The sequence below is a fragment of the Aegilops tauschii genome, chromosome 3 (genome assembly GCF_002575655.3).
Source record: "Aegilops tauschii subsp. strangulata cultivar AL8/78 chromosome 3, Aet v6.0, whole genome shotgun sequence".
Classification (NCBI taxonomy): domain Eukaryota; kingdom Viridiplantae; phylum Streptophyta; class Magnoliopsida; order Poales; family Poaceae; genus Aegilops; species Aegilops tauschii.
In genome coordinates, this window is record NC_053037.3 from 248,959,520 (window position 1) to 249,031,608 (window position 72,089).

Below are 72,089 nucleotides of genomic sequence, written 5' to 3' on the forward strand. Positions count from 1 at the left end.
CATATTGCACTTGTATCACCATCTCTTCGCCGAACAAGTGCACCTATACAATTTACCATTGTATTGGGTGTGTTGGGGACACAAGAGACTCTTTGTTATTTGGTTGCAGGGTTGTTTGAGAGAGACCATCTTCAACCTACGCCTCCCACGGATTGATAAACCTTAGGTCATTCACTTGAGGGAAATTTGCTACTGTCCTACAAACCTCTGCACTTGGAGGCCCAACAACGTCTGCAAGAAGAAGGCTGTGTAGTAGACATCAAGCTCTTTTCTGGCGCCGTTGCCGGGGAGGTGAGTGCTTGAAGGTATATATCTTTAGATCTTGCAATCGAATCTTTTAGTTTCTTGTTTTATCACTAGTTTAGTTTATAAAGGAAAACTATTAAAAAAATGGAATTGAGTTTGCCTTATACGCTTCATCTTTTTAATATCTTTCGTGAGTATGATGGAAAGGAAAATTGTGCCAAAGTGTTAGACGAAGAATGAATTAAAATGTTTGGCACTAAATCTTTGAATGATGAGCATGATTGCAATGTTGTTAGTATGAATTCTTTGAATACCCATGATGCTAATGATATGCAAAGCCACAAGCTTGGGGAAGCTATGTTTGATGAAGATGATATTTTTTGTCCCCCAAGCTTTGATGAGCAAATTTTCTATGATGAAAGCATGCCTCCTATCTATGATGATTATTGTGATGACACGTATGCTTTAAAGAATAATGATAACCATGAAACTTGTCATCTTGATCTTAATTTTCAATCACATGATAGTTATTTTGTTGAGTTTGCTCCCACTATTATTCATGAGAAGAGATTTGCTTATGTGGAGAGTAATAAAAATTCTATGCTTGTAGATCATGAAAAGAATACTTTAGGTGCTGTTTATATTGTTGAATTTATTCATGGTGCTACTGAAAATTATTATGAGGGAGGAACATATGCTTGTAGAAATTGCAATAATATCAAGTTTCCTCTCTATGTGCTTAAAGTTTTGAAGTTATGCTTGTTTTGCCTTCCTATGCTAGTTGATTATTGTTCCCATAAGTTGTTTGCTCACAAAATCCCTATGCGTAGGAAGTGGGTTAGACTTAAATGTGCTAGTCATATTCTTCATGATGCTCTCTTTATGTTTCAATTCTTATCTTTTATGTGAGCATCATTGAAATCATCATGCCTAGCTAGGGGCGTTAAACGTTAGCGCTTGTTGGGAGGCAACCCAATTTTATTTTAGTTTCTTGCTTTTTGGTTCTGCTTAGGAATAAATAATCCATCTAGATTTTGTTTAGATGTGGTTTTGTGTTTTAATTAGTGTTTTTGCGAAGTAGAACCTTTGGGAAGACTTGGGTGAAGTCTTTATGATCATGCTGTAAAAACAGAAACTTTAGCGCTCACGAGATTAGCTAAAACGTTTTACTGGAGAGTGATATTTAGTTGATTATTTTTGCAGATGATTACTAGACAAATTCCTCAGGTCCACCAATTTATTTTAGAATTTTTGGAGTTCCAGAAGTATACGTTTGATACAGATTACTACAGACTGTTCTGTTTTTGACAGATTCTGTTTTCTATGTGTTGTTTGCTTATTTTGATGAATCTATGGCTAGTAAAATAGTTTATAAACCATAGAGAAGTTGGAATACAGTAGGTTTAACATCAATATAAATAAAGAATGAGTTCATTACAGTACCTTGAAGTGGTGTTTTGTTTTCTTTCGCTAACGGAGCTTACGAGTTTTCTGTTGAGTTTTGTGTTGTGAAGTTTTCAAGTTTTGGGTGAAGATTCGATGGACTATGGAATAAGGAGTGGCAAGAGCCTAAGCTTGGGGATTCCCAAGGCACCCCAAGGTAATATTCAAGGACAACCAAAAGCCTAAGCTTGGGGATGCCCCGGATGGCATCCCCTCTTTCGTCTTCATTCATCGATAACTTTACTTGGAGCTATATTTTTATTCACCACATGATATGTGTTTTGCTTGGAGCGTCATTTTATTTTATTTAGTTTTGCTTGATTTTTGAATAAAATACTAAGATCTGAAATTCTTAAATGAGAGAGAGTCTTCACATAGCTACGTAATTATTTAACTACTCATTGATCTTCACTTATATCTTTTTGGAGTAGTTTGTCATTTACTCGTGTGCTTCACCTATATCCTATGAGTAAATGGTTGAATGATTTGAATGTCATAAATCTGAAATTATATATGTTTCATATGCCTTTCCCATGGGGAGTAATGCCTTCACATATAAGAAGTAGAGGTGGTAAATTTATTGAAGGTTAGCAAACATTGTATTGGTCACTTGAACAATTCATGAAAGAATATTGAGAAGAGAGATTTCACATATAAATATACTATATTGGACATCTTCTATGATTGTGAGCCCCATTAATTATTTTCAAACCTGAGCAAATTAGTTGAAGTTGGACAAGGAAGACAACATAATGAGTTATGTTTGGGTATATTTGTATAGAAGTTATATTGTTATGGATCCTCTAACATGTGGTGCTTGCTATTTAGAATCCTTTGCTAGCCAAAATATCTGTACTAAGCGGGAATACTGCATGTGCATCCAAATTCCTTGAACCAAGTTTCTTCCATGAGTGTCCACCATATCTACCTATATGCGGTATTTACCTGCCGTTCCAAGTAAATTTGCATGTGCCAAACTCTGGACCTTCAAATAATAATATGTTTTGTATGCCCGAATCGCTCATGTAGCGACTAGGGGCTGTCAGTATCTTCCATGCTAGGTGGGTTATTCTCACGATGAGTGGACTCCGCTCATCATTCACGAGAAAATGGCTGGTAACTGGGATGCCCAGTCCTATGATCAAAAGATCAAAAACAAATTCGCAAATAATTTAAACAAAACTCCCCCAGGAATGTTGATAGTTGGACGGCACCCGTTGTTTCGGACAAGCCGTGGAGTGTGAATGTTGGTGGAGGGGGAGTAAAAACTTTACCATTCTGCGTGGGAACCGCCTATAATGTATGTAGTATGGAAGATATTGGGAACTCTTGGTTGTTATGTTGACAATGAAAGCATACCTCTCAAAATTATTTTCATCTATGTTTTTGCTTCGAGCTCTGGCACCTCTGCAAATCCCTGCTTCCCTCTGCGAAGGGCCTATCTTTTACTTTTATGCAAGAGTTAGTAGTATCCCTTCTCATTCCAACCTACTCTTTAGTTGGCAAGCATCATGTGATGGAAAGATCTAAGCATATATGGCCATTCAAATATATTTGAGCATGAATTATTATTGTTGACATTACCCTTGAGGTAAAAGGTTGGGAGGCGAAACATTAAGCCCCTATCTTTCTCTGTGTTCGATGAATACTATTTGTTCTAAAAATATGCTTTGAGTGGTAGCAATCATGGAAGACTAAATGATAGTTGAGTATGTGAAGTTTGCTGAATCAAAGCTCTCACATAGACTCTTCCTGAAAATAAGATGAATTGTAATTGTTTGATGACTAATAACACGGTTGTTAGTTTTCAAGAAAGCTTGTGATATATACTTTAACATGTGAATAGTTTGTTACTTGATCATGAAAAGTTCTATGAGTTGAGCTACTGTTATGACAAATGATGATGCTAGAAAAGGTGATTGAAATTATCATTGATCAAACTTGTGCACCTGCTAGCATTCACACTTCATAAATTCTTTCTTTTATCATTTACCTACTCGAGGACGAGCAGGAATTAAGCTTGGGGATGCTGATACGTCTCCAACGTATCTATAATTTATGAAGTATTCATGCTATTATATTATCCATCTTGGATGTTTAATGGGCTTTACTATGCACTTTTATATTATTTTTGGGACTAACCTATTAACCCAGAGCCCAGTGCCAGTTTCTGTTTTTTTCCCTTGTTTCAGTGTTTCGCAGAAAAGGAATATCAAACAGAGTCCAAACGGAATGAAACCTTCGGGAGAGTTATTTTTGGAACGGAAGCAATCCAGAAGACTTGGAGTGTACGTAAGGGAAGCAACGAGGAAGGCACGAGGCAGAGGGCGCGCCCACCCCCTGGGCGCGCCCTCTACCCTCGTGGGCCCCTCGTGGCCCCCCTGATGTACTTCTTTCGCCTATATATATCCATATACCCTAAAACCTACGGGGAACACAATAGATTGGGAGTTCCGCCGCCGCAAGCCTCTGTAGCCACCAAAAACCAATCGAGACCCTTGTTCCGGCACCCTGCCGGAGGGGGATCCCTCACCGGTGGCCATCTTCATCATCTCGGCGCTCTCCATGACAAGGAGGGAGTAGTTCACCCTCGGGGCTGAGGGTATGTACCAGTAGCTATGTGTTTGATCTCTCTCTCGTGTTCTTGAGGTGATACGATCTTGATGTATCGCGAGCTTTGCTATTATAGTTGGATCTTATGATGTTTCTCCCCCTCTACTCTCTTGTAATGGATTGAGTTTTCCCTTTGAAGTTATCTTATCGGATTGAGTCTTTAAGGATTTGAGAACACTTGATGTATGTCTCGCCGTGCTTATCTGTGGTGACAATGGGATATCACGTGATTCACTTGATGTATGTTTTGGTGATCAACTTGCGGGTTCCGCCCATGAACCTATGCATAGGGGTTGGCACACGTTTTCGTCTTGACTCTCCGATAGAAACTTTGGGGCACTCTTTGAAGTTCTTTGTGTTGGTTGAATAGATGAATATGAGATTGTGTGATGCATATCGTATAATCATACCCACGGATACTTGAGGTGACATTGGAGTATCTAGGTGACATTAGGGTTTTGGTTGATTTGTGTCTTAAGTGTTATTCTAGTACGAACTCTATGATAAATCGAACGGAAAGAATAGCTTCATGTTATTTTACTACGGACTCTTGAATAGATCGATCAGAAAGGATAACTTTGAGGTGGTTACGTACCCTACAATAATCTCTTCGTTTGTTCTCCGCTATTAGTGACTTTGGAGTGACTCTTTGTTGCATGTTGAGGGATAGTTATATGATCCAATTATGCTATTATTGTTGAAAGAACTTGCACTAGTGAAAGTATGAACCCTAGGCCTTGTTTCCTAGCATTGCAATACCATTTACGCTCACTTTTATCGCTTGCTACCTTGCTGTTTTTATACTTTCAGATTACAAAAACCTATATCTATCATCCATATTGCACTTGTATCACCATCTCTTCGCCGAACTAGTGCACCTATACAATTTACCATTGTATTGGGTGTGTTGGGGACACAAGAGACTCTTTGTTATTTGGTTGCAGGGTTGTTTGAGAGAGACCATCTTCAACCTACGCCTCCCACGGATTGATAAACCTTAGGTCATCCACTTGAGGGAAATTTGCTAGTGTCCTACAAACCTCTGCACTTGGAGGCCCAACAACGTCTACAAGAAGAAGGTTGTGTAGTAGACATCATAGAGGAACGCGGGTGGCGGCGCAACGCTGAAAAAGGGGCCGAGGCCAGGTCAGGGGGCGGTGCAGCAGCGACTGCTGCAACAAAATGGTGGAGTAGCTCTGGGCAAGCCAACGGCTCGAGGCGAGGGGAACAGATGGCCGAGGTGGCGGCTGCCATCGAGGGGCGGAGGTCGGGTGCTAGCGGCACAGCAGCCCCAGCGAGAGGAGAAGGGAGCCGTTGGAGTCGAGGCAAGGTGATGGAGGCCAAGGGGATCTGGCGCGTGTGGCTTTCCTAGCATGTTTGTATGACGACGCGATGGGGATCGGGAGGTATTTATAGGGCATGGGGATTTGGTAGGAGGCGACATTGTCTGAGGGACTGGAGGAATTGAGGGAGGGAGAGAGCCGAGGGAGAGGCGGATCGATCGGGCTATGGTTAATAGGGGCGCGACTGGGCTTTTGCGGTCGGTTGAGAGGAAAATGGCCCTGATCGGCTGGTTAAACAAAAGAAAAGAAGGCTTCCAACATTGGAAAAATTGTCTAAATTCAAATGGAGTTGAATGTAAACCAAAAGAGTTAGAGTAGAACTAGATGTAGGAGTTAGAAGTGTCCAAAATCAAGAGATTTTTGGTGGAGCTTGCGAAAGTGATAAAGAAATTTGTGGCAAAGTTTGGAGGCCAAACTTGAAGTAGAATAGGCATGAAATTTATTTTGCAAGTGTGTTGGTTGATTCCAAAATAAATGGACTATCATTTTAGCTCCCTAAAATATTGGGAGGATATTATAAATGTTCTAAAGAGAACACACCATGTGCATTTCCCTCGGTTTAAATGGATTGAAGATCCATACAATTTTTTTTATTTGAGTTACAAAATTTAATGACATGATAGCATGATGAAATGATGCAATGCAAAAATAATATAAAGCAAGCAATAAATAATAATTATGGAAATGAATCGGTCTCGGACTGTCACATTACCATCTCAATCATAAGCCATCTGTAGAAATAAAATATTCTTTCGATAGTAGGTAAAAAATGGCTTTATGCAAACGAAACTTAGAACCTTTCACTGGCCAAATTGCATGTAGAGATAGGATTTTTATACTCTCTTATGGTGTGATTTGCCAGTACATTTCATGTGCCGACCTACACAGCTGCAACTTATTATGTTGTAGAAATTATATGACGGGTAAGTGATGCGTTAGGGTTACAATGTCTATACTCAACTTTGTCGTTGATGTTGATAGGACTCCATTGTTATTTTTGTTGTGTGAGCTATAAGTTAATAGTATCTACATTACTCTATAACAGGTGTTTTTTTGCTATTTCATCGAGGAGTGTGTGTGCTAGCTACTGATCGTATGTGGGTGTGGGCGGCGGTCTGGGCATCGGAACTGGGCGGCGGCAGCGAGGGAGGGGTGGTCGGGCGTGTGGCTGTCGATGGGAGAGAAGGTGGAATGGCCAATATGCCACCGAGTTGCGGACCATGGGGAGGACAAGAGCGGGCGTTGCGCGAGTCCGCTTCGTGCTCGCACCGTCCCAAACCCGCCCAAATCTGGGGCTCAAATGGGTCGCGCGCGGACAAAAGGCGAACACTGATCCATTTGTGTCGGCGCTTCGGGCCGTCATTTGTGTCCATTTCGATCCAAACGGACACCCGCGGAGAATTTACGTTGGCGTGTTGGAGTTGCCCTTAAGGGCACGTGTATGAAGACTTTTCGGTTGTTATCGACAAGGTAAAGTCGGCTCCGGTAGTGGAACGGCGATAGCGCGCTTCGGCAGTAGTGGTTTTTCTGTAGTCTCGAAATGTCGATGTAATTTTTATTATGTTTATAAGATAGTTAATGAAAAAAATTGTGGCACTGAAAAGCGCGCGCAACCTTTATTAAGCATGCCCGCTATAACCTAGTCACTAAGCAAGCTGTTAAATCCTGATTTCTGTGCTTTTGGCACTCCCACTCGGTACGGCGCCGACGGCGACATGTACAAAAGCATGGAATCGGAGAAGAGAATTATATAATATGTTTTTTGTTTAAGATAAGTAGAGAATATAATAATAATATAATAACATATAATTTTTTGTGGAAATGGAGGCATACCCCCGATAATAATAACATATAATAAGAGAGAAAGAGCTCAAAAGTTTAAAAAGCAGGGGAGCGAACGACCAGACGAAAAAGCCAGGATCAGACCCCACCCGTTGTCTTCTACCTTTGCAGTTCCAATTCCTTTGCTTCCCTCGTCGGCCATCCCCAATTCCCCAACATCTCCACCAGCCCCGCCCCGCCCCCGGCCGAAAGAAAAAGGCCCGCCCCAAAGCCACAAAGCGAAAAAGCCGACTCCCTCAGCATCGCACTTCCCCTCGACTCTCTTAACAATAACGATGCATCCCCTTCTGCTCCCTTCTCTTCCCTTCTCCCTCATCGCCACCGCGAGCGCCACCACCACACACCACTCTCGCACACCACTCTCGCTCTATTCGATCATCGCAACCGCAGCGTCGGGGAGGGAGCTATGTCCATGTCCAGCGGCGGCCCGTCGGCGCCGCAGCGCCAGCCCTCCATGGGTAGGCGGAACATCTCCCGGGCAATCACCATGAGGACGGATGGATACTCCGGCGAGGAGGAAGGACCCATCATAGAGAGCGAGCTCGTGCCATCCTCCCTCGCGCCCATCGTGCCCATTCTCCGTGCGGCCAACGAGATCGAGGACGAAAACCCGCGCGTCGCATACCTCTGTCAGTACTACCACTCGCACTTTCTTCACACCTGACTTAGTTCACCTATTCTTACTCCGACCTGCCTGCCTGCCTGCTCCACAAGGCCGTTTTACTGCATTCGAGAAGGCGCACACCATGGATCCAAACTCAAGTGGCCGTGGAGTCCGGCAGTTCAAAACCTATCTCTTGCATAGGCTGGAAAAGGTATGAATGAACCTATCATTCATATTCACCCTAATTGTCGATTGCTTTGAAACTAGTACAATGCATTACATCTTTCATGTTTGTTATTTCACAGGATGAAAAAGATACACAACGCAGGCTTGCATCAACTGATGCAAAAGAGATTCAGAGGTTCTATGAACACTATTGTAAAAAATATCTTGAGGAGGGTCTTCAAACGAGAAAGCCGTAAGCCGCAGCATTTTTTTTTTAAATATAAGAGGTCACCCTTAAGCTCTGTTCACCCTTTCTCTATGCATAACATACAGGGATGAGATGGCTAGATACTATCAGATTGCATCTGTCCTATATGATGTGTTAAAAACTGTGACACCTGACAAGCCTAACTCCGAGGTTCGACATCTAGCAACTGCAAATAATTGCAACATAATTGTTTTATCTTCATCACATTTTTCCACATCATGAAACATTATAACTTGGAATTAATACATGTCTTGCAGTATGACCAGTATGCTAAAGGTGTTGAAAAGGAGAAAGCTTCCTTCTCACATTACAACATTTTGCCCCTTAATATTTCTGGTCCCACACAACCTGTAATGGAAATACCTGAGGTTAGGTTATATACCATAAAACTTTGTTTCGACTGCTTTATTTAGTACAACATTTACTATGAATGATTGATTTTCTTGTGTGTGAAAATTGCAGATAAAAGCAGCAGTGGCCCTTCTTCGCAAGATAAACAATCTTCCAACGCCAAGGCCAGATACGACTAACGGGCCTCAAGGGATAGATGATGGACCTATTGTTCGTGACTTGCTTGATTGGCTCTGGCAAACATTTGGATTTCAGGTGGATACTAACCAATACTTAAATTTATATTCTAGACTGTATGATCAAAATCTTGCATCCTTTAGAATTTTGTTTTTCTAAATCACTTCAAGTGACCAGCTGGCAAAATTTACTAGTTTGACCAATTGGTTTCGCATGGAACTCACATAGTTAATGCTTATGTTATGCTAATGGAAAATACACTGTGGGTTTATTGTACGCACATGAATCTTTTAGGCACATCAATCACATATAAAATTTGTTCACAGACATTCATGAATCATGCAAGCTGTTTTCTAGTCACTGGAGTTGCGGATTTATACACTACTCTCTAGTCAAAAAGTAATATGGTGGTTTTGTGTTGGGTGGTCAGGCACCAAGGTGTCTGTTATCTGTTTAGGATTTCATACTATGTTTTGCTTTATTGTTGTAGAAAGGTAACGTGGAAAACCAAAAGGAGCATTTGATTTTGCTGCTTGCTAACATAGATATGAGAGGAAGTGGCAATGTCCACCAGGGTGAAAGACAAAATCACATGGTAAATATTTCTGTGAACTAGTTTTTGTCAGTAATGCTGGATCAACTCAACTTGGCAGAGCCCTTTTGCAAGTGGTGTTCCGCTCCTACTAGTGTCCATGTTAAACTGATTCACGAGCTTCTAATATGACTTGCAGATACAGCGTGATACAGTGGATCACTTGATGAAAAAAGTCTTTCAAAACTACATTTCATGGTGTCGGTATCTGCATTTGGAGTCAAACATCAAGTAATAATATAGCATTTTGTTGCACACCTGGTGCTCAAAGTTGTCCTTGATTCCTCGTTAACTGTAAATGATTTTCGTGCAGAATTCCACATGATGCCTCGACACAACAACCAGAGCTTCTTTACATCGGGTTGTATTTGCTGATATGGGGTGAAGCTTCTAATGTTCGCTTTATGCCTGAATGCCTTTGTTATATCTTCCACCATGTAAGTGACAATCTTGTTCTTACGTCCGAGATATCTGCTTTTGATATATATATGTATGTATGTATGTATATTCGTAGACCTATTCATATAGCAGTGATTATATAATCGTGTAACAAAGAAATTTCTTCTGATTGAAATGCAAAGGGGTGACATGGTGCTGTAGAATCTTTTTTCTCCGAAAAGGAAGGTTATACCTCCTGGTCTCTGCACCCTAGGATGCACACAATCATCATATTATTATATAAGGGGAAAGCTACTAGGCCAAAACACCTTATAACAGAGTTGAAATGACCAACAAAGGTTGACTAAGTCGCCATCTGACTTCTGAGGTATGCATAATGTATTCTGGTTGGTTATCACCCATGAAAAGAGAGACTACATGTAGAACACGAGTATTGGGAAATGCACATGATGAGGGTTTACTAGGGAGACACTTGTCATGGGCTAATAATTCCAGTCAATACCTATACCACACTAAGCACAGTTCTGCTATGTTTGTTTCTGTAAGTTGAGGACTTGTCAGGCCCAAGTCTGAAGATCCCCTGTTCCCGCGTGCCAGTTACGATTACAGCCGTCCATCTTGTATCCTAGGGACACCAGGCAAAGTTAACGGTTCACTTAATTGGGTCGCTCTCCTCCGTCGATTGACCATCCAACGGCTGTGAAGACGCAGGAGTGGCTGTTCATCGCCCGACAAGCCATGTGCTCTGCTTTTTCTGCTATTCTACTTTCTAGTTGCTGTAGTGGCTATAAAAGCCAGCTCTCCCTTTCATTTGAGGCATGTAAAAGAATTATTGGGTGTAAACCCTAGCCGCCGGTGGCGCGCTAACTACTTTCCCCTTCCTTCTGCAATGAAAACCCTAGCTCGATTCGCCCAATTCCTGTCCTAGTTTCGCTAGTTCTTGTTAAAATTCAGTAGTTTGGGACTCTGGTCCTGACAATTGGTATTAGAGGCCAGTCCTTCCTCGGCGGCGGTGTTGATTGGAGCGCTGTAGAGGTTGGCTCCGGCTGTAAAATCCCTCTTCGAGCTCTGATCTGGCGGCGGAGGCAGTTGGTGGCGGCCGGAGTGGCAGTGTTCGGATGCAGTCAAGGAAACAGTCTGGTTGCCCGAGAGTAATTCTCTGGCGGTAAAATTCCAGCTCCTGTGATCTGACCGTGCACCATCGGAGGCGGGCGCAGGCGGTGGCGTCGGCGGCGGTGACAAGCCATCCCACCCTCCCAACCCCCTATGGTGGTGATCGCAGACGGCGAAATCATGACGGGCCATGTGGATTCAGGTTCTACGGCGGAACTGCAGCTCGAATCCCTCGAGTTGGACATCAAGACACTGCAGCGGGACCGAGAGGAAGATCGCAAGGAGTTCCAGCAATTTCAAGCGACAGTTAACAGAAATTTTACTACGACGCAGAAGAACTTCGACAAGATCCAAGACAACTTCCGACGCCTACTGTTAGATCCTGAACCAGCCCAAGAAGATGGTGTGGAAGGGCAAGGCAGTGTGCAAATGAAGGACAACCAGATCAACTCACCGCGAGTGGCTCCTGGTCGGCCAAAACAACTACAAGCACCTACTCCTCCTTCTGTCGCAATGCCTGAAAAAGGAGCTCCCTTGCCAATTGGTACAGCTGTTCTGCGTGATCAGACAGGTAAGGAACTGAACATGGATGGGACTCCTAAAGTTCCTTACAGACACCCACACTATGAGCAAAACAAGGAAAAAGAACACTTTCAGACAGCACAGAGAGATGTGGTTCAGTTGGAGGAAATACAAGAGGAAGATGGGGCTGAGAATTATTATAGAAGAAGAAATGTTCTTACTGTCAAGCCTGCTAAGTTGAACATCTCTGAGTTTGAAGGACAAGACCCTGAATCATGGATTCAGAACTTGGAGCAATATTTTGCTGCTGCAAGAACTCCAATTGAGCATAGGACAGAACTGGCCATTTCTTATCTTAAAGGACCTGCTATTCAGTGGTGGAGGGGTACTGGTTATGCACCCTCTAATGTGCCATGGCATAAGTTTTGTTCTTACCTATCTGATAGGTTTTCTGTGGAGTCAGCTTGTGATGTGGTCAGTAACTTTCATGCTGCACATCAAGCAACAACAGTGGCTGCTTATGTGGAACAATTCGAGCAACTAGTGAATGGGATGAGAAGAGAAAATCCTGCTATACCTGATGATTATTATGTCTCCAGTTTTGTTTCAGGCCTCAACCCTTATATCAGAAGCTTAGTAGAGTGTTTTAAACCAAGGGATCTGCAAACAGCTGTGTGGTATGCCAGAAGAATGGAGAAATCTCAGCCTCCTTCTCAATCAGTGCAAAATAAACAGTATGTGCCTCAACCAAGAAGACAAGTCATGTTTGAACAGCCCAAACAACTGTTTCCTAATGCAGCACCAAACAGGAATGTGGTTATTCAACAAGCCAAACAGAACCAGGTGTGTTATAAATGTAGAGAGCCTTGGGTGCCTGGTCACAGACAGGTGTGTAAAATGAACCAGAAGGCACAAATTCAAGCTCTACAAGCTCAGGAGGATGGAACCCCTGAAACTATTTTTGTGGCAGAGTTTGATGATCAGGAACTGGACAATACAGAGCAGCTAACTGATGAAACTGTATTGAAAGTGTCAATGCATGCTGCTATGGGCATTGGAGCAACTAAAAATACTTTCATTTTGACTGTTAAGCTGGGTAATACTATGGCAACTGCACTGGTGGATAGTGGTAGTACTACTACTTTTATCTCTCCACAAATGGCTAGCAAGTTGGATGTTGTTCCTAGTCCTACACCAAAAACTAAAGTAGTAGTTGCTAGTGGAGGCATCCTTTGGAGTGAATTTCAAGCAAAGAACTGTCACTATGAAATACAGGGCCATGCATTTATTGATAATTTCAGAGTGCTGAAGTTAAAGGGCTATGACATTATCTTGGGAGTGGATTGGTTGAGGAAATATAGCCTATCCAAATGGATTTTATTAAAATGGAAATGAAGATATCTGCTCCTGAAGGACAGTTTATCACTTTTGTGGATGAAACTGTACCTCTCTCTAATGTTACTGAAGTAACTGACAACACTGAAAAATTAGTGGAACAAGCTGTGTGTGGATTTTTCTTGTTCACTACTTCTGGTCCTCAAATGATAGCAGCTGCTCAAGAAGTACCTGCTGATTTAAAACCACTGCTAGATCAATATGAGAAGCTCTTTCAGGAACCTACTGAACTTCCACCAAGTAGGCCTTGTGACCACAGAATTCCTTTGGTAGAGGGAGCAAAAGTAGTCAACCAAAGGCCCTATAGAATTCCTCAGCACCAAAAAGAAATTCTTGAGAAAATCATCTTAGAACTTCTCAAGAATGGAATTATCAGGCCCAGCACTAGTCCTTTCTCCTCTCCTGTGCTGTTAGTTAAGAAAAAGGATGGAACATGGAGGCTCTGTACTGATTATAGGAAATTAAATGCAATTACCATCAAGAACAAATATCCTATTCCTGTTATAGAAGATCTGTTGGACCAGTTAAAAGGGGCCAAAATATTTTCAAAAATTGATTTGAGAAATGGTTATCACCAGATCAGAATGGCTGAGGAAGACATTCCAAAAACTGCATTTGCTACTCACATAGGACTGTTTGAGTACTTAGTAATGTCTTTTGGACTTACTAATGGATCTCCTTCATTTCAGGCCTTAATGAACCTCCTTTTTGGACTTCTCAAATTTGTAGTGGTATTTTTTGATGATATTCTGGTGTCCAGCTTTTCCATGGAGGAGCACTTAGATCATCTCAAGCAGGTGTTTGATATATTGCAAGCAAATAAGCTGTATGCCAAGCTAGAGAAATGTTCTTTTGGCCAGAAGGAAATTGAGTATTTGGGCCATGTCATTAACTCTGAGGGAGTTTCTACTGACCCTACAAAAATTGAGGCTATTAAATCATGGCCTGCTCCAACAACTGTAACTGAATTGAGGAGTTTCTTGGGATTAAGTGGATATTACAGGAGGTTCATCCAGGGATATGGGATAATCTGCAGGCCCCTCTTTGATTGCTTGAAGAAAGATGCTTTTGCTTGGGCACAAGAGCAACAGCAAGCATTTGAAACACTGAAGCAGAAACTCACTCATACACCTGTGCTGGCCCTGCCAGATTTCAAAAAAACCATTTATTCTGGAAGCAGATGCTTGTGGTTATGGGCTAGGTGCTGTACTGATGCAGGAGGGCAGACCACTTGCTTATTTCAGCAAGAGCATTGGCCCAAAAGCTGCTGCATTAAGCACTTATGACAAGGAAGCTATGGCTATTATTGAAGCTGTAAAGAAATGGAAACATTACTTTTCTGCTACTTCCTTGATCATCAGAACAGACCAAGAGAGTTTGAAGTACATCCAAGAGCAGAAAATTACTGAGGGCATCCAACACAAGCTGTTGTTAAAGTTGCTTGGATATAACTTCACCATAGAGTATAAGAAGGGCAAGGAAAACAAGGCTGCTGATGCATTGTCTAGAGTAAAACATGCAGTTTCTGCATTATTTACTACTGCTACATCACCTGCTTGGGTTAAAGAAGTAGTGAGCAGCTACCAGCAGGATGATAAAATCAAGGAGTTAATTGCTGAGTGTTTTGTGGATAAAAGCACTGACAATGCTTACTCCTTTAAGAATGGTATATTGAGATTCCACAACAAAGTTGTAGTGGGGAAAAGCACTAACCTGAGGCAGGAGATACTAGCAACATTTCACAATTCTGAGCTAGGAGGACACTCTGGTGAGAGAGCTACTTATCACAGAGTAAAACTAGTTTTTCATTGGCAGGGTATGAAACAAGATGTGATCACCTTTCTGAAAAATTGTCCTGTCTGCCAGTTGAACAAGTCTGAGCATACCCCTTACCCTGGATTGTTAGAACCACTGCCTGTTCCTGATTTTGCATGGGCTCATATTAGCATGGACTTTATAGAGGGTTTACCTACATCAGAGAACAAGAACTTGATCCTAGTGGTGGTTGACAGATTCACTAAATACTCCCACTTCATTGCTATGAAGCATCCCATCACAGTCCAGTCTGTTGCAAGAGCATTCTCTGAAAATGTGTTTAAACTTCATGGAATGCCACTAGTGATTGTCACTGACAGAGATAGAATTTTTACAAGCAATCTCTGGCAGAAGTTGTTCAAATCACTGAACATCAAGTTGCATATGAGCACTAGTTATCATCCACAGACAGATGGCAGACAGAAAGAGTGAACCAGTGTTTGGAGAATTATTTGAGATGTATGTGCTTCCAGCAACCAAGGAAATGGCATGGATGGCTGGCCCTAGCAGAGTGGTGGTATAATACCTCTTTCCATACTTCTCTGAAGATGACACCTTTTCAAGCTCTTTATGGTTTTCCACCTCCTATGGTTGCTGAATCAGCTCTACCAGACACTATCTGTGAGGACAATGAAGATTTACTGCAGAACAGAGAGCTAGCAGTAGAAGTGATCAAGCAAAACCTCTTGAAAGCACAAGCTAGAATGAAATTCTTTGCTGATAGAAACAGGAAAGAGAGAGAGAATTGGTAGTGGGAGAAATGGTTTATCTTAAGCTGCAGCCTCACAGACATAATTCTCTCAGTTTGCACAGACACATAAAACTGCACTCCAAGTTTTATGGACCATTCAAAATTCTGAGTAAAATTGGAAATCATGCATACAAGTTGCTTCTGCCTGAGGACTGTCAATTGCATGATACATTCCATGTCAGTCAACTTAAAAGGCACATTGGTCCCAAAGTGGTGCCCTCCTCCAATCTTCCCCTGGTTGGTCCAGATCGGACAATCAGAATTGAACCTGAGGCTATTCTGGAGAGGAAGCTCATTCCAAGAAAACAAGGCAATATAAGCATTCCAGTGGTTAGGTGGTTGGTGAAATGGGCAAATCTACCACCAGAAGAGGCAACTTGGGAAGATTCAGCTTTTATCTAGAAGGTTTTTCCTGCATTCGGAGCTTGAGGACAAGCTCCAGCTCAATCGGGGGGTATTGTCAGGCCCAAGTCTGAAGATCCCCTGTTCCCGCGTGCCAGTTACGATTACAGCCGTCCATCTCGTATCCTAGGGACACCAGGCAAAGTTAACGGTTCACTTTGTTAGGAATAAGCAACTTATATTCCCATGAGGCCATAGGCCGAAATATATACATGTACAGGTGTGGAACATATGCAGGAAACCCTTTATACAACGGGATAAATACAAAGGGGTACATGACTTATATTATAACTCTAACACCCCCCTCAAACTCATGGTGGATGAACAACACTGAGTTTGGAGAGATAAAAGCCATGTTGTGCTCTAGTCTGGGCCTTCGTCAAGAAATCCGCCAACTGTAACTCGGAAGGCACATACTGAAGAGCAATAACCTGATCCTGCACACCAGCACGCACATATAAAGCATCAACACCAATATGCTTGGTGAGCTCATGCTTCACAGGATCGCGCGCAATGCTAATAGCACCTGTACTGTCAGATAAAAGCAGAGTCGGTGTAGTGACAGAAACACCAAAATCCTGAAGTAACCACCGTAACCAAGTCACCTCTGCCGTCAAAAGAGCCATGGCTCGCAACTCAGCCTCAGCACTCGAACGGGAAACTGCAATCTGTTTCTTCGTCCTCCAGGCAATGAGAGAACCGCCAAGAAAAACACAGTAAGCAGAAAGTGAACGGCGATCAGAAGGATCACTAGCCCACGTAGCATCCGAATAGGCCTGAAGCTGTAAAGAACTGGAGCTAGGAAAGAATAGACGGTGAGAGATCGTGCCCCGAAGATATCGGAGAACACGAAGGAGATGACTATAGTGAACCGATGTGGGAGCAGAGACAAACTGACTTAGAATATGAACCGGATAAGAGATGTCCGGACGAGTGACAGCTAGATAGACAAGACTGCCAACGAGATGACGATAACGCGTCGGGTCAGGGAGAGGATCACCATCAGTAGCACGGAGGTGAACATTGAGCTCCATAGGAGTCTCAACAATGCGCTCGTCAGTAATAGCAGCACGAGCAAGAAGATCCTGGATATACTTTTCCTGGGATATAAAAAAGCCATCAGAGGTAGAAGAGACTTCAATCCCAAGAAAGTAGCGAAGAGGTCCAAGATCAGACATAAGAAACTGCTCACTAAGACGGGCCTTTACAAAGGCAATATACTCGGGGTCATCCCCAGTGATGATCATGTCATCAACATAGAGAAGAAGAAGAGTCCGACCACGAGGAGAAATGTGAATAAACAATGCTGGATCATGAGCACTTGCTGAAAAACCAGCAGTAGTGACCACAGAGGCAAAACACTCAAACCAGGCGCGAGGGGCTTGCTTAAGGCCATAGAGAGAGCGACGAAGACGACATACCATGCCATCAGGAACAGAATACCCAGGTGGTGGCTGCATGTACACCTCCTCACGCAGCTCACCATTAAGAAAGGCATTCTTAACATCAAGCTGAGATATAGACCAATGGCGTGCAGAGGCAACGGCAAGAAGTGTACGAATAGTGGTCATATGGGCCACAGGAGCAAAAGTCTCGTCATAATCACGACCATGCTCCTGCTGAAAACCACGAGCCACGAGACGAGCTTTGTGACGCTCAAGAGAACCATCGGAGCGAGTCTTAACCTTGTAGACCCACTTACAAGTGATGGGACGGACTCCGGGAGGAAGAGAAACAAGATCCCAGGTACCAGTGCGTTCAAGAGCAGCAATCTCCTCTGCCATCGCAAACTGCCATTCAGGATGAACAACAGCCTGACGGTAAGAAGTCGGCTCAAGAACAGCAGCACCAGCGGTGGGAAATCCAAAGCGATCAACAGGCGGACGAGGACGAGAACGCAAGCCATAAGTAGGCTGAGAGGAAGAGGACGACTCATCCAATGAGGCATCCACAGGTCGTGAACGACGAGTGTAATGCTGAGGAAAAGAGGGAAGGTAGAATCGGGGGGGTGGCGACGAAGAAGTCACCGGAGATGAAGGTGTAGAATCCGGTGACATGCTAGGCGAGGAGACCGGAGAAGATGGTGGCTGCAAATCGACTAGAGGTGGAGAAGCAGAGGGAGTGGAACGAATAGGCACAGGCACGACGGGGGTGATAGGTGAGTCAGGAAAAGTGAGGAAAGAGATATCCTCCACTGAAAAAATCGAGGAAGATGGGCGTGGGTAGAAGGGACGAGACTCATCAAAAGTCACGTCTCGAGAGATATGCATCCGACGACCGATCGGACCCAACAACGATAGCCCTTATGCTCATCACTGTAGCCTAAGAAGACACACTCAACAGACTGAGCGGTCAGTTTGGTGCGTTCGCAAGGGGCAAGAAGAACATAGCAAACACAACCAAACAAGCGAAGCATCGAATAATCGGGAGAACGATCAAAAAGACGCTCGAAAGGAACACCACTCTGTAGAGCAGCGGAAGGTTGTATATTGATAAGATAGGTGGAGGTGGAGACGGCCTCAGCCCAAAAATGAGGCGGAAGAGAGGCAGCAATCATCAATGCACGAGCCGTCTCAAGAAGATGTCGATGCTTTCGCTCAGCCACACCATTCTGAGCATGAGCACCAGGACAAGAGAATTGAGAGAGAGTTCCTTGCTCAGCAAGAACACCACACAACATCTTAAAGATATACTCGCCAGCGGAGTCAGCACGAAAAACACGAATGGGTGAAGAGAACTGAGTATGAACCATGGCAGCAAAACGGTTATAAATAGACTACTCCTCACTACGAGAAGTCATGAAATAAAGCCATGTGTAACGAGAGAAATCATCTATGAAAATAATATAGTATTTATGACCACCTTTCGAAGCGAAAGGAGCCGGACCCCATACATCAGAATGAACTAAATCGAAAGGACGCTTAGACACTGACTCACTATGTGAATATGGTAACTGAATCTGCTTGCCAAGACGACAACCCTGACACTCTAAAGAGACATCTCCTGAGACAGACCCCAGAAGACCTCGACGAACTAAAGACGACAACCGAGAACCACACATATGACCAAGTCGATGATGCCACTGCTTGAAGGAACTAGTAACGGAGGCGACAGAAGCGGAGGAACTGGCGATGGTGGTGGCAGCGGAAGGAACATGAAGCCAGTCCAACTCCCAAAGACCCTGAGAATCACGGCGGCGAGGACCAGCCCCAACCAGAGTGCGTGCGACGATCCTGGACAGAACAAGAGTCAACGTCAAGGATGACACGGCAACCAGAATTAGTAAGTTGACCAGCAGAAAACAGATTCATAGTAAGGCGAGGAACATGAGCAACATCAGGAACAAAATAAGGAGTGGAAAGATTGCCTCTACTAGCAACAGAAAGTGGAGTACCATCAGCAGTGAAGACATGAACAGGAGAATCCAGCGATCGAAGAGAGGACAAAGTGGAAGAATGAGAAGACATATGAAAAGAAGCTCCAGAGTCCAGAACCCATGGGGATGTACCTGACTGTGTAGAGGGCGGTTGCTCAGTGCGGGAAGCATCAGTCACAGAACCAGCAGTACCCGTCGAGGAAGAACCTGAAGCCGCGAGCAGACGCTTAAGTCTCAGAATATCCTGCTCAGTCAAAGCAATGGCTGAAGCTGTCGAGGGAGATGACGAAGTCCCTGAGGATGATGATCGCGCCTTGCGCAGGTGTTTCCGCTTTGTGTAGCACTGGGACTCAATATGACCATCATTGTTGCAGTAGTCACAATGTGAACGGGGGCGACTTGAGCCTCCAGAAGGAGTGGGCAAGAGCGGCGGAGCACTCGAGCGGGAAGGGGTCGGTGCAGCAGGTGGAGTGGAAGAAGCCCGAGTAGCGAGCACAGAGGGAACCTCCAGCAAACCAGCACCACGTAAGCGAGTCTCCTCAGCACGAATCTCTGAAAGCGCCTCCATGAGAGAAATACGGCCACGAGCAAACAACTGAGCACGCCGGGGCTCAAACTCCTTACGGAGCCGAGACAGGAACTCGTAGACGCGATGAAACTCCAAATTGGCCTGGACAGCCTGGCAACAGGGGCAAGTACGACAACCAGCACTGCGGAGAGAATCAAGCTGGCGCCAGATAGCAGAACTCTGTGCATAAAAGTCATCAACAGTAGAGTCACCCTGCTGAAGAGCATGCTCCTGACGAACCACAGAAAGGTATAAGGCATCACCAGAGGGCTCATAGCGCTGACGAAGACAGGTCCACATCTGAAAGACAGTAGGAAGACCCAGAAACTCAGAAGCAAACTGAGGCAGAACACTAGCAGTGAGGACAGCTGCAGCACGAGCATCATCATCAAGCCACTGGGTGTAAACAGACAGAGCACCATGATACGTCTGAAGAGCCTCCTCATAAGCCAAAACCCTCTCATCATAAGCACGATCAGCAGCCTCATCAGCAAGCTTAGCCGCATCCTTGGCGGCCTGATTAGCATCCGTAGGAAGAACCAGTGGAGTCGGCGGAGTAGGGGCAACCGGAGGAACCGGACGTGACGGACAACAGACCTCGCCAGAAAGAACACCCCAGAGACGGATGCCACGCATGTGAATGCGCATAAAGCCAGTGAACTCGGTGTAATTAGTACCATCAAAGATCACCGGACAGCGAGGGACAGCAACATAGCCCGATGTAGCAGACATTTGTTTTTTTTCAACAGAATCTGACGAGAGAGCTTCCAATCGGGGGAAGAGAGATGCAGCGACGGGCAAGGAACAGCACGCAGGCTGTGGATGGAAGTGCTGGCTCTTTGCGTTGACTGGTCAGCAAGGCAGTCGGCAGAACCTTGGGCACTCACGATCCAGTGATCCAGGTGGGAGGTCGATCCAGGCAGGAGGTCCGCGCTCGGCTCGATCTGGGCTGGCGAGCGGGCGGATGGTCCTGCAGCGACGGGGCGACGTTGACTGGAACGGAGGAGACGGCAAATAGCGGTCTGGCGGGCGGGACGAAGGAAAGAGCAGGCCAGAGTGGACCTGCAGCAGAGAGGATCGGAGGCGGAGAGCCGGCGGCAAGAGATAGAAGCAGCGGCGGCCACGAATTGGATCAACAGCACGAGTTGCGACGTGCAAAAAATTGACCTAGCTCTAATACCATGTTAGGAATAAGCAACTTATATTCCCATGAGGCCATAGGCCGATATATATACATGTACAGGTGTGGAACATATGCAGGAAACCCCTTATACAACGGGATAAATACAAAGGGGTACATGACTTATATTATAACTCTAACACACTTAATTGGGTCGCTCTCCTCCGTCGATCGACCATCCAACGGCTGTGAAGACGCAGGAGTGGCTGTTCATCGCCCGACAAGCCATGTGCTCTGCTTTTTCTGCTTTTCTACTTTCTAGTTGCTGTAGTGGCTATAAAAGCCAGCTCTCCCTTTCATTTGAGGCATGTAAAAGAATTATTGGGTGTAAACCCTAGCCGCCGGTGGCGTGCTAACTACTTTCCCCTTCCTTCTGCAATGAAAACCCTAGCTCGATTCGCCCAATTCCTGTCCTATCCTAGTTTCGCTAGTTCTTGTTAAAATTCAGTAGTTTGGGACTCTGGTCCTGACAGGACTCTACATTTTTAGCACACCAGAAAGAACAAACTTTTTACCATGAGTGAAATGGTGTACTGCATGAAACACATTAACTGCTTATGTATGAGCATGAACTCCAAGCAAATTATGTAAGGTTGAAGTACCAAAATAATAGTTGTCTTGGCAAATAATATAATTGTCTTTTTTTTGTTCTTCAATGTTTTTATGGCATTTGTATTATTTTTTGTTATGAAATGAGAATTTTTAGATATACTTTAAAAATGGTGCTGCATGCAACACTTCTGTTAGAGTTTCACAATTCTCTCATAAACAGATCCCGAGCTAACGTTCTGGGCATGTTCTAAACATACACTGACTTCTTGACCAATCTTTTTCACCCTAAATTCATGATAGATGGCAAGGGATTTATATGACATAATATCTGATAGACGAGAAGAGTCATTTGACCCACCCTTCCGGCGAGAGGGGAGTGATGATGCATTTCTACAGTTGGTTATCCAACCAATCTACAATGTTATTCATAATGTATGCACTCGGATATCTTGTATAATGTTCGTTGCAAAATGTTATTTCTTATTCTTATCCATTTAATGTTCATTTGATGCAAAAGGAAGCTACAATGAGTAAGCGTGGTACTGTGAGCCACTCGAAGTGGAGAAACTATGATGACCTGAATGAATATTTTTGGTAAGTTGCTTTTAATAGTTCATCTTTGTGCTTTGCCTATCAGTAGGTTCTAAGAAAGCATTTCTTACTGGTCACTGTTTTTGTGTTCGCACATTCAGGTCGAAGAAATGCTTCAAACAACTTGGATGGCCAATGGATCCAGCCTCTGACTTTTTTGCAGATCCTACGAAAACTAAAAATGACATTGAGGTTTCTGGATAATCCTTTGCATATTTTTTGTGCAACAGATACTATTTATTATCATATTCATTAATTTGTTAAAATTCTTAGCGGTTTTAGTTTAATATATTTATTCACTGATTCTATTCTATCGAATACGGTGAGACTAAAGTACATGACCATGAGAAGTTGAAGATCTTCACTTAACAGTCAACCAACAGAAAATGGTAGATGAGGAACTAGCAACACCTTTTAGTGGTATAATTGGAACAATTTTTCTTGCATGGTGGTTCTGGAATTGAAGAAATCATGAATAGAAATTTATCCACTGCATGGTTAAATGTAGTTTACTTTGAAGGCTTGTTTAATATTGCTTCATATTGCTAAAAGTAGACAATAGTATCATTGTTTTTTGTGGTTCCTCAAAGTCTCAAACAGTTCCAGGGGAAAAATAAAAGGTGAACATGAAATGATGATATGTACAAAAATATTAGCGGCTAAATGAAATATAAGGAAACACAAAACCCGTTGTTCCAAAGTATAGCAATGAAATGAGTACAAGGAAGTGAAATGTTTAATAGTAGATACAAACTAGCAATGGATAGTGAAGAAGAGGCAAGGATGCAAAAACCATGGTTATGCAGTTGATTTTATAATTTTTTTTCAAGAATGATTGTAATTTCACATATTCTTTTCACTCATTGGGGTGATGTAAGCCAATGTAACATGCAATATTACTACTGAGCATATGCAAATTTAGTACAGTGATGGGAGAGAGCTGAGAGCTGTTCATACAAAATGAACTGAAGGGAAATCCTGTTCTACTTCATCAGACTATGGATTGGATAAAGTAATAGTGGGAGAAGGGAGCATGTGGCTGCACACCCTTGGGTCTGCGCTGTGCCGTAATGGCTACAGAGGTAGAAATAGGGATTATGGAGACAATCATATTAATCTCTGTTTCTGTTTATTTCTTGATGGACCCAAAAGGGATACACCTTTACATTTTCCAATCATGTCATCCTTCATATAGGAGCCGACCCTATTTCTGTAGAAAGTACACTTCCGCCCGGCTTAAATATAAAGCTCTTAAATACGTACGATACAAGCTGATGACAGCGCGACAGTGAAAAGGTAGAAGGTCCGATTCAAGCTGGGGAGAGTAGGAGCCAGCCCTATTAAGTTGATCTAACAAACTCAGTCTAAGCAATCAATCTGAAGGAACTTACTTGACTTGAGAGGAAAGCACCAACTTGGTATAAATGGCTTGTTTCTAAGCAGTAAGCCTGGTGCTCATCTGCACCCGTCTGGGCCTGAGATGCTGCAACACCCCCCTTGTGCTTAGGGTGCTGACGGTATTGCTGGCCCACATGACATATTTTCCTTTTTTTTCAAGGAACATACGTGTAATCTAGACTTCCAATGGGACATGTACTCATTTGTATTCAGTGTATTGTATGTGTATCTAAAAGCAGTTTGATCAAATTAAGTACATTTGGTAATATAATGGAACTAACTTTAAATGTATGCAATGTGCAGCGGCACGATCATTCGATGAGCAGACGGAGGATGTCCAAAACAAATTTTGTTGAAGTTCGTACATTTTTGCATCTCTTCAGAAGTTTTGATCGAATGTGGGCCTTTTTCATATTAGCTTTCCAGGTATGGACTTAATTATTAGTTGAAAGATGTCATGTTTCTTCATTTGCTATATCATGTGTTTTTTCTTCCTTTTAGGCCATGGTAATTATTGCATGGAGCCCTTCTGGATCACTTTCTGCTATATTCGAGCCAGCTGTTTTCAGAAATGTTATGACAATATTTATAACAGCTGCATTTCTAAACTTCCTTCAGGGTACGGATGCACTTTTGGTCTCAGGAACTTTGTGAATCTTGTAACCTTGCTTAGTTGTTTTCCCAGTTTTAAGGAGTCCTTGCTTAATTACCTTTTGGCATCTGAGTAGAATTTGAAACTACTTTGGCTTTTCTTACTGATTCGGATGCTGCACAGTTTCTAAAACTGGTCTCTTAAACTTTTTCAGCCACACTTGAGATAGTTCTTAACTGGAAGGCTTGGAGGAGCCTGGTGTGCTCGCAGATGATACGGCATGTCCTTAAATTTGTTGTAGCTATTGGCTGGTTGATAATTCTTCCAGTGACGTACTCCAGTTCCATCCAAAATCCCACAGGCCTTATCAAGTTCTTCAGCAATTGGATTGGAAATTTCCAGAGTCAATCGATATATAATTTTGCAGTTGCTCTTTACATGCTGCCGAACATTTTCAGTGCCTTGTTTTTCATATTTCTACCAATGCGAAGGGCACTAGAGCGTTCAAATTCTCGCATTGTTAGATTTCTTTTGTGGTGGACGCAGGTACATTTGATTAGATCTATCTACATGACTTCTTAGTAGAATTGATTGTAGTCTTTGGTTCTCATATGTTTTTTACTTATCAGCCAAAATTATATGTCGCCCGAGGCATGTATGAGGACACATGTTCACTTCTTAAGTAAGTCTCTCTCTCTCTCTCTCTCTCTCTCTCTCTCTCTCTCTCTCTTCCTAACACTTAATGTTTTTCTTCATAAAATAGGTACACGACATTCTGGATTCTATTGCTTATATGCAAGCTCGCCTTCAGTTATTACGTTGAGGTTGATACAATCTAGGCACTGTAATAACGTATTTCTAGTTTAAGTATCACACTAGATCTGTTACTGTTTCCGTAAGAAAATTTATGTTTTATTGGTTAGTATTTGCTCAAATTAATCCACCAGTTTTAGTTTATTTTACACACTACTCCCTCCGTCCCGGTTTATAAGTCATTCGCGTAGTTCTAGGTTGACAATTTAACTATATAAGTATGTATTATATGTGACAAAAAATATATATTTAGAAACTACATCCGTGTAGAAATATAGTGATATACTTTTCATGACATATAACACATATTTAATTCCTCAAATCGATGACCTAGAACTACGCGAATGACTTATACACCGAGACGAAGGGAGTACTTAATTTTGTGTTCCATCCGTTTGAAAATAGATTTGTCCCCTTAGAAAGTCAGCTGTCAAACTTCTTTATTTTTATCACTAATTAATTAAAATTTTAGATTGTCTTTTTAGGGATTTTTTTAGATTGGTTAGATACAAATAGTTCCTTGGATTTAGAGTTAAAAATTGTTTCACAATACAATGTTCTGTAATGTTCTACTTACATACTTATCCAAAAAATAATGGTCAAACTTGCATATTGGATTGTCCAAAGTAAAAATAAATATATTTTGCAACAGAGGGAGTAATAATTTGTTCGTCGTGGTGCTTTTCTAGACCAGCTGGGCAGCAATTTCCTTACTATATTATTACATTAGCTACCGATTTGATAATACTTTATTAAGGTATGAATGGATTTCCCATCTTTGTTGGTGAATTTGTTGATCAGAAAATGAACATGGTATTAGAGCCAGATGTTGGCTTCTGGTACTTGTCGGTACAATGTTGAGAAGGGAATTTCGAGGTTGTAAATCCTACACCAAACTGGGTGGCATATCCCTTGAACTTTTGTATTTTAAAATCAGAATATGATGTAAATCATTTTAAATTAGTAAACAGAATGAAATTCCTTTCTTGTTTAGTAACTTCAACATTGGGGCCTCATAACATTGGTAAGAAGGGAACCAAATTTGTTCAAACTCTTTGTACTATGCTGGCTGACCCACAAAACACCTTTGAGTCTTACCGTGCTATGCATCCAGGTAGTTGAGGTTGATCCACGACCCAAAGTATCCTTAGACATTGGCCATGCCCAAAGTTGGTTAACCTTGCTAAACTGCAGCCTTAACAGCCTGCTGCATATCTGAGAAACAAAAGAAATGTGTTTGTATTGTAGATTCGTGATGAAATTGACAACAATAGTTAAACAAATTATATAGTTTTACACACCATATGAAAATAAGATATAAGATGAGGTACCAAACAGGAGGCTCGCTAATGGAGTCCCGGAGGAGCGGCGGATGTGATGTTACTTCACGTCTAGGGTGCTCTGGGGTTGCACCTTTCGCTCGATATTACTAGTTGAAACTCTATCTATCGATAAATGACACACAATGCTTTTCCCTATTTGCGAAAAAAAAACCCGGTTGCAAAGTAAAAATGTTATACTAGCCGAGATATAATGAATGTGTCTCTGTTGTAGATTCTTGATGAAATTGGCAGAAACAACTAAACAAATTATAAATTTGTACACACCATATGAAAATAAGATATAAGATGAGGCACCAAACAGGAGGCTCGCTGATGGAGTTCCGGGGGAGTGGTGTGTGTGATGTTACTTAACGTCTAGGGTGCTCTGGGGTTGCAGCCTTTTGGTCGATATATAACTTGTTAAAACCCCTATCCATCGATGAAATGGCACACATTGCTTTTCCCTATCTGCGAAAAAAATAGGTTGCAAAATGAACATGTTGTACGAGCCGAGATATATTGATGCGTAGATAGTGAGAGTGGTGACATGAGTGACCTCTGGATCCGATACAATATAACGTTTCACAACAAGTTCACCCAAAAGTCCTAACCGATGGAGAGGTTTGGGCAATCCACATAAACTTCACCCCTCCACAGACACGTGCAGGCACTCTCGCCTCAAACGTGGGCATAGTAGGAACCCTTTTTTCCTAGCCAAATCACTTTCCTCTGTTTCTCTGAGGAGATATACACACACCTACATGGGCTGAATGGGCTCTTCTACTGTTCCGCAAAAACAGGATATACACTTCCTAAGTTATACTCTTAACATGCACACACACTTAATCTTTTCAAATCACATCTATTAAAAGAACACCAAAAGTTACAACAATGATAGTTCTTTTATCACTATTGAAGTGCTTTGCCACTCAATATTTTCATCTAGTGAGGTTCTTCTTCAGCCTGTGGGCTCCTTCAACGCAAGATTGCAAGCAAGTAATCTCACCACGAGATCCTACCTCAGCTGCTCGACATTACTTCTTTCCTTGTTGTCCCCAAGTGAACATTTTCTCCCCTTTTCGATATCACCACCCACCCTCCCATCCCTGCTGTGGTGTTGTTCTTGCTGTCACCAATGCGTCTAGCTAAAGTTTGGTTGCATTGTGTATCTTGGCGTTCAAGACGATTTGGTATAAGAGTCAATGATGCCTCTAGCTATGCCACATCCTTGTGGAGGAACATGTTGTTTAGAGAATAGTTCATGCAGCGCACTCGACCCTTAAGAGGCAAAACTAGGATGAAAACTGAAGGTTGCTGTCGGCCCAGTGCGAACCAGGGTACCACGGGCCATCTGCCTATGGCCTAGGAATGGCCCAACTCAAGTGGCGGCCCAACCGTGGGCGCCGCGAAGCCAGCTACCTCGCGAGGGCCGCGTCCTACGAGGACCCTCTCATTGAAGGACTTCACCAAGTACCACCATCGGAAGCAGGCGGCCTCATGAGGCCCCCCTCGCGAGGCGCCCTCCCGCGAGGCCTCCCAAGGAGGTCGCACGGCGCGGGTTGCGTGCCCATCACGTGGGTGACGTCGCCGCGGCAGGTGACGACAGCAGGGCTGTGCCAACCGGCGTTGCCAGGGCAGTTTCCCTTTTGATGATAAGGGAGCAGCTGCACCTGCCTTCCCCTAAAGCAAGTCCCAGAAAAGTCTCACGCCAAAAACGCTTCATCCTGCCCGCTCCCCCCGCCTCCCTCCCCCTCGCCCCCGGGCAAAGCCCGGTCGGCGTAGGCGGCGGCGGGGCTCTCTTCCTCCTCGTTGCCCCTCTGCAGCGCGGGATGCAGTGGCCACCCGAGGGCACGACGCTTGCGCAGGGCCCGGCGGCGGCGCCGCGGCTGGCCATGCAGGCGGCGCGAGCAGCTGTAGTTGCGGCGGAGGCGGCGTGGGGCGGCGGGGGCTGCGAGCGGCTAGTGCGAAGGTTCGTGGCGGCGGGCGGTTCTGGCGGCGGCGGCTGTCGCGTCGTGGTAGGGTGCAGGGGGCGGAGGGCTCCAGTGGCGGGGTCGTGCGCGTGCACGCCTGGGCCGGCTGGCGGCTTCTGGCCGTGTTCATGGCGGCCGGTGCGCTGGCCGATCTGGTGGCAGCGCGCCCGGCGGATTCAACGCCTGGAGTTCGCCGGGCGGCGCGGGATGGGCAGTGGCCTGGTGTGGCTGCTGCTTTGGCCGTAGATGGATCCACGGTAGCTTGGCAGGTCGGATGCGGCGGCGGCTGACATGTTTCGGCGTCGGTTCGTCCGTAGGCGGCGTGCGTCGGCCTTCGATTGCTCTCCCTGTCGTCCGCGCGCCACTTTCGTCGAAGGACTGGACTTCTCCCAGCTGTGGTCCATCGCTTGTCTCGCGCCCGGCAGCAGGACCGAGCTCGTCTCGCGCCCGGCAGCAGGACCGTGCTCGTCTCGTGCCCGGCAGCAGGACTGAGCACATCTCGCGCCCAGCGGCAGGACAGGCCGATGGAGGCCAGTTTTGGCCGGCCTATTGTGTCTCGGCGTTGGGGACAGTTCAGGGGTGCTAAAGGCGGGGCCTTTCCGCTCGTCTCTTTGGGTGGGGTGGCGCTGCGTGGTGGGTGAGGTGGCGTCAAGGTCTTGGATGCCGGGGCGGCGGCTCTGGTGGTGGTGTCGCGGTGCTCATGGGAAAAGCCCGTGCCTTGGTGCTGCCCGGTGACCATGGTCGTGTGGGCGGCATGGTCGCCGGGGTGTGGCGTTTGGTGGTGGTGAGTATTGGCCGGGGTGAAAACCCGTTCTATCTTCGGACGGACCGGCGGCGGTGAAGCTCGTTCCCTTCTTGAAGGCGGCGTCGCGGCCTTCATTGCCCGTCGTGTTGCTCTAGGGGAAACTCTGACTCTCGGGTCGGGAGGTGGCGGCGCTCCGGTGTCGTATCCTTCCTGAAGGCACCGTCTTGGAGCCCACGATTCGTCATATGCGGCTTCATCTCTTCGCGGTGGCGTGTTCACGGTCGAGGACCCGGCTGCTCTTGTAGTGCTTGGGGTGGTGTTGCTGCGCTCAGCGCCTATGTATCTTGCCTTGGGTGTGTGTGTGTTGTGGTGGCGTGCGTTTGTACCGGGTAGTTGTTGGTCGATGCTTTATATATAAAGCGGGGCGAAAGCCTTTTTCGGTAAAGCAAGTCCCAAAGCCTTCCGCTTTGGTGAAATAAGACCAGGACGGGTGGCGCGCCAGGACAGAGGTCATCGTGGAGCCCCCTGCGCGTCATGGATAACAACTTTAGCAGGCGAAGACCGCCTTTTGTCAGGATAAGCCTGGGCGCCTGTCCCCTTTCAAATTGCCGCCATGTGGTAGCCCTTCCCGCCAATGTTTTCGGGGAAGAGGACCGGGGTGCCTATAAAAGGGGCAGTGCTGCCACCGTAGTAGGGGATCGACTCCTCAGAAGGATTGCGCCATTGGCACCCTTGACTCTCGTCTACCTTGTAGCTCCAAGAGCACTGTCTCCACAAGCAATTCCACCAAGCAGGATTAGGGTTTTACACCGCATGGTGGCCCGAACCTGGGTAGCTCGCGTGTCCCCGTCGTGCCTCGCGTGTAGCTCATAGCTTCGTGGTAGTAAGCCAAGCCCCCGGAGTTCGAACTAGGGTTTTGGTAGCTCAGAATCAATCCCCCGACAGTTGCAGTTTGGATGTTTAGTATAGATATTTTTTTCTGAGCAAGGTATTTTATGCCTCTTAATTAGGAATAGGGCAACAGGCATTGGTTGACCCAAAAAAGGAAAATAAGCTAATCCATCCCCAACTAATCTTCGTGAATTCCATTTATCTATTGCTAAACCCCTGCTACCCCAAATAATGAATCCAAATAATTTTTTTGAGCTTCAAATATTGGAAGTGTACTGACATTTGATCACTGTTGGCAGATTTCTCCTCTCGTTGGACCTACCAGGACAATTATGTTTTTGGGACGGGGGAAATACATCTGGCACGAGTTCTTTCCATACTGTAAGATTTATGTTGTAGTAGTGCAGTATCACGGTAATTCTTTAGATAAGGTTTCGAACACTGATTGGATGCTAATTTTGCAGTGCAGCATAATTTAGGTGTTGTTTTTACTATATGGGCACCAATTGTCATGGTATGTATCAATTCATGTGTTTTGTACGTGTGCGGGTGTGGGGGGTTAATACGAAGCTGCTCATATTTCCTCATATAGGTATACTTAATGGATACGCAAATATGGTACGCTATTTTTTCAACAATATGTGGTGGAGTAAATGGTGCCTTCAGCCGCTTGGGTGAGGTTGGTACCATGTCTATTCTTACCTTTTTACCCTTGGAGTGTTGAGGCTGTAGCTACCGTAAATAATCTTGCAGAATATTTACCTTCCTGCAGATACGAACCCTTGGGATGTTAAGATCAAGATTCGAGGCAATCCCAACAGCGTTTGGTAAACATCTTGTGCCTGGACATGGTAGTCAACCAAAGAGACGTGAGCGTGAGGTCCAATATTACTAAATTTTGTTACCAATCATTTTCCTGTCACTTTTTGGCTGGTACGATAGCTGATTTATTGTCTCTTCGAATACCTTGTGTAAACTCTTTTCAGAAGGAGGACAAAAATTTGCATATTGATAAGTTCTCCGACATATGGAATGCATTTATTATCTCTTTGCGAGATGAAGACTTGATAAACAATAGGTTTGCTGTTGGTCCTGGCGTCTTTTTCTTTTTGTTATAACATGCTTTGGCTGTTGGTGTTAGGTTCCTTTTGTTAACATGCTTCTAAATTTGTTTTCCATTTGCTTCTAGGGAGAGAGATTTATTGATTGTTCCATCATCTGCGGGTGACACTAGCGTTTTTCAATGGCCTCCTTTCCTTCTCGCTAGCAAGGTACACTTTTTACTCATCCACTAGGTTAAACACTCGATTTTCTCCCTGAGCTAGTACTGTAGTGCTCATGGCTACGATGTTCTAGATTCCAATGGCACTTGATATGGCAAAGAGCGTCAAGAAAAGGGATGAAGAACTACGGAAGAGGATAAACCAGGATCCATACACCTTTTATGCCGTAATAGAGTGTTATGAGACTTTGTTAAATATTCTGTACAGCCTTATGGCAGAAACAAGTGATAAGAAGTAAGGCATATTGTGTTCTGAGAAAATTAATTTACCATATGGTTATGTTGCTAACTACAGTTACTATTGATTTGCTTCATGGGTACAGAGTTGTTGATCGAATACGTGAAAGTCTTGAAGATAGCATAGAACGTCAGTCACTTGTGAGGGAATTCCGATTGGATGAACTTCCTCAGCTAAGTGCTAAGTTCGATAAGCTGCTAACTCTACTATTGGTACTGATAGCTACTGTTCTTGGATTTCTTAGCAAGATATTTTTATACGATATTTCCGTTTCAACACTCTAAAAACTGTTTACTTGTTTTACAGAAAACTGAAGAGGAGCATGACACAACAATAAAAACACAGATTGCCAATCTATTACAAGATACAATGGAAATCATTACACAGGATATCATGAAGAATGGACAAGGGTAAGATCTATGCTGATTGCTTAGATGTGCGCCTTCAGGAATTCTTTTTGACAACCAACTTTCTTTCAAATCCCAGTATTTTGAAGGATGAAAATAGAGACAATCAACTGTTTGCAAATCTGAATCTGGACTCAATAAAGGATGAAGCTTGGAGGGAGAAGGTCATTTATCTTCTTAGCAACTTATTTCAATGGTAGTATTCATTTCTGTAAGTTCACAAGTACTAGTGTCCTCATTAACCATGGGATTTCTGTGTTAGCAGTGTGTTAGGCTTCAGTTGTTGCTGACAACGAAAGAATCTGCAATTTATGTGCCAACGAACTTGGAAGCTCGGCGCAGGATCACTTTCTTTGCGAACTCACTATTTATGAAAATGCCAAGGGCTCCACAGGTCCGCAGCATGATGTCCTTCAGGTAAGAAACCCAACTCTAGTGGCTGGCCCTCCACCTTATTCTTCCACCAACCCTTTTTTGGTTCTTGGTGTTATGGATGCAACTTATCTCTACTGCATAGCACAAGGCCCTCTATTTTAACATCATTTTTATATCCTGTAAATTTTGTCTTACGTCTGAAGTCAAACGAGAACGTACGAAAATATGGATCGGCTGTAGGGGAATGTGCTACACGACAAAAAATTATGCTACACGATCACACCCAGGAACACTATGAAGATGGTTGTAACGATCAAACTCACCGACGAGCAGAGTAGCGGAAGCAGTGAAGAGTCAGTGCAGCGAGACGATTTCTCGCAGCTAGGTTGCACCTCCCAGCCGGCGAGAAAGTTCTTCGAGACGAGCGTCGAAGTAGACGACCCCTCCGAGGTATCCACGCGTTCCGAAGTAGTAGACCGGCAGAGCTTCGACGTGCAGGGAGAACTCTGAGAAAACTAGATCTATTAGATCAATTAGATCGAGATTATTGCCCGCCTAATTAGGAGCCTAAACACTTTAGGCCAATTAGACCGGGGGAACGTGGAGCTATGCGGGAGAGATCCCCTTTGCATTGGTGTGCTGCAAGAGGGAGTCCTCCACACACATATATATAGGTGGAGAGGGAAGAGGGGGCGCCCCCAAGCGGAGGAGTCCTCCTTTTCCACTTGGTGGAAGGAGGGAAGGACTCCACCCCTATTAGGATTCGACCTAGGCCTTCTTAGGGGGTTGGCGCCTCATGTGGGCCCTGTGGGGCCCACTAGGGGTGGTCATCTCATGACAGTTCTTCACAACTTTCTTCCACAAATAAAATCCTGGATTTTTTGTATGGCTCCCATTTTGAGACCTCCCCCAAAAATTTCCGTATATAGATCTCTTTATCGTGAGAGGAGCAAATCCTAGTCTTGAACTATCGTTACCGAGACATATGTTTCAGCCTTTTAGGTATACTCGTAAGTCACCTTTATTCACATATCCAGTTACAAAGTGACGTTACCGAAAATGGCTTTCGCCCCACTTTATAAATAAAGCAACCACCAAGCACAAAGTATCAAGGTAACAACAAAACACACCACACACCAACACAACGCCACCGCAGGTCAGGTCCAACACTCACACACACAAACACAAACAGCCCCAAGTTCCGCTGTGGGCACAACACAACAAGCCCAACACAAACGCACGACGAAACACCCCTAGATGGCGGTGGCGGAGGCGTGGACACGACGATCTAATCTGGTTCTGGTGGTGGCGGGGGAAGCGGAGGCGCCAACTGGAGAGCCATCGCGCGAAGCCGGGTGATGATGGAGGTGATGGCGTCTCTCTCCCTGGGACGGCTAAGCAGCCGCCAAAGCTGCAAGTAACCAGACCATTTGAACAAAGCGTCAGTAGCACGACGAAGAGGAATACGCTGAATCACAAGTTTATTCCTAACAGTCCACAACGTCCAGGCAAGGACCCCAATGGTCAGCCACCTAATGTGGCGCAACGCGGGTGGGATCGCCTGGAGTTCGGCAAAGGGAGCAGGGAAGTTGTTATGGTCCCAGCTTCCACCCACAATCTCGCGGAAACAACTCCAAAGGAACTGCGCGGACACGCAGGTGAAGATGTGGTTCGAGTCTTCTTCAGGCCCGCAGGGCGGGCAACGCCCATCCCCAGGGCCATTGCGCTTCAGAACCTCTACGCCTGAGGGGAGGCGGCCGCGAATCCATTGCCACAAGAAGGTCCTAATTTTCAGGGGGAGGCGAATCTCCCAAATGGAGAGCGCCTCATGTCCAAGCGAGGGGGCGATGGCCAGGTAGAGAGATTTGGTGGAGAATTGTCCAGAAGGCTCTAGGCGCCATCTGGCGCGGTCATCGTCCGTCGTGAGATCAGGCTCGTGGAGTGCAATACAGTCGAGCAACTCTTGCCAGTCCGCGTTCTCAGCCGGGCCAAAAGGTCTCCGGAACGCGAGTTGCCCTAAGTCAATAAGGGCGGTCGCCACAGAGATCTGCGGGGCAACCGCGATGGAGAACAGGTCCGGAAAGCGGGCCGCAAGGGGCGTGTCACCAGCCCATCTATCGAACCAGAACAGTGTGGCGGTGCTGGAACCAATCTCGATCGAGGTCCCGATCCGGAGGATCGGGAGGAGCTGAATGATGGACTGCCAGAACTGGGAACCCCCAGACCGTTGGCAGAAGGCGAGAGGCTGGCCGCGGAGGTATTCCTGCTGAATGATGCGAAGCCACAGGTCACCATCTCCGTTGGCAATCCGCCAGAGCCACCGAGTCAGAAGGGCAATGTTCATGCGTTTGGAGGACATGATCCCGAGTCCGCCCTGGTCGCGAGGTTTGCAGATCTCAGACCACCTGACCATGTGGTACTTCTACTTATCGCCCTCGCCGGCCCAGAAGAAATGCCCCTGAATGGTGGCAATCTCATGGTGTAGAGTCTCGGGAAGGCTGTAGAAGCTCATGATGAATAATAGTAGGCTGGAGAGGGACGAGTTAATGAGCACCGTGCGGGCCGCTTTCGAGAGCCACCTACCCTGCCAGGGCTCGATACGGTGCTGAAGCTTTCCCACCGTGGGGCGCAGCTCGGCCACCGTAAGCCTGGAGTCGCTAATGGGTATCCCCAGATATGTCGTGGGGAAGCACCCGAGCTGGCAGTTAAGCCGATCCGCTATGCTCTGGCGCTCGTCTTGGGTGTAGCCCAAGACCATCACCTCACTCTTGTCGAAGTTGATCCTAAGGCCGGACATTTGCTGGAAGCACAGAAGGAGGAACTTGAGGTTTGAAATATCACTCTCCGACCCCTCCACCATGATAATGGTGTCATCCGCATATTGGAGCAGGGAGATCCCGTTCCCCCCAACTAGATGCGGCACTATCCCCTTAATGTGACCCGCCGCCTTGGCCTTATCCAGGATGGCTGCCAGAGCATCGACAACCATGTTAAACAGGAACGGGGAGAAGGGATCGCCTTGACGTACCCCACAGAATGTGGGGAAGAATGGGCCGATCTCCCCATTAATGTTCACCGCGGTGCGACCCGAGGAAACCATCTGCATCACCCTGGTCACCCACCGGTCGTCGAAGCCCTTACGGAGCAGACATTCCCGAAGGAAGGCCCAACTGACCGTGTCATAGGCCTTGTGGAAATCCAGTTTCAGGAAGACTGCCTTGAGGTGTTTGGAGTGCACCTCATGGAGAGCTTCGTGGAACACCAAGACTCCATCAAGGATATATCGGCCCTGGATGAAGGCCGACTGATCAGGGTGGGTGATCCGGTCGGCTATAGGGGCCGCCCTAATGGCGTACCCCTTCGCGAGGATGCGGAAGATGACATTAATCACCGTAATCGGTCGAAATTGTCGGATGTCGGAGGCCCCAACCACTTTGGGGGTGAGAGTGATTACCCCATAGTTCAGCCGGGCGAGGTCAATGGACCCAGCAAAGAACTCGTCAAACAGGGCCATCACCTCAGGTTTGATCACCTCCCAGAAAGTCTGGAAGAACTTCACTGGGAGGCCATCCGGGCCGGGAGCCGAGGATGGGTTCATGCCCTTTATTGCCGCCCATACTTCAGCCTCAGAGAACGGGGCCGTGAGAGCCGCGTTATCCGCAGGCGAGACGCAACAGTGGGCAGGCCAAATGTCTTGCGCTAGGGCAAGACCTCCCCGAGGGGAGGCAGAGAATAGGTCTCTGTAAAAGCCGTCTACATGGGCCCGGATGTCCTCTGGCCGCTGCAGTAGGGTCGCTCCGTCCCACAGGAGGGGGATGGAGTTACGGCGTCTGCTGCCGTTAGCGATGGCTTGGAAGTAGGCAGTGTTGGCGTCCCCCTTGAGGACCCAATTTTGCGTACCCCGCAAGCGCCAGTATGCCTCCTCGTCAGTGTAGATGACCGTGAGTTGGTCTTCCAAGTCATACCTAAGCATCCATTCGTCTGCCGAGAGGCCAACGGCGTCAGCCCGCAGATCGAGGGCCTGGATGCCCTCAAGGAGGGCTTTCTTCCACTCACTGATGTCTCGGCCCACATTTGCACCCCACCCTTTCATGAATTGCCGTGACCGTTTGGTACAGAAATGCCAGGAATCAACGGCTGAGAGGGCACGGTGGGGGGCATCACGCGCCTCGCGCCACCTGGTGACCACCGCGGCAGTAAATCCAGGCTGACGCAACCAGAAGGTTTCGAAGCGGAAGTGGGGCGGCATGGGTGGACGCTCGTTCTCCGAAGAGAGGAGTAGGGGGACGTGGTCTGAACCAATCCGCGTAATCGCCCGGAGCGAAGCTAGGGGGCAAGGAATGTCCCACTCAGGGGAGGCGAAGACCCGATCGAGGACCGAGCGAGTCGGATCAACTTGGCGGTTTGTCCAAGTGAACCTGGCCCCGACTCGATCGAGCTCACGCAGCCCCATGTCAGCAATGCAATCATTGAACATTTGCATCCAAGGAAAGTTCACTAAATTGTTGCTCTTGTCTTCTTCCGTCCGAATGAGGTTGAAATCACCGCCCACTACCACCGGTAGCTGGGCGGACGCTACCTTCCTACGGAGCTCAGCGAGGAAGGCCTCAGAACGGCGGTGATCGGCCGGGCCATAAACCGCAATGATTTCCCATTTGAAGTTTAGAGCCCGCTCGAAGACCTCCATGCTAACGAAGAACTCGCCTCGATCCATGCTTCCTACCTCAAAGGTGGCATCCTTCACTCCTAGGAGGATGCCACCCGAGTGGCCCGCACTCCCACTAGAAGGGAGCCAGTGCCAAGTGAACAAGTCGGAGCTCAGATGCTCAAGTTCTGATAGGGAGAATTCTGCGCGCATCGTTTCTTGAATGGCCACAATGTCGATTCGCTCGGTTCGCATGTATTCTATGAGTTGGCGGCGTCGACCATCTTGGCCGAAACCGCGGATGTTCCAGAAGAGGGCTCGCATCACGCATCCATCGGGGGGCTGCTTGACCCCAAGACACGTGAGGCGCTCTGGGCGCGGAGGGCTGCGGTACAGGAGCGGGTGCGACCCCGGATCTCACCCGGGGCGGCCGCCGCGAGGGGATGGGCGCTCGGGGTGGCCCCGGAAGTAGCCCCCGAGGAGGGAGGGAGGCGTGCACGGGCCTCGGCAAGGCGGCCTCGATCTGAACTAGCGGGGGGGGGGGGGGGGACCTCCCCTCTGAATACTATGGCCGAGTCTGCTGCCACCTTAGCGAGGTGGCCAAGTGGAGCCGACTCCAAAGCAGAAAAGGAGCAAGTAGCAGAGGTGGCCGGGATGGACGGGGTACCTGGCTTGAGGTTCCGGGCAGCGGCCCGGAGCGCAGCCTGCTCGGGGATAGGCAGAGCCGGGCTACCCGCCGGTCTGGCCGCCTCAATCCGAGCGCTGCGGCGCGAGGAGGTCACCGGGGTCGAGGTCGACCGGCCCCTCCTGGAGTAGGCCGCAGTCCGAGGCGGGAGTGGGGGAGCGGCCACCGGGGTGGTCACCACCGCCGACATCCCACCAAGGGCGGTGCACGAGGAGGCCGAGGGGTGGGTCGACGGAGAGGCGAACGCGGCAAGGACCAGCGACATCGGAGCTGGGGACATGTCCGGTCCAGGGGGGGATCGGGCTCCCTCTGGTCCGACAGGACTGGCGCGGTGCGGGGAGTGGAGGGGGGCGGGTCCCCTTCCGGGACAGGCCCATCCCCCACGGGAGGCGCAGGAGCAGCCGGCGAAAGCGGAGGTGCAGGCATGGAGTCGATCCCGGTCAAGAGCATAGAGGGAATGGCGGGGGGAGTACCGTTTGGGGAGCGGGGGGACGAGGCCGGGAAGACGGCGAGGCTCGCATCGAAGGCGTCACTGCCGTCCACGGGAGGCGAAGGGGCCGCCGCGTGGCCGCGGCCGGTGCCCGAGCCACCCCTGGAGGCCGTAGGGGGAGGGGGTGGATCGCGGGGACTGTCCTCATACTCCTCGTCGTCGTCCTCCGAGCCGGAGTGGTGGTCATGGCGGGGGCCACGGTCGCTGCGATGGCCCCCCATGCCCCCCCCCCCATCGGGACCTCCCAAGAGGCTGTCGTCGGTGATGCGAGGGCGGCCGATGTGGTTGGGCGGCTCGGGAGAGATTCGGAGGTCGAACCCCTGGTCGTTGAAGAACACCCGGATCGTGGCACGGAGCTTGGACGGTAACCAAAGTAACCATCCAGCATGTTGAATTATGATATTCGCATGGTCTATGGAACTTAGTAATCATGAACAAGTTATATGAAAATACTGACAACATAACAACGATAACATCTCTCAGTAATTCATAAGTTGGGTCTATCCAACACCATTGTTTCGGTAACCACGTGTTCTCATTATTGATAGTATCCTTGTTACAATAACAATGCTCATGATCAGGAAAACAAGATCATCATCAATACATGAGCTAGTCGTAGATGCATGACTAGGGATCATCTTGGTGTTTATGTTTCCACACATGCAATTGGGTTTTCCTCTGAATCTCATATTCAAGAACCAATGCAATTATAGCATAGAAATATAAACTTAATTATGAACATTGAAATATAATAATACAAATATTATTGCCTCTAGGGCATATTTTCAACTATTAATCTCATATTCAAGAACCAATGCAATTATCGCATAGAAATATAAACTTAATTATGAACATTGAAATATAATAATACAAATATTATTGCCTCTAGGGCATATTTCCAACAATATCGTGTCGCTATCACGATCTCAAATTGACTTGGTTTCTAAGTCGTATACTTACCGGACAAGAAACAACTTGTCTGCCAAGACATCAAAAAATAAAACGGCAAAAGGAAGCGGCGCCCCTGCAAGGTCACGGACCGGATTTTGGCAGACCATTCACGCATATGTCACACGCCCGCGCCGTCCCGGCCCGACCCAAGCCCGGCCAGGCGAGGTGAGCGTGCACGTGTAGTCTTCTCTTTCTCTCCTCAACACACAACTTAGTGTTGTGGGGGAGAACCCACAATATAAAGAGGTCAAACACTTCCTCCACTAGCAGGGTGGGACTAAACTTTAGAACCACTACTTCCCATTTTATTAATGGGCCTCTTTGAGATTTCAGAAATTGAACATGGGCCTAGCCCATTATTTCTAACAATTCCCCACCAGGTCTCAAATACCCATTTAGAGATTTGTCTTTTCTCACTACTTGTTTAATATACCTGTGTTAAGTTGAACTTTTGCCTAGAGCTTTAAGCTACATCCATCTGCAACTTGACAATGGATTATGCTTTGAATTGCAAGTTTTGTGTGAACGGGTTTCACTCAAAGTCTTAACCAGTACTTGACTGCCAGTAGGCTATCCTGCGGTTTGGAGCATATACGTCGTACTCCTTGGTCTCTTTTTTTTGACTATGTACAGTAGGGTAAACACCCGGTCTCTTCGTGAGGTTACTAGAGATCACCCAAGTCTCATAAACTGTGACGTTTACAGACGGGGCTCATATATGTGCGTTCTTTCAAGACTGCTCTTTAGGAGAACATCTTTGCTAATCATAGCTAATAGAACCACATTAAGGCATGTCGCCAACCTGCCTTACAACTTTGAGCTTTACAGCTCTGAGAGTTTTGCATCTTCACATAGAGAGGGTTACATGTTACTCTCCTCTGTTAACCAATAGCTTGTTCTTCCCAGGTCCTAATTCACGAGGTCTCTGATCACAAAGGTTGAGTTACTACTATGGTGTAACATCTATGGGTCTACCCATCTCCCTCGATGTTCTATCTATCACATTTCATGATAGTCCCTTTGTAAAGGTGATGTAGGGTAGAGACCCTATGTGGCCCAATCTTTACGAATTGGAGGTGGATTTGAGGAAGAATACGAAGGGAAACATACAAATCAGCACACATAGATGCAAATAAAGATACACGTAGATAGATCCATGATCCAAAGAGTGGATGGAACAAGATAGGGTTCTTCCCTAAGTCCTAGGACTAGGAGGGCTTGATGCTTCTATGAAGCATTTCTTCTCCACGAGAGGCCTTGCAACCATAGATGGTTCTTCTCATATAGAGGTCTTGCAATCCCTCAGGATTCTCCACTCATGGTGGTCTTGATCTCCATAGGAGAGGATAGATCCCAGAAGGGGAGGTACATGAGCTAAGCTCTATGGTGTCTGTTCTAATCTTAGCTAACCCTAGAAATGAGGAGGGGGAGGTCTATTTATATTACAAGCCATGAAGGGGTAAGTGAGGGGCGGAACCGCGGAAGGAAGGGATACAAGGCCCGTGGCCCACTCATGCGAGCAGGCAGGTACCGTATGTCCAACGGCTCGTGAGGCGCCGGATGTCCAGTACGCTCCGGAAATCCGCCCGTTTCTTCTCGGGTGCGTGGCACTGGATTCCGGTGGGTACTGGATGTCCGGTACTCCATCGGATGTCCTGCCGCTGGAGCACGACTTGGCTGCTCCTCGCTGGCTTCTCTTCTTCAGGCACCGGACGTCCGGTAGTGGGATGTCCGGTGGCTGTAACTCGCTGCAGCTCCGTCTTCGCTTCCATGCTTCCTTCGCGGATGGTATAGTCATTCCTTTGCGCTTGTACTCCTCGTCATCCGTGAATCTCCGCTCAAACCTATACATGCACGATGGAGGGTCAAGTAGTATACCATCCAAGAAGGGATCAAGTGAACATGTGTAAAGGAGATGATTCACCTTTTTATGTATGAAGTAGATGTCGCACGTGTCACTTGACATGGTGATGCCATAGGATGCTCCGCATCAAAAGGGATCTGCCAGGTTTTTGTCTGTTCGAATATATGTAACAGTTCTTACTCCGAAGTTTCTCAACTTCCTGACAGACTTCAAACGTCTCTTCACGTGTCTTGATGACTTCCATTATCCTTAGAATTGTTCACTTTAGCGATGACCATTTGGCTGTCACAATCCATAAGAATTGCCGGTGCAGGTTTTTCAACCAGATGCAGGTCTATCAAGAGTCACACAGCCATTCTGCTTCAGCAGTGGCTGTGTCTAAAGCAGTAAGTTCTGCTTCCATGGTTGACCTTGTCAATATGATCTGTTTACAAGACCTCCATGCACTGCGCCGCCTCCATTAATAAATACATACCCACTTGTGGCGTCGAGATCGTGCTGCGGGAGAGCGATCGAGCGGCTGTTGGAGACCTTGAGGTGCGGATTGAAGACCTGCAGGGGGCGGCTGCACACCAGCACCAGATCGAGCGCAGATCACCAAATCAATCAGCCACACACTAGATTGAGGTGACGGGCAGCGGGCAGAGCAGCGGCTGGCCAAGGTAGCAGCAGCCGGCGAGGGAGAGGAAATCACGACAGCCAAGAGAGCAATGGCAGCGCGAGATTTGATCAGGAGGGCGAGTTGTGACACCCAAAAAAATCCCTAATCTTGGGCTCATGATACCATGTTATGGATGCAACTTATCTCTATTGCATAGCTCAAGGGTACACAAGACTTAGGGTACAAGGAAAGAGACATAGCTTAATAAGGACTCCTAGACTAATATTAATACTCCTTAACACTTGGCACGTAGGTCAAACCGCCCTACAATTATTTTTTGCTAGAATACCAGTTAACAAACATTTCTGTTTTCACATCAGTGTTCTAACTCCTTACTTCAAAGAGGAGGTGCTCTTTTCGACAGAAGATCTGCATAAAAAAAATGAGGACGGGATTTCTATCCTGTTCTATTTACGGAAAATATATCCAGGTACTCCTATATTCATTTATCTGACAATTGTGAATGTTAATTATCTTCTGCTGTCAGCAAATGCTCATCATGAACTATTGCATGCTAATAGATGAATGGAAGAATTGTCTTGAGCGCATAAAATTTGTACCAAAGGATGAGGAGTCCCTTAAATCAAGGATGGATGAGATCTCACCCTGGGCATCTTATAGGGGACAAACGCTCACCAGAACTGGTGAAGTCACTAACTCTCTTATGTTGTATGAACTTCATCTATCGTGTTTTCTAACTTTCTTTATTACTGTGCTAGTGAGAGGAATGATGTACTACAGGAGGGCGCTTGAGATTCAATGTATTCAAGATAAAATTGATATTGGTTAGATTAATTTTTTCTCCATCATATATTTTTCATCCTATGCAAATCTGCCTGTGAATTCTTTCCCATTCTTTGCAAATCTGCATATGTTTTACTCCATCAGTATTTTGCAGCTAAATTGGACCGCCAGAGAACAACAACATCCTATCAAGAGGGTGGAAACATTGTAGATATGGCACTTGCCATTGCTGATATCAAATTCACCTATGTTGTGTCTTGTCAAGTATATGGCATGCAAAAGGTGTCCAAGAATCTCAAAGATAAAGCTTGCTATCTGAACATCCTTAACCTCATGATAATGTACAAAACCTAGTGCATTCATCTTTCCACGAAGATCATAGTAAGGTTACTACAATCCATCTGATATTTGAAATGCACAGGTACCCGTCCTTACGGATTGCTTATATTGATGAGGTAGAAGCTCCGACCAAAAATGGAACAACAGAGAAGACTTATTATTCTGTTCTTGTCAAAGGAGTGGGTGAAAAGTATGATGAGGTACTTGCTGAATATAAACATAAATGTTTTCACATAGCATCATTTCCATCAAAAGCTTCATTGGCTTCTCTAACTAAAGGTAGAAAACTTCATTTTTTATGTTCCTTTTTTAGATAATATTATTTAAGTAGAAATTACACTTGTATGTAAGTATTTGAAGTCTCTGCACAAGTTAGTAGCTTTCCATCAATTTTTGGTCACCTATTTCTGTGCACATTCATAAACTCATAAAGCATCAATTCACCATCTTTTGGATATGCATCTTTAGTTCAGTGATATTTTTATACTTTGTGCTGTAAACTTGATTTAGGAAATTTACCGCATCAAGCTTCCTGGCAAACCCACAGATATTGGAGAGGGCAAACCTGAAAATCAAAATCATGCCATAATTTTCACCAGGGGAGAAGCACTCCAGGCCATTGATATGAATCAGGTACAGTTTCCATTTCCACAGTGCACGTGTTCAATTCAGCTTAACTTGTCGAAGAAGGTCAACCAGGCCAATAATGTAGGCTTGTGTGGTCTGCTGCTGTGATTTGGTTCATTCCTATCCGTCCTTGGCTTCACCACTCAGATTTGTCAACCATTAGTAAATTTCGAGGCAGCCGTCCTTGGCCTCACCACTCTGATTTGTCAACCATTAGTAAATTTTGAGGCAAAATTGGGTAAACTGCACTTGGTCGACATTGTCCAAACACACCTCAAAACAGTCTCCCTATCTAATTGTACTACTGAATCGTGTTCATTTGCTGGCACACACTCTTCTCTGCCCAAACACACTAAAAATCATGTTGACATGCCGGCATACACTGCTGTGGTATTTCCCAATGTTTTTGTTCTGATACCAATTCCGCGTTAGATTTGAAGAGAAACAACGATAATCTGCAATGCAGACCAGCTGGTCAATATATTCATGTAGGAGTCATAGAGGAACTATGTGAAACCAGTTGAAAATTGTTAGGAATAAGCAACTTGTATTCCCATGAGGCCATAGGCCGATATATATACATGTACAGGTGTGGAACATATGCAGGAAACCCCTTATACAACGGGATAAATACAAAGGGGTACATGACTTATATTATAACTCTAACACCCCCCCTCAAACTCATGGTGGATGAACAACACTGAGTTTGGAGAGATAAAAGCCATGTTGTGCTCTAGTCTGGGCCTTCGTCAGGAAATCTGCCAACTGTAACTCGGAAGGCACATACTGAAGAGCAATAACCCGATCCTGCACAGCAGCGCGCACATAGAAAGCATCAACACCAATATGCTTGGTGAGCTCATGCTTCACAGGATCGCGCGCAATGCTAATAGCACCTGTACTGTCAGATAAAAGCAGAGTCGGTGTAGTGACAGAAACACCAAAATCCTGAAGTAACCACCGTAACCAAGTCACCTCTGCCGTCAAAAGAGCCATGGCTCGCAACTCAGCCTCAGCACTCGAACGGGAAACTGCAATCTGTTTCTTCGTCTTCCAGGCAATGAGAGAACCACCAAGGAAAACACAGTAAGCAGAAAGTGAACGGCGATCAGAAGGATCACTAGCCCACGTAGCATCCGAATAGGCCTGAAGCTGTAAAGAACTGGAGCTAGGAAAGAATAGACGGTGAGAGATCGTGCCCCGAAGATATCGGAGAACACGAAGGAGATGACTATAGTGAACCGATGTGGGAGCAGAGACAAACTGACTCAGAATATGAACCGGATAAGAGATGTCCGGACGAGTGACAGCTAGATAGACAAGACTGCCAACAAGATGACGATAACGCGTCGGGTCAGGGAGAGGATCACCATCAGTAGCACGGAGGTTAACATTGAGCTCCATAGGAGTCTCAACAATGCGCTCGTCAGTAAGAGCAGCACGAGCAAGAAGATCCTGGATATACTTTTCCTGGGATATAAAAAAGCCATCAGAGGTAGAAGAGACTTGAATCCCAAGAAAGTAGCGAAGAGGTCCAAGATCAGACATAAGAAACTGCTCATTAAGACGGGCCTTTACAAAGGCAATATACTCGGGGTCATCCCCAGTGATGACCATGTCATCAACATAGAGAAGAAGAGTCCGACCACGAGGAGAAAGGTGAATAAACAAGGCTGGATCATGAGCACTTGCTGAAAAACCAGCAGTAGTGACCATAGAGGCAAAACGCTCAAAGCATGCACGAGGGGCTTGCTTAAGGCCATAGAGAGAGCGACGAAGACGACATACCATGCCATCAGGAACAGAATACCCAGGGGGTGGCTGCATGTACACCTCCTCACGCAGCTCACCATTAAGAAAGGCATTCTTAACATCAAATTGAGATATAGACCAGTGGCGTGCAGAGGCAACGGCAAGAAGTGTACGAATAGTGGTCATATGGGCCACAGGAGCAAAAGTCTCGTCATAATCACGACCATGCTCCTGCTGAAAACCACGAGCCACGAGACGAGCTTTGTGACGCTCAAGAGAACCATCGGAGCGAGTCTTAACCTTGTAGACCCACTTACAAGTGATGGGACGGACTCCGGGAGGAAGAGAAACAAGATCCCAGGTACCAGTGCGTTCAAGAGCAGCAATCTCCTCTGCCATCGCAAACTGCCATTCAGGATGAACAACAGCCTGACGGTAAGAAGTCGGCTCAAGAACAGCAGCACCAGCGGTGGGAAATCCAAAGCGATCAACAGGCGGACAAGGACGAGAACGCAAGCCATAAGTAGGCTGAGAGGAAGAGGACGACTCATCCAAGGAAGCATCCACAGGTCGTGAACGACGAGTGTAATGCTGAGGAAAAGATGGAACAATAGAAGGAGGAATCGCCAAGGTAGAATCGGGGGGTGGCGACGAAGAAGTCACCGGAGATGAAGGTGTAGAATCCGGTGACATGCTAGGTGAGGAGACCGGGGAAGATGGTGGCTGCAAATCGACGAGGGGTGGAGTAGCAGAGGGAGTGGAACAAATAGGCACAGGCCCGACGGGGGTGATAGGTGAGTCAGGAAAAGTGAGGAAAGAGATATCCTCCATGGAAAATATCGAGGAAGATGGGCGTGGAAAGAAAGGACGAGACTCATCAAAAGTCACGTCTCGAGAGATACGCATCCGACGACCGATAGGATCCCAACAACGATAGCCCTTATGTTCATCACTGTAGCCTAAGAAGACACACTCAACAGACTGAGCGGTCAGTTTGGTGCGTTCACGAGGGGCTAGAAGAACATAGCAAACACAACCAAACAAGCGAAGCATCGAATAATCGGGAGAACGATCAAAAAGACACTCAAAAGGAACACCACCCTGCAAAGCAGCGGACGGCTGAAGGTTGATGAGATAGGCGGAAGTGGAGATAGCCTCGGCCCAAAAATGAGGCGGAAGAGAGGCGGCGATCATCATCGCATGAGCCGTCTCAAGAAGGTGACGATGCTTGCGCTCAGACACGCCATTCTGAGCATGAGCACCAGGACAAGAGAACTGGGCAAGAGTACCCTGCTCAGCAAGAACACCACGCAACATCTTAGAGATATACTCGCCAGCAGAGTCAGCACGAAAAACACGAATGGGTGAAGAGAACTGAGTATGAACCATGGCAGCAAAACGCTTATAAATAGACAACACCTCACTACGAGAAGTCATGAAATAAAGCCATGTGTAACGAGAAAAATCATCGATGAAAATAATATAGTATTTATGACCACCTTTCGAAGCGAAAGGAGCCGGACCCCATACATCAGAATGGACTAAATCAAAAGGACGCTTAGACACTGACTCACTATGTGAATATGGTAACTGAATCTGCTTGCCAAGACGACAACCCTGACACTCTAAAGAGACATCTCCTGAGACAGACCCCAGAAGACCTCGACGAACTAAAGACGATAACCGAGAACCACACAGATGACCAAGTCGATGATGCCACTGCTTGAAGGAACCAGTAACAGAGGCGACAGCAGCGGAGGGACTGGCGATGGTGGTGGCAGCGGAAGGAACATGAAGCCAGTCCAACTCCCAAAGACCCTGAGAATCACGGCGGCGAGGGCCAGCCCCAACCAGAGTGTGCGTGCGACGATCCTGGACAGAACAAGAGTCAACATCAAGGATGACACGACAACCAGAATCAGTAAGTTGACCGGCAGAAAACAGATTCATGGTAAGTCGAGGAACATGAGCAACATCAGGAACAGAATAAGGAGTGGAAAGATGGCCTCTACTAGCAACATAAAGTGGAGTACCATCAGCAGTGAAGACATGAACAGGAGAATCCAGCGAGCGAAGAGAAGACAAAGCGGAAGAATGAGAAGACATATGAAAAGAAGCTCCAGAGTCCAGAACCCATGGGGATGTACCTGACTGTGTAGAGGGCGGGTGCTCAGTGCGGGAAGCATCAGTCACAGAACCAGCAGTACCCGTCGAGGAAGAACCTGAAGCCGCGAGCAGACGCTTAAGTCTCAGAATATCTTGCTCAGTCAAAGCAATGGCTGAAGCTGTCGAGGGAGATGACGAAGTCCCTGAGGAGGAGGATCGCGCCTTGCGCAGGTGTTTCCGCTTTGTGTAGCACTGGGACTCAATATAACCATCATTGTTGCAGTAGTCACAATGTGAACGGGGGCGACCTGAGCCTCCAGAAGGAGTGGGCAAGATTGGCGGAGCACTCGAGCGAGAATGGGGCGGTGCAGCAGGTGGAGTGGAAGAAGCCCGAGTAGCGAGCACAGAGGGAACCTCCAGCAAACCAGCACCACGTAAGCGAGTCTCCTCAGCACGAATATCTGAAAGCGCCTCCATGAGAGAAATACGGCCACGAGCAAACAACTGAGCACGCCGGGGCTCAAACTCCTTACGGAGCCGAGACAGGAACTCGTAGACGCGATGAAACTCCAAGTTGGCCTGGACAGCCTGGCAGCAGGGGCAAGTACGACAACCAGCACTGCGGAGAGAATCAAGCTGGCGCCAGATAGCAGAACTCTGTGCATAAAAGTCATCAACAGTAGAGTCACCCTGCTGAAGAGCATGCTCCTGACGAACCACAGAAAGGTATAAGGCATCACCAGAGGGCTCATAGCGCTGACGAAGACAGGTCCACATCTGAAAGACAGTAGGAAGACCCAGAAACTCAGAAGCAAACTGAGGCAGAACACTAGCAGTGAGAACAGCTGCAGCACGAGCATCATCATCAAGCCACTGGGTGTAAACAGACAAAGCACCATGATAAGTCTGAAGAGCCTCCTCATAAGCCAAAACCCTCTCATCATAAGCACGATCAGCAGTCTCATCAGCAAGCTTAGCCGCATCCTTGGCGGCCTGAGTAGCGTCCGTAGGAAGAACCAGTGGAGTCGGCGGAGTAGGGGCCACCGGAGGGACCGGACGTGGCGGACAGCAGACCTCGCCAGAAAGAACACCCCAGAGACGAATGCCACGCATGTGAATGCGCATGAAGCCAGCGAACTCGGTGTAGTTGGTACCATCAAAGATCACCGGACAGCGAGGGACAGCAACATAGCCCGATGCAGCAGACATTTTTTTTTAGCAAAGATCCGAAATCAGCAGAAAGCCGGACGAGGACGGCGGCTGGAAGCGGGATCTGGCACGGGAATCACGGCGGCGAAACCCAGCGAGATGCTGGGGGCGGGATCTGGCACGGGATGCTGGGGGCGGGATCCGGCGGCACAGCCTGGACACACAGCGGCGATCGAGAGGAGAAGGAGCAGCGACGGCACGATCCTGACGATCCACACAGCGCCGAGCGGGAGGAAAGGCAGCAGCCCAGCCCAGCCTGGCGATCCACACGGGGTTCGAGCGAGCCTTCGAGCGGGCGGGAGGGAGCCTTCGAGCGAGCCTTCGAGCGGGACTTCGAGCGAGCCTTCGAGCGGGCGGGAGGGAGCGACGGCGGCTTCCCTTCGAGCGGGAGGGAGACGGGCCAGACTCGATCGAGACGGATCAATAGCACGAGTTGCAGCGTGCAAAAAATGACCTAGCTCTAATACCATGTTAGGAATAAGCAACTTGTATTCCCATGAGGCCATAGGCCGATATATATATACATGTACAGGTGTGGAACATATGCAGGAAACCCCTTATACAACGGGATAAATACAATGGGGTACATGACTTATATTATAACTCTAACAAAAATAACCTAAAGTTCCTAACTGTTCCTGCATATTTAGAGTAACAGGACAATGGGTAATAAATTAGTGGTAACTTTTGCCCCTTTACTTCTAGGATAATTACCTTGAAGAGGCATTTAAAATGAGAAATGTGCTGGAGGAGTTCGGGAGTGACAAATATGGAAAGAGCAAGCCCACTATATTAGGTCTTCGGGAGCATATTTTTACTGGAAGGTATATCCATCTATCCATAGTTCTGTCCAACTTTTGTTCATGCCATTTATGCTATCCCCCCCCCCCCCCCCCCCCCCCCATATAAGTAACTTTTTTTCCTTTTCTATCTAGTGTTTCATCACTTGCTTGGTTTATGTCAAACCAAGAGACCAGCTTTGTTACGATTGGACAGCGTGTTTTGGCCAATCCTCTCAAGTATGTGACCCTCTTCTCATTTTCATTTCCATGTAGAAGCTATTAATCCAATGCTTTTAGTTAGAATGAGAATCTATTTGAGTTGGCTGTCAGTTCCACTGTATCGTTTTGGTCAAACTATGAGGCCCATGACCATGGAGAATGTACTTGTAATCTATTCAGATTTATCTTGTGAGGAATTTGTGCTAAAAAACTTATAGTTGTGGCTTAAATTATAAAAGTAAATTACATTATAGGTCTTACGAGCGATTCAAATTTATAAAATAGATTAGATTACGTACATTCTCTACACTAAATTCCTAATCTGTCAAATACAGTTGTAGTCTAGTACGAATAATATAATGTGCTACCAAGAAGGCAAGAACTTTGGAATCTTTTATGTAAAATTAGAGATCGTAAGTCTGATATAAAGATTTAAAGTTTCGTTAGTTATTGTTTGAAAAAAGAAGAGCAAACTGTGATTGGTACCCTCTTAAGGCCATATCGATCCAAATTCCAGGCAGTTTGTAGCTTTTTTTTCGACTAAGGGAGATTTTATTGACTCTCGACGTCGCATGAAGACATTACAGTCATTTTTTAGCTTAAATGTACTTTTGCTCTAACCACTAATTGCTATTTTGCTAAAAGATTATCCTGAAACCATGCTTTCATAAAGTGACACTTGTATGTAGCTAGTGATACTTTAGAATCTTTTCCCACCCAGTGTCCTTCTGGGAACCAATAATAAGTAACTAGGTGTTGTCAACTACGCTATTATTATTTTAGGGAGTATGATGGTTTAGTTAGTGGGAAAAAGAGCTATTCAAGATGTTTGAAAAGTTGTTGCATGTGACATCCTGGCTTAATAGGATGATAGACTACTCATATCAACAAGGTGCACCTATAAGTCACTAGATGTTGTTAACTAGGCTATTATGATTTTAGGGAGTATTATGGTTTAGTTAGTGGGAAAAAGAGCAATTCAAGATGTTTGAAAAGTTGCTGCATGTGACATCCTGGCTTAATAGGATGATAGACTACTCATATCAACAAGGTGCACCTTCTTTTCCGGGAGCCCCATCCAAAAGGAACCTCAAAGTTAAGCGTGCTTGGTTGGGAGCAATTTGAGGATGGGGGATCAACTGGTTGATCCCGGGTGTGCATGAGTGAGTACAAAGTGCGCAGGAAAGACTAGTGTTGGTCTTTGTGGTCACTCTAGATCCCAGGCGCAACGGCCAGGAACTGGTGGGTTTGGTCAGGGCATTACATTGCACTACTATGTCAGACCATGGTGGATAACTGTACCATGCACCAAGTAACCAACAGAATTATGAGATGAAAGCAGCAGCAGCAACAATAGCAACAATAACAACAAAGCCTTTAGTCCCAAACAAGTTGGGATTAGGCTAGAGCTGAAACACATAAGATCTTGAAACCAACTCATGGTTTTGGCACGTGATAGCTAACTTCCACGCACCCCTGTCCACGGCTAGTTCTTTGGTGATATTCCAGTCCAAAGCAAGGATCAGTAAACTTTTTTGGTCACTAGATAATTGCTAGTCTAGTAATCACTTATCAAATCCTGCCCATGATATACCTACCTAGGTAAATTTTAGATCTTATTTTGTAATCACTTATTTGGTAAAACTTATTGGCTTACCAAAGGAAACATAATTTCATTTGGTAAGTCAATAAAAGGTGGGACAGTTAAGACGGTTTTCAAGGAACACCCGTGAAAAAAACAAGAGATAGGAGGGAAAAATCAAATGGAAAGAGGGAGTACGAACGTACGTAAGGTTGGACAAAGCACTCTGGCTTGGATAAGAAGGAATGCTATTCTTTTTTTAAGTAGTATGGAGATGTTTGTATCTTCATGTATGTAAGATGCACCATTTTTCTTTTGATTATGAGGCTTTGTATCTCTCTAACCCATTGTGATGTACCACAGGGTTCGGTTCCATTATGGCCATCCTGATATTTTTGATAGACTCTTCCATATTACTAGGGGAGGCATAAGTAAAGCTTCCAAGACTATAAATTTAAGCGAAGATATCTTTTCAGGTAAGTCTACATCTCTTATGAACGTTTCAGTCATCCCTTACCTAAAATGCATTTATTGAATACAATTTCTTAGGTTTTAATTCAACAATGAGGGAAGGAAATATCACACATCATGAGTATATGCAAGTCGGTAAAGGACGTGATGTGGGGATGAACCAAATTTCAAGCTTTGAAGCTAAGGTTGCCAATGGAAATGGTGAACAAACATTGAGTCGTGACATCTATCGTCTTGGACGCAGATTTGACTTCTATAGAATGCTGTCTTTCTACTTCACTACAGTTGGCTTTTATTTCAGTAGCATGGTAAGAATACATTAACTGAACATATCTAGGTGTAAAAATGTCGATGTTATTTCCTTGTTTCTGATGCGTTTATGATTGGGCCGTATGAGAGAACCATGCTAAACATTTAGATAAAAAATCCAATTGTGAGGGCTCTTTATAGATTATTAAAAAGATCCCATAAAACAATACGGGAGCATTAGGTGGAGATGATCGAAGTTCAAGCCATTTATTTCATCATGACCAGTATGTTAAATTGGTAATTAGCAATATCATCCTTTACAACAAAATCAACAATATTTGGTATCATTAATGGGATATTCCTAAAATGGCCCTTTTTAGGACTTCAGTTATTATTCATAAACCTAACTGACAGTTTAGCCATGGTGTCAAACACACAATGTGCTCATTCTGCATATTTTGGGATACTGACATCCATAGTTCCTTCTTCCAGGTTACTGTACTTACAGTCTATGTATTTTTGTATGGGAGGTTATATCTCGTCATGAGTGGTCTGGAAAAGTCTATTTTGCTGGATCCACGTATTAAGGAGGACATCAAGCCTCTTGAAAATGCACTCGCTTCACAGTCTGTTTTCCAGCTTGGGTTGCTGCTTGTCCTCCCTATGGTCATGGAAGTTGGCTTAGAGAAGGGATTCCGCACAGCTTTAGGAGAGTTCATCATCATGCAGCTTCAGTTGGCCTCTGTGTTCTTCACATTCCAGCTTGGCACCAAAACACACTACTATGGGCGAACAATACTCCATGGTGGGGCTAAATACAGACCTACAGGCCGTGGATTTGTTGTGTACCACGCTAAGTTTGCTGATAATTATCGCATGTACTCCCGAAGCCACTTTGTTAAAGGACTTGAGCTGTTAATACTTCTGGTTGTATATCTGGCCTATGGGAAATCCTACCGCAGCACGAGCCTGTACCTATTTGTCACCTTCTCCATATGGTTCCTGGTGGCATCTTGGCTATTTGCACCATTTATCTTCAATCCGTCATGCTTTGAGTGGCAGAAGACGGTTGATGACTGGACAGATTGGAGGAAATGGATGGGTAACCGTGGGGGTATCGGTATGTCTGTGGATCAAAGCTGGGAGGCTTGGTGGATAGGTGAGCAGGAGCACCTCAGGAAAACCAGCATTCGCGCTCTTGTCTTGGAAATCCTCCTCTCTCTTCGTTTCTTGATCTACCAGTATGGTATAGTGTATCATCTCAACATTGCACGCCGCAGCACAAGCATCCTGGTACTTTTCACTACATATGTTGTGCTGCCTTATTTGCTTAATATTAGTTCATAGAGTTGCAGCGTATCATAATGTACTTTCCATTTGCTATCGACCTGTAGGTTTATGGATTGTCATGGCTGGTTATGCTGACGGTTCTAGTAGTTTTGAAGGTAACACTTTGGCCTTTGGTCTTGACCAGTTTCCTCCGATGCTTAAAAACCTTACCATCTGGATGCTCTACCTTGTCTTCAGATGGTTTCAATAGGACGGCAGAAATTTGGGACAGACTTGCAGCTTATGTTCCGTATCCTGAAGGGCCTTCTCTTTCTTGGCTTTATCTCTGTGATGTCAGTCCTATTTGTTGTATGCAGCCTCACGATTTCAGATGTCTTCGCTAGTATTCTTGGGTTCCTACCAACTGGTTGGTGTATTCTTCTGGTGAGTAAAACCTCTGTTAACCTACTTTTGCATAGCGAAGTGCTCTAAAAAAGATGGAATTCCTACCTGCATATGAGCACTGGAACCAGATAACGAACATTTAGCCGCTTAATTCTCGAGCAGTTGACTGACAAGCTCATTGAACAGAAGCAAACTGAGCTTATGAGTGATTTATATTGTTTCTTGTGCACAGATTGGGCAGGCATGCGCTCCACTGATTAAGAAGACTACGCTGTGGGACTCCATCATGGAGCTAGGGAGGGCATACGACAACATCATGGGTCTTGTTCTCTTCCTTCCCATCGGCTTCTTGTCGTGGTTTCCCTTCGTCTCAGAGTTCCAGACACGGTTGCTCTTCAACCAAGCCTTCAGCCGGGGCCTCCAGATCTCAAGGATCCTTGCCGGCCAGAAGGACATTGGGGAGTTCGAGTGACCAGTGAATTCGCATAGGCGGGATACATGTTGCAGGTTCATGTGTCATGATCGATTTTTGGGCGTAGGTTCCTCCATGGTGTGATCGACCCTTAAAAGAATAGTATATGGCATGCTAGGGGACTAACTTCAACTCGTTGGTATAGAACCAAGGTGCTCATAAAAGTATGTATATTTTGTCATTCTGTGCCGCCATTTGCATACTACTACTACTACTATTTTGTGCACCAGGTCATCTGAATGTGTGGAATGATAATATTTGCATTGATGATTGTATTGCTCATATGCCATAGCATATAGAGAGTACATGCATGGGCTGCGAGATCTCAACCGTATCCGCTATACAAGGAAAGGATCGGGAGATATCGCTAAGCTAGGAAATAAATACAAGAGATCCTAGCTGCCGGATATATATGCAATAACAACCATGTTCAACACCCTCCCGCAGTCGATACGTCTACGTCACCAGTGACGCATAGACTGGACCGAAACTCCTCGAATGTAGTCGTCGGTAAGGCCAACTCCAACGCACGAGCCCAAATGGTCCGCTCGTGTTCGTTTGGGGGTAAACGGACAAAGTAGGCCCTCCAATGCGTGGCTGCAAATGGGCCGTCGTTCGTTTTTGTCTGCTTTCGACCCATTCTCGGCCCAAGTTTGGGTCGAGTTTGCGACTGGACGGACACAAGCGGACGATGCTGGTGCCTGCCCATGTCCTCCCCTAGCCCGTTCGTCGGGGACGCAGACCCCCCTTTTTCTATCCCTCCCCGCTCCAGCCGCACCCCTGCCCCTCTCGTCCCTCGCCATCGTTGCCGCCATTGCCGCTGTGCAGCTTGGCCGCGCGCTCACCCCAACCCTTGTCGCAGTCCCCGTTCCCTCGACGCCTCGAGCTGCCCAACCACGGCCACCTGATTTGCGCATGCGGCGGTCGGATTTGGAGCGGATCCGGCCGGACTTGAGCTCGCCCGGCTGCCGGAGGCCACGCCGTGCCATGGACTGGCCGGGCACTGGGCCGCAAGGCCTCGGCAAGGCCGCATGCAGGTACTGACTCCTCCTCTAGCCGCTCAGATCTACCCCGTCGGCGGTTCGCCGGCAAATACACGAATGACCATCGACCGGGCTCGATGCTGGCCCAAAGGCTCGTCGGCGCATTGTTGCCACTCATAAAGTGCGAGGACTGCCCAAGGAAGGTCTTGCGCCGCGTGTCTACAATGCCTGAACATCCCGGATGGGTGTTCGTCAAGTGCTCAAACGATGGGGTATGTGCTACTTTTAGCTTCGGTTGTGCTCTCGGATTCGACTAGTTGTACTCACTCAAATTTTTATTGTGTAGAATGGATGCAACTTTTGGTATTGGGAAGAAGAATACATCGATCTATTGATAGAGCGCAATTTAGTAGATGTTCGTGCACTTGTTGCAAGAATAGAGGCTAGAGATGAGACTAGATGCGAGGAAGCAACTTCTTTAGACTCGAAGAAGAAAGAAGCACCCAAGATCGAGCCTCCGCAGATCAACAATGAATGCATCGAGAAGGCACTAATCCAACTTACGAGAGCAGTTATGGAAGTTGGATATCTTCTAAAATGTCTTCTTGTGGTTCTTGTTTTCTTTGGTCTTGCTATTCTAGTCAAGATTTGGTGCGGTGCTTCCATGTATCAAAAATCAATGATGAAAATAAAGATATGTGTTTGCAAAAAAAAGGTACGCGAATGAGATGCGGCCGAAATGGACCGTCCGTTTGGGGTCGTGCGTTGGAGTTGGCCTAACCCCTTCGTCATGACATCAGCAAACTGCTGCGCGGTGGGTACGTGCAGGACACGGACATGCCCGAGAGCCACCTGCTCACGCACGAATTGAATATCAAGCTTGATGTGCTTCGTGCGGCGATGATGAACAGGGTTGGCGGAGAGATAGACGGCGGAGACGTTGTCGCAATACACCAATGTAGCGCAAGTCACGTCGTGATGTAGCTCCTGAAGAAGTTGCCGGTGTTGGGGAACGTAGTATTTTAAAAAAATTCCTACGATCACGCAAGATCTATCTAGGAGAAGCATAGCAACGAGCGGGGAGAGTGTGTCCACGTACCCTCGTAGATCGAAAGCGTAAGCGCTAAGTAACGCGGTTGATGTAGTCGAACGTCTTCACGATTCAACCGATCCAAGTACCGAACGTACGGCACCTCCGCGATCTGCACACGTTCAGCTCGGTGACGTCCCTCGAACTCTTGATCCAGTTGAGGCCGAGGGAGAGTTTCGTCAGCACGACGGCGTGGTGACGGTGATGATGAAGTTACCGGCGCAGGGCTTCACCTAAGCACTACGACGATATGACCGAGGTGTGTTTCTGTGGAGGGGGGCACCGCACACGGCTAAAAGATCAACTTGTGTGTTCTAGGGTGCCCCCCTCCCCACGTATATAAAGGAGGGGGAGGAGGAGGCCGGCCAAGGGAGGAGGTGCGCCATGGGGGGGAGTCCTACTAGGACTCCAAACCTAGTAGGATTCCCCCCCTTTACTATTTCAAGTGGAACCTGGATGCTCATATTGGTCCCTACATATTCTACGAAGATCTTTATCGGTCAAACCGGATAACAACATACGTTGTTGTCATCGGTATGTTACTTGCCCGAGATTTGATCGTCGGTATCACCATACCTAGTTCAATCTCGTTACCGGCAAGTCTCTTTACTCGTTCCGTAATGCATCATCCCGCAACTAACTCATTAGTCACATTGCTTGCAAGGCTTATAGTGATGTGCATTACCGAGAGGGCCTAGAGATACCTCTCCGATACACGGAGTGACAAATCCTAATCTCGATCTATGCCAACTCAACAAACACCATCGGAGACACCTGTAGAGCATCTTTATAATCACACAGTTACGTTGTGACGTTTGATAGCACACTAAGTGTTCCTTCGGTATTCGGGAGTTGCATAATCTCATAGTCTGAGGAACATGTATAAGTCATAAAGAAAGCAGTAGCAATGAAACTGTAACGATCATAATGCTAAGCTAACGAATGGGTCTTGTCCATCACATCATTCCCTAATGATGTGATCCCGTTTATCAAATGAAAACACATGTCTATGGCTAGGAAACTTAACCATCTTTGATAAACGAGCTAGTCAAGTAGAGGCATACTAGGGACACTCTGTTTGTCTATGTATTCACACATGTACTATGTTTCCGGTTAATACAATTCTAGCATGAATAATAAACATTTATCATGATATAAGGAAATATAAATAACAACTTTATTATTGCCTCTAGGGCATATTTCCTTCAGTCTCCCACTTGCACTAGAGTCAATAATCTAGATTACATAGTAATGATTCTAATACCCATGGAGTCTTGGTGCTGATCATGTTTTGCTCGTGAGAGAGGCTTAGTCAACGGGTCTGCAACATTCAGATCCGTATGTATCTTGCAAATCTCTATGTCCCCTTCCGACACTTGATGACGGATGGAATTGAAGCATCTCTTGATGTGCTTGGTTTTCTTGTGAAATTTGGATTCCTTTGCCAAGGCCATTGCACCAGTATTGTCACAAAAGATTTTCATTGGACCCGATGCACTAGGTATGACACCTAGATCGAAAATGAACTCCTTCATCCAGACTCCTTCATTTGCTGCTTCCGAAGCAGCTATGTACTCCGCTTCACACGTAGATCCCGCCATGACGCTCTGTTTGGAACTGCACCAACTGACAGCTCCACCATTCAATATATACACGTATCCGTTTTGTGACTTATAGTCATCCAGATCAGTGTCAAAGCTTGCATCGACGTAACCATTTACGACGAGCTCTTTGTCACCTCCATAAATGAGAAACATATCCTTAGTCCTTTTCAGGTATTTCAGGATGTTCTTGACCGCTGTCCAGTGATCCACTCCTGGATTACTTTGGTACCTCCCTACGATACTTATAGCAAGGAACACATCAGGTCTGATACACAGCATTGCATACATGATAGAACCTATGGCTGAGGCATAGGGAATGACTTTCATTTTCTCTCTATCTTCTACAGTGGTCGGGCATTGAGTCTCACTCAACTTCACACCTTGTAACACAGGCAAGAACCCTTTCTTTGACAGATCCATTTTGAACTTCTTCAAAATCTTATCAAGGTATGTGCTTTGTGAAAGTCCAATTAAGCGTCTTGATCTATCTCTATAGATCTTGATGCCCAATATGTAAGCAGCTTCACCGAGGTCTTTCATAGAAAAACCTTTATTCAAGTATCCTTTTATGCTATCCAGAAATTCTATATCATTTCCAATCAACAATATGTCATCCACATATAATATTAGAAATGCTACAGAGCTCCCACTCACTTTCTTGTAAATACAGGCTTCTCCAAAAGTATGTATAAAACCATATGCTTTGATCACACTATCAAAACGTTTATTCCAACTCCGAGAGGCTTGCACCAGTCCATAAATGGATCGCTGGAGCTTGCACACTTTGTTAGCATCCTTTGGATCGACAAAACCTTCTGGTTGCATCATATACAACTCTTCTTCTAGAAATCCATTCAGGAATGCAGTTTTGACATCCATTTGCCAAATTTCATAATCGTAAAATGCAGCAATTGCTAACATGATTCGGACAGACTTAAGCATCGCTACGGGTGAGAAAGTCTCATCGTAGTCAACTCCTTGAACTTGTCGAAAACCTTTTGCAACAAGTCGAGCTTTATAGACGGTAACATTACCGTCAGCGTCGGTCTTCTTCTTGAAGATCCATTTATTTTCTATGGCTTGCCGATTATCGGGCAAGTCAACCAAAGTCCACACTTTGTTCTCATACATGGATCCCATCATAGATTTCATGGCCTCAAGCCATTTCGCGGAATCTGGGCTCATCATCGCTTCCTGATAGTTCGTAGGTTCGTCATGGTCAAGTAACATGACGTCCAGAACAGGATTACCGTACCACTCTGGTGCGGATCTTACTCTGGTTGACCTACGAGGTTCGGTAGTAACTTGATCAGAAGCTTCATGATCATCATCATTAGCTTCCTCACTAATTGGTGTAGGAATCACTGGAACTGATTTCTGTGATGAACTACTTTCCAATAAGGGAGCAGGTGCAATTACCTCATCAAGTTCTACTTTCCTCCCACTCATTTCTTTTGAGAGAAACTCTTTCTCTAGAAAGGATCCATTCTTAGCAACGAATATTTTGCCTTCGGATCTGTGATAGAAGGTGTACCCAACAGTCTCCTTTGGGTATCCTATGAAGACACATTTCTCCGATTTGGGTTCGAGCTTATCAGGTTGAAGCTTTTTCACATAAGCATCGCAGCCCCAAACTTTAAGAAACGACAACTTTGGTTTCTTGCCAAACCACAGTTCATATGGTGTCGTCTCAATGGATTTAGATGGTGCCCTATTAAACGTGAATGCAGCCGTCTCTAAAGCATACCCCCAAAACGATAGCGGTAAATCAGTAAGAGACATCATAGATCGCACCATATCTAATAAAGTGCGGTTACGACGTTCGGACACACCATTACGCGGTGGTGTTCCGGGTGGTGTGAGTTGTGAAACTATTCCGCATTGTTTCAAATGAAGACCAAACTCGCAACTCAAATATTCACCTCCACAATCAGATCGTAGAAACTTTATTTTCTTGTTACGATGATTTTCCACTTCACTATGAAATTCTTTGAACTTTTCAAATGTTTCATACTTATGCTTCATCAAGTAGATATACCCATATCTGCTCAAATCATCTGTGAAGGTCAAAAAATAACGATACTCGCCGCGAGCCTCAACACTCATCGGACCGCATACATCAGTATGTATTATTTCCAACAAGTCTGTTGCACGCTCCATTGTTCCGGAGAATGGAGTCTTAGTCATCTTGCCCATGAGGCATGGTTCGCAAGCATCAAGTGATTCATAATCAAGTGATTCCAAAAGCCCATCAGCATGGAGTTTCTTCATGCGCTTTACACCAATATGATCTAAACGGCAGTGCCACAAATAAGTTGCACTACCATTATTAAACTTATATCTTTTGGCTTCAATACTATGAATATGTGTATCACTACTATCGAGATTCAACAAAAATAGACCACTCATCAAGGGTGCATGACCATAAAAGATATTACTCATATAAATAGAACAACCATTATTCTCTGATTTAAATGAATAACCGTCTCACATCAAACAAGATCTAAATATAATGTTCATGCTTAACGCTGGCACCAAATAACAATTATTCAGGTCTAAAACTAATCCCGAAGGTAGATGTAGAGGTAGTGTGCCGACGGCGATCACATCGACCTTGGAACAATTTCCCACGCACATCGTCACCTCGTCCTTAGCCAATCTTCGCTTAATCCGTAGCCCATGTTTCGAGTTGCAAATATGAGCAACAGAACCAGTATCAAATACCCAGGCGCTACTACGAGCATTAGTAAGGTACACATCAATAACATGTATATCAAATATACCTTTCACTTTGCCATCCTTCTTATCCGTCAAATACTTGGGGCAGTTCCGCTTCCAGTGACCAGTCCCTTTGCAGTAGAAGCACTCAGTCTCAGGCTTAGGTCCAGACTTGGGCTTCTTCACTTGAGCAGCAACTTGCTTGCCGTTCTTCTTGAAGTCCCCCTTCTTCCCTTTGCCCTTCTTCTTGAAACTAGTGGTCTTATTAACCATCAACACTTGATGCTCCTTCTTGATTTCTACCTCCGCAGAGAGCTCGAGAATTGTCTAATCCATCCCTTGCATATTATAGATCATCACGAAGCTTTTGTAGCTTGGTGGCAGTGATTGAAGAACTCTGTCAATGACACTATCAACCGGAAGATTAACTCCCAGTTGAGTCAAGTGATTGTGGTACCCAAACATTTTGAGTATATGTTCACTGACAGAACTATTCTCCTCCATTTTGCAGCTGTAGAACTTATTGGAGACTTCATATCTCTCAATCTGGGCATTTGCTTGAAATATTAACTTCAACTCCTAGAACATCTCATATGCTCCATGACGTTCAGAACGTCGTTGAAGTCCCGGTTCTAAGCCGTAAAGCATGGCACACTGAACTATCGAGTAGTCATCAGCTTTGCTCTGCCAGGCGTTCATAACGTGCGGCGTTGCTCCTGCAGTGGGTCTTGCACCTAGTGGTGCTTCCAGGACGTAATTCTTCTGTGCAACAATGAGGATAATCCTCAAGTTACGGACCCAGTCCGTGTAGTTGCTACCATCATCTTTCAACTTAGCTTTCTCTAGGAACACATTAAAATTCAACGGAACAGTAGCACGTGCCATTTATCTACAACAACATAGACATGCAAAATACTATCAGGTACTAAGTTCATGATAAGTTAAAGTTCAATTAATCATATTACTTAAGAACTCCCACTTAGATAGACATCCCTCTAATCATCTAAGTGATCAAGTGATCCATATCAACTAAACCATGTCCAATCATCACGTGAGATGGAGTAGTTTTCAATGGTGAACATCACTATGTTGATCATATCTACTATATGATTCACGCTCGACCTTTCGGTCTCAGTGTTCCGAGGCCATATCGGCATATGTTAGGCTCGTCAAGTTTAACCCGAGTATTCTGCATGTGCAAAACTGGCTTGCACCCATTGTATGTGAACGTAGAGTTTATCACACCCGATCATCACATGGTGTCTCGGCACGACGAACTGTCGCAACGGTGCATACTCAGGGAGAACACTTGTACCTTGAAATTTAGTGAGAGATCATCTTATAATGCTACCGCCGTACTAAGCAAAATAAGATGCATAAAAGATAAACATCACATGCAATCAAAATAAGTGATATGATATGGCCATCATCATCTTGTGCCTTTGATCTCCACCTCCAAAGCACCGTCATGATCACCATCGTCACCGGCTTGACACCTTGATCTCCATCGAAGCATCGTTGTCGTCTCGCCAACTATTGCTTCTACGACTATCGCTACCGCTTAGTGATAAAGTAAAGCAATTACATGGTGATTACATTTCATATAATAAAGCGACAACCATATGGCTCCTGCCAGTTGCCGATAACTGTTACAAAACATGATTATCTCATACAACAATTTATATATCATCACGTCTTGACCATCACATCACAGCAATCCCTGCAAAAACAAGTTAGACGTCCTCTACTTTGTTGTTGCAAGTTTTACGTGGCTGCTACGGGCTTAGCAAGAACCGTTCTTACCTACGCATCAAAACCACAACGATTTTTCGTCAAGTGTGCTGTTTTAACCTTCAACAAGGACCGGACGTAGTCACACTTGATTCAACTAAAGTTGGAGAAACAGACACCCACTAGCCACCTGTGTGCGAAGCACGACGGTAGAACCAGTCTCATGAATGCTGTCATGTAATGTCGGTCTGGTCCGCTTCATCCAACAATACCGCCGAATCAAAGTATGACATGCTGGTAAGCAGTATGACTATTATTGCCCATAACTCTTTGTGTTCTACTCGTGCATATAACATCTACGCATAGACCTGGCTTGGATGCCACTGTTGGGGAACGTAGTATTCCAAAAAAAAATCCTACGATCACGCAAGATCTATCTAGGAGAAGCATAGCAACGAGCGGGGAGAGTGTGTCCACGTACCCTCGTAGACCGAAAGCGGAAGTGTTAAGTAACGCGGTTGATGTAGTCAAACATCTTCGCGATCCAACCGATCCAAGTATCGAACGCACGGCACCTCCGCGACCTGCACACGTTCAGCTCGGTGACGTCCCTCGAACTCTTGATCCAGTAGAGGCCGAGGGAGAGTTTCGTCAGCACGACAGCATGGTGATGGTTATGATGAAGTTACCAGCGCAGGGCTTCGCCTAAGCACTACGACGATATGACTGAGGTGTGTTTCTGTGGAGGGGGGCACCGCACACGGCTAAAAGATCAACTTGTGTGTTCTAGGGTGCCCCCCTCCCGACGTATATAAAGGAGGGGGAGGAGGAGGCCGGCCAAGGGAGGAGGCGCGCCATGGGGGGGGGGAGTCCTACTTGGACTCCAAACCTAGTAGGATTCGCCCCCCTTTCCTATTCCAAGGGGGAGAAGGGGGGAAGGAGGAGGAGGAGAGAAGGAAGGAGGGGGCGCCGCCCCCTCCCCTTGTCCAATTCGGATTGGGGCAAGGGGGGGCGCCACCTCCTATCCGGCCCTCTCCCTTCTCCACTAAGGCCCATGAGGCCCAATAGCTTCCCGGGGGGGTTCCGGTAACCCCCGGTACTCCGAAACTTATCCGAAACGACCCGAACCATTCCAGTGTCCGAATATAACCTTCCAATATATGAATCTTTATGTCTCGACCATTTCGAGACTCCTCGTCATGTCCGTGATCTCATCCGGGACTCCGAACAACCTTCGGTCATCAAATCACATAAACTCATAATACAAATCGTCATCGAACGTTAAGTGTGCGGACCCTACGGGTTCGAGAACTATGTAGACATGACCGAGACACATCTCCGGTCAATAACCAATAGCGGAGCCTGGATGTTCATATTGGTTCCTACATATTCTACGAAGATCTTTATCGGTCAAACCGCATAACAACATACGTTGTTCCCTTTGTCATCGGTATGTTACTTGCCCGAGATTCGATCGTCGGTATCACCATACCTAGTTCAATCTCGTTATCGGCAAGTCTCTTTACTCGTTCCGTAATGCATCATCCCGCAACTAACTCATTAGTCACATTGCTTGCAAGGGTTATAGTGATGTGCATTACCGAGTGGGCCCAGAGATACCTCTCTGATACACGGAGTGACAAATCCTAATCTCGATCTATGCCAAGTCAACAAACACCATCGGAGACACCTGTAGAGCATCTTTATAATCACCCAGTTACGTTGTGACGTTTGATAGCACACTAAGTGTTCCTCCGGTATTCGGGAGTTGCATAATCTCATAGTCTGAGGAACATGTATAAGTCATGAAGAAAGCAGTAGCAATGAAACTGTAACGATCATAATGCTAAGCTAACGAATGGGTCTTGTCCATCACATCATTCTCCTAATGATGTGATCCCGTTTATCAAATGACAACACATGTCTATGGCTAGGAAACTTAACCATCTTTGATAAACGAGCTAGTCAAGTAGAGGCATACTAGGGACACTTTTGTTTGTCTATGTATTCACACATGTACTATGTTTCCGGTTAATACAATTCCAGCATGAATAATAAACATTTATCATGATATAAGGAAATATAAATAACAAATTTATTATTGCCTCTAGGGCATATTTCCTTCAGCCAGAGCGAGGAACACTCAACAACGGCGTTGGCCACAGCCCAATACTCAGCCTCAGTGCTAGAGCGCGACACCGTGGGTTGTCGCTTGGACGACCACGAGATGAGAGAGGGGTCGAGGTAGACGCAATAGGCAGAAGTGGAGCGACGAGTGTCTGGACAGCCGACCCAGTCAACATCGGAGTAGGCAACCATGTCGATGGAGGAGGATGCTGTCAGGGTGAGACCAAGAGCCATAGTGCCACGGATATACTAAAGGATCCGCTTCACCAGGTTCCAATGACTGTCTCGAGGAGCATGCATATGAAGGCACACCTGCTGCACATCGTACTATAAATCCGGTCTGGTGAGTATCAAGTACTGGAGTGCACCCACAATGGAGCACTACTAGGGAAAACCTTATACATAGAGGTATAGCAGTAGCGCTGGTCAGAACAAAGCGCTACTGCTACTTAGTAGTAGCGCGTGTCAACAAAGCATGCTACAGCTATGGTTGTAGCAGTAGCGTGTTTGCAGGTAAAAGCGCTACTACTATAATTCCCACACTGTTGCCGGTAGGCTAGGAATAGTAGTAGCGATCCTGCAGAAAGCACGCTACCGCTAAGTGCCTTGTAGTAGCGCGTTTCTGGTGTAGAGCGCTACTACTAAGAAAAAGAAAATAAAATAAAAAATAAATGAAAATGAAAGAAATAGAAAAGTAGAAATTAAAAAAGAAAATGTAAAGAAAAACAAAAGAAAAAGAAAAATAAAGGAGAAAGGCATAGCAGTAGCGCTTGTTCTCACAAAGCGCTATAGCTACTTTAGCAGTAGCGCTTTTTGTATGCCCGCGCTATAGCTAAGTTCCTTAGATAAAAGGAAAAGAAAAAGGAAAATAAATAGCTACTTCCTATAGCAGTAGCGTGTTTTGGTGGAAAGCGCTATAGCTAACTTAGCTATAGCGCTTTTTCGTACCAGCGGTATTGCTATTTTGACTTAACCACGCGTGGGCTAAAATTTTTGCTAAGTCCTTTTGCCCCCTCCCACTCCTCTCCCCCCACTCGATCTGTCGCCGCCGCCGGTCGCCCTGCGCCCGAGCACGCCCTCGACCTCACCGCCGCCACCCTTGACCTCACCGCCGCCGCCCGAGCCCTCCCTGGACCGTCGCCGCCCGAGCCCGCCCTCGCCGCCGACCGTAAGCATCGCCCTCTCCTCTCCCCCGCCCTCTCTCTCTCTCTCTGCTAGCTAGGGCAAATTTCATATGTTGCTGCTGTGATGATGTTCATATGAACCCTAGGTGTTCATATGAACCCTAGATTTGTTTAGGACAGTAGGATTTTTTTAGCATTTAGGAAAAAATAGCAATTTTTTTAGGAAATTAGCTAGGGCAAATTTTTACGGAATTGCCTAAACAGTAATTCCATTTAGCTTTAAATTAATAGAGGGTATATAAACAATAGTAGCATTTAGCTTTAAATTAATAGAGGCTATAAACAAAAAACAATAGCATTTAGCTATAAAAAAATATTTGGACTATGGACCTGAATCTGGTCCAAATTCATTCAAATGAAATTTGAATTATTTGGACTGTGGACCTGAATATTCTTAAAGAAATTGGGTGTAGGTACTAAGGTCTTGCTGTGGAAATTTTGGTGAGGTCAGAAGGGTTAGAGAAAATGGAGTTCCTTTGCAATTTCTAATAAGGTCAAGTATTGTTGGAAAATTTGCTCTAAAACAATTTGGATGAAAAGAAAATAATGTGTGTGTGTGTGAGAGAGAGAGGAATAGCTAGAACAAAATTTGGCTTTTGTCCTACGTAGAGAAGTATTTAGTGAGGTAATTTTGCAAAGGTTTTTGGTTTTTGAAAAGACCACTATTTTTCAAGGAAAAGAATTTATGTAAGTTTTATTTTAAAGATGATCCCTTCCTAGACTTTTAGATTTAAATAAAAAATAAAAGCATTTAGCTATATAAAAAATAGTAGCTATGGCATTTAGCTATAAACAAAAAACAGAACTGTTTTTCTTTTCAAAAACTTGGTTAAAGTAATTGTTGCTATATAAACGAAAAACAAGGTTGATGTTATATGGTATATGTCATTGATGTTCATTTGCATATTCCATTATTGTTGATTATATCTTTTCATTGAAGTGGTCATGTTATATCTTTTCATTGAAGTGGTTCGATTGTGCCCAAGTGGCCTTTTGTTGTTTGCAGATAATGAAGCCGAGTGGCCTATTTTTTGCCAGAATGTTGATTCATTTCCGTTCCGGCAAATTTCAGGTGCTCGATTTGTCCACTTTGTAGCAAAGGTCCTGCCGAAATTTTCCGTGAATTTCGGCATGACTTATGCTACAAACTAGGACATGTCGAGTGCCCGAGATTTGCCACACCGGGAATGAATCAACATTCCTGCAAAACATAGGCCTTTTTTATGTCATTATTCATTTTATTAGGTCTAGAATTAATTGACTAGATTTAATCGTAGGAAACATGGCTAGCGATGTTGAAGGATAGGGTTCTGGTGATTGCAACGTCTACGAGGCGGCAGACGCCTATTTGAACCTTCTCGAGGAGCAATGGTTGTTGCAGTGCCCACCTGTCACATCCGAGACTGAGACCGGTGCCGAGACCGGCGCTGAGACCGACACCGGCGCCGAGGCCGGCATCATGACTGGCGAAGCCGGTATAGAACCGAAACCGAAGAGGACACGACGCCCATACCAGCTCAACACTACTAGACTGGTGGTCACGGAGGTGGACTCCGGCAATTTGAGCCAGAAGAGCCTGCAGAAGCGCGCGCGTGCTACGACAATCAAATAGGCTACATCCTACGGGCAACCGCCACCATCAATGATGAGAAACTAAAGAAGATACCAAATATGGAGCACTCCCTCCTAAGGAAGCTGCACCAGGTATTCTTGTTCCCGGGCCGGGATGAAATCAAATATACTCGACCGTGGCAAGACCCGACAATGAAGAAGATAAACAAACCCGCCATGGGCAACTTTAGCAGCGCGTTGTCCGCTTGGAAAGTAAGGGTGAAACATCGGATCATGGTCATAAAGGAACCCTACTCCGAGATTGTAAAGGATAATCCGGCAATTATAGAAGAGTAGTTTGAAATATTCAAGGCGGCTTGCGTTGCCAAAGCTGCCGAAGAAGTCGAAGTACATGAAGGGGCTTCAAGAGAGGAACCTGGGGTGCCACCACCTCGGAAGCCGTGGTTACGTGGGGAAGAGGCCCATATGGGCCAAGGAGGACGCGCAACGCGAAAGTTTGGAGATCCCAGGCCCCTTGGCGGAGTTCACCGTCCCGCAGGAGCGTGACGTCATCAGGGCCCGGTACCATTGGGACCCAGTCAACAAGGTTTTCGAGACGGTCGCGGTCACGACGGAGTTCATGAGACTGCTGGTAATTTTTAATTTACCCCCTAATTTTAGCTTCTGATCAATTCGACTGCATGTTTAGTCATATTTGTAAACGATCCTTGTTCCTTTTGCAGAAAGAGCAGCACAGGATTGTGACCGAAAGCGACTCGCCGTTTGAGGCGTTGGCGAGGCCCAAGTGGGACACCCCATTCAGCCGGGCCTTGAACATATTGAAAGGACTCCCGGTGGACACTCGGCTGTCGTATGGACGCGTGCACGACATCGGAGATGGCGCCACGTGGAAGAAGTACTAGCGTGAGACCACTAAGGAGAGAAAGGAAAGACAGGGGTTAAACGAAGAAAACATCGACAAGAAGGTTGAGATTGCGGTTGATAAGAAATCAGCTGAGACTGTCAAAGCAGCGGTAGCTGCCGCAAGAGAGGAAATGGCAGCTTCATATGGTGTGTTGATTCCGGCTATCGTCAATTGGAGCAAGCAAAATCCAAATAAAGAGGCAGCGGACTTTCCCCTTTCCAACTTCTCCGGGAGCAGCTCATTTAGCGTTGCACTAGCACCTGCTAATGCAACCGCACCTGCTCATAGCAGCCCGTCCTCCATCTCTGGCGTGCTCGGCGGGGCTTCATCCTTGGCTGAGCTCGATGCCCTCATGGTACCTGTCACACCGACCCTCTTCAATATATGTATAATCTCACGTTTTCATTGCCTTTCGGATGTCTCACGTCGTAGACATGTCTTTGTAGGCCGACGTAACCCCGTACACATACACCATCAGCGGCCAGAAGGTGGACGTGGGAAAGGCGACGATAGTGAAGCCGAAGGAACAATTGTTCCATAGCCGGCCGATCCCCCCTGACGTCTTCAAGGTTTCCGTGGCCAGTGTCGAACCGAGCCACGAGAATTTGGCTCCTCCGTTAGCACCAGGAGTAGATGATGATGAGACCCCGCGGCGGCTTGGCGATTGCAAGTGTTGGGTCCTGTTGTGGCCGAAGAGTCTGCTTCGTCTGGAGGCGGCCGGGAGCACACCCACGATCAAGCAGCCTCAGCAAGGTATGAACACCAACACCCCACCTACGCAATTAGCGTCGCCTGTCATGCCGGGTGAGGAAGAGGCTCCATTAGTGGCTGATGACGTCGCCACCGTCGAAGAAGCAATGCATGATGCCATCGACAAGGATGACGACGACCCTCTACAGTATCTCAATAATGGCGCCTACGACGACGGAGGATTGATGGCTCAGTAGTATGAGTACTCAGGGTTTGAGCGTGATGAGTTGGTGCCTGAATTGCTGGAGGATGAACGTATTATAGGCTCACATCCAGTAGCAAAGAAGCATAGGAAGAGACTGAGGAAAGGCAAAGCTACTTCTATGATCCAGCCGACTCCACAGCCTCGGGTTAAAGACCGTATAATAATCATAGGTGCGGCAAAATGGCATATCCCCGGTGATCCGATCCTACCTAAGGCAGCGGTAGAGGCCATATACGATGATCTAAGGAGACTTCATGACGATGTGCTGTGGAGAGAGAAAAGCCTGATCGCCTCGAAAAATCCAGATATCCGCTCTACGTGGTTAACTTGTCGCAACAAAGGTTGTACGTCGACATATTCCCCGCGGAGAAGCTCTTCCTTCGATTCGATTACATCTTCGACATGTTTCACTTGAAAAAGTTGGATTTTATGTTTGTTCGCCTTTTTGCCTTGTACATGAACTACATCATCAGGATTGAGCAGATACCTTATATCTGTGTCGCTGACCCGTACTTCATGCACGAGGGCTTCTTGGCAGTCTGCCTAAAGCACCGTGAATACGCGAGTAACTACATTGCCGATTTCATGGTCGACAATAAGGACAAGGAGACGATTCTCATGCCTTATCATCCCATGTAAGTCATCCGCGCGGATATCCTTCCTTTGATTTCAATCATTCATTTGCACGCGTGGAGGCTAATTTGAGGTGTACTTTTTATGCGCAGCGACGGGCACACCGTCCTCATCATCCTTTACCCCCGATCCTCCCACGCTCTTTACTTGGACTCGTCGAAGAACATGAAGAAAAAGGATTACACCCACATCAAGTCTGTTCTCGACAGTGCTATCTTTAGCTACGGCCTACGGGGTGGAGAGATGACACTCAAGAAGACAAGGAACCGCGCGCCCGCCTTCGGCCATAAGACCGACTTCTGCTGCATCCAGCAACCGAGTGGTACTCTCAGTGATGGATTCTATGTCCTCCACCACATGCTAGAGTACAGACGGGATCAGCAGAACCTTCGCATGTCACCTAGATCCGGCGATGCCCATATTCTGCAATGGGCAAAGAACCTAGGAGATATCCCGGATCATCGACTTCGAGCTGAGTTCTATCACATCCAGCATGAACTTGCCCAAATCATCATGAAGAAGGAAAATGTCGTGGGAAAAAACAGGGATGTTCTATGAAGAAGGAAAATGTCGTGGGAAGACGTTCGAACACGCGTAGCCGCTCAGTGTCTCGACCTGAAGCCTTTCACTGCGCTCGGGGACTATCTCGCTGACTTGGATGGATGGCACGACATGTTGGAGTGATTGACGATATATGACAATGTGTCTGTTTAGTCCATACTTTCTCTAAGATAAAACTTTGAGTTATGCATGACGAAACTTTATTTGTGATGTAACTAAACCGTCCTCCTCAACTAGCAAAGATCACTCTAGTTAGGGCATTTTGGGTACGATGAACTTTGTTATTTATGCTTATGATATGTTGCTTCTATTTTTGCCAAGTCTGTCTCTTTCTGTTGCTCAACTATATATGTTGCATATTATCGACTCATGTGACGATGCAGGTACATAGTTCATCGGTGGCAAAGAAGTGCTACGCCAGGAGTATACGACGAGTGGCCGGAGTGTCAGGCCTAGGTGTATCGGTTTTCGAGCGACAGCCAGAGAGGGTTCGATAGCAGAGCCGAAGCAGAAAGTAGTTAGTTTAGGTTCACGCTAGTGCAAGAAAGGGATACGAACCGGTGCCTCAAGAATACATTATGTATGATGAGACATGTCATGCAACTTGTATAGCTATATCGTGATTATGATGTGACGACATGATTTCTGTTGCATGATATGATGAGACTATTATGTGTATGATATGATGAGCATATTGCATGATATGATAGGACGGTACGGATCGTGCCCAGCTTGACAACCGGAGCGAAGGTGTCGGTGAAGTCCACTCCGTTGCGTTGCCAGAAACCGTGAACGACCCAACAAGCCTTGTACCGCTCAAGGGTACCGTCAGAGCGTGTCTTGTGGCGAAAGACACACTTCCCGGTAATGATATTAGCATGTTAGGGACACGGGACCAGCTACCACGTACGGTTGCGTTGCAATGCGTCGAACTCCTCCTGCATGGTGGTGAGCCAGTGAGGGTCGCGAAGGGCCGCACGGGCGAATGACGGAACTAGCGACGGCGAAGACGTCGAAGCAGCGCACATGTACTGCTCGGAAGGGTACGACCTGCTCGGACAAAGGACCTCGGTGTGGGCCCGAGTCATGACACCAGGCCGAGGCGCGGGGGCGGACGGCTGCGCGGGAGCTGCGTCGGTCGGTGAAGACGTGTTCAGACCCAACGAGGCTGATGTAGATGGGTCCTGTAGGACGGCGTAGGAGGACGCTTCGGAGGGTCCGAGGCTGTGTACGAGGCCTCGTCCAAGGCTGCCGAAACTGCACCTGAGTCGGTAGGGCTCGACAGGGCAGCTATGGTAGTAGGGAGGGCGGCTGTCGGGGCAACTGAGTCCGGAGAAGGCGCCGGGAAGCCAAGAGTAGGCCGCATGTGCCCGCCATGGGGCTGCTGCAGCGTTGGTGAAGGTCCACCAAAGGAAGGCGATGATGACGATGAGGGTCTGTCAGCGGATGGTACCTGCTGAAAAGGAAACACTTTCTTGTCAAAGTACACGTGTCGCGAGGTGATCACCCGGTGAGAGACAAGATCATAGCACCGGTAGCCGAGGAAGATGCGTGTGAGTGACCGCGAAGCGAGCTTGTGTAGGGCAGTGGAGGCAATGCTGGGATAACAGAGACACCCAAAGACTCGAAGTCCATCATAAGATGGGGGAGTGCCGAAGAGCAGGTGATGCGGTGCATAATTCCAACGAGTGCGACATGGCCAGATGTTGATCAAGAGGGATGCCGTGGCAAGCGTATCCGGCCAGAAATAGGGCGGGATGTTGGCATGAAATAAGAAGAGCAGGTGATGCGGTGCATAATTCCAGCGAGTGCGACATGGCTAGATGTTGATCAAGAGGGATGCCGTGGCAAGCGTATCCGGCCAGAAATAGGGCGGGACGTTGGCATGAAATAAGAGGGTACAAACGCAATCATTGAGAGTGCGAATGACTCGTTCAGCACACCCGTTTTGTTGTGAGGTGTAGGGCATGTTAGACGAAATATTGTACCATGTGTGGTAAGTAAATGGCGAACGACAAGATTATCAAACTCTTTTCCATTTTCAGTTTGCAATGCAAGAATGGGATGCCCAAAGTGCATGCTGACATAGGAGTAAAAAGCTGAAAGAGTGGAAATAACACCAGATTTCTGCCGCAGAGAAAAAGTCCACACATAATGAGAAAAA

At 46.1% G+C, this 72,089-nt stretch overlaps 1 protein-coding gene and 1 pseudogene across 2 annotated transcripts; one reads left to right on the plus strand and one right to left on the minus strand.

Annotated features, from left to right (window-relative positions):
- Window positions 1-7,587: 7,587 nt before the first annotated feature.
- Window positions 7,588-54,157, plus strand: LOC109777214 (putative callose synthase 6). Of its 2 annotated transcripts, none has more exons than XM_073510369.1 (42): window positions 7,588-8,116; window positions 8,202-8,302; window positions 8,397-8,509; window positions 8,590-8,674; window positions 8,782-8,892; window positions 8,987-9,130; window positions 9,543-9,647; window positions 9,784-9,875; window positions 9,958-10,081; window positions 22,018-22,149; window positions 22,235-22,311; window positions 22,410-22,500; window positions 24,010-24,132; window positions 24,208-24,325; window positions 24,513-24,844; window positions 24,928-24,980; window positions 25,062-25,122; window positions 30,339-30,420; window positions 30,504-30,553; window positions 30,632-30,718; window positions 30,812-30,919; window positions 31,026-31,117; window positions 31,229-31,310; window positions 31,396-31,556; window positions 31,645-31,771; window positions 31,866-31,969; window positions 32,046-32,130; window positions 32,232-32,383; window positions 41,958-42,067; window positions 42,159-42,281; window positions 42,357-42,422; window positions 42,536-42,722; window positions 42,803-42,920; window positions 43,231-43,353; window positions 49,120-49,238; window positions 49,350-49,433; window positions 51,361-51,473; window positions 51,547-51,776; window positions 52,210-53,010; window positions 53,112-53,162; window positions 53,245-53,430; window positions 53,624-54,157. In XM_073510369.1, the coding sequence occupies exons 1-42, from the start codon at window positions 7,894-7,896 to the stop codon at window positions 53,861-53,863; spliced, it is 5,766 nt and encodes a 1,921-aa protein (XP_073366470.1). In that variant the 5' UTR covers window positions 7,588-7,893; the 3' UTR covers window positions 53,864-54,157. The 2 variants fall into 2 exon arrangements, with proteins under 2 accessions (XP_073366470.1, XP_073366471.1); XM_073510370.1 differs by having other exon boundaries at window positions 7,665-8,116; window positions 42,803-42,999; window positions 43,268-43,353.
- Window positions 19,317-20,978, minus strand: LOC141042363 (uncharacterized; annotated as a pseudogene).
- Window positions 54,158-72,089: the final 17,932 nt, after the last annotated feature.

Excerpts from the sequence above, each read along its gene's own strand:
- LOC109777214 (XM_073510370.1), top strand. The coding sequence starts at position 7,894 with ATGTCCATGTCCAGCGGCGGCCCGTCGGCGCCGCAGCGCCAGCCCTCC. Across the intron at positions 24,981-25,061 it reads GACACATGTTCACTTCTTAA|GTACACGACATTCTGGATTC; the intron begins GTAAGTCTCTCT and ends TTCATAAAATAG. Across the intron at positions 42,723-42,802 it reads ATCCTTAACCTCATGATAAT|GTACCCGTCCTTACGGATTG; the intron begins GTACAAAACCTA and ends TGAAATGCACAG.